This window comes from Chiloscyllium punctatum, chromosome 22, assembly GCF_047496795.1.
Source record: "Chiloscyllium punctatum isolate Juve2018m chromosome 22, sChiPun1.3, whole genome shotgun sequence".
Lineage (NCBI taxonomy): Eukaryota > Metazoa > Chordata > Chondrichthyes > Orectolobiformes > Hemiscylliidae > Chiloscyllium > Chiloscyllium punctatum.
In genome coordinates, this window is record NC_092760.1 from 80,440,920 (window position 1) to 80,513,008 (window position 72,089).

The window sequence follows — 72,089 nt, forward strand, 5'->3', positions numbered from 1 at the left end:
TATACCCCTACTAATGCAAGATTCCCTTCCTCAATGCAATGCATTCTTCAAAAGATCGCTTAATTACAGTCAAAAATTCCATAAAGCTGTAGTGTAGAACATTTGAGAGTTGGTTAATTTATGAATATGACAGATATCTGTTTTGTTTACAAACCAGGCTATCTGGAAATTTTTAATAGATAACCATGGACTACACAATACCTGCAATTTTCTTTGGAGAATATGTTGCAATACAGGGAAAACCAATTGTATTCCACTGGTGGTGAGAAAATTCCTATATTATTGGTTGTATTTTACCTACCATGCAGACAGGTAGTCTAAACACTAGCTGTAAGCTCAAGTTGGTGGTAAACCATTAAAATATGAGATTTGTTCATTAATTGCATGATGATTTTCTGTCATAGAGATCGGGCATTAAGATTTGACTTGATCTTCAGGGAGGAACATGTATGAGTAAGTGAGATACACGGGTCCGGAATAGTCATTCCTGTCTGATATTTGAAATCAAACTATCACTTTTCAGTGAAAATATTTATTTTATTTAAAAGTAGTTTTTGCATCAGTGCATCCCTTTCAGATTTTAGTTTCAGAACAATGGTTACTCTTAACATCGTATAAATTGGACAGCAACTTCTAGAGGCCACAGTGTGCAGTTAAACATGGAACTCTTGACAGTATGGTCTGAACTACCCTGCTCCTTCATAGGCAACATTGATAGAATCAGCATTGAAATAAATGGAGGCGTATGCAGTTGTGACACCTTTTCATTAGTTTCCCATTAAACATGGGAGATGCTGCTGATGCACACAGGTGTGATCAGTCATAACTACTTCTAAATTGTCTCCCTGGCCCTGAATATTTAGTTTCACAAGTTGTGGAGTCTCATTCCATCAGAATTCAATTAGCACTGGAGATTTTTTATCTACGTACAACTTTAATTTTTTTTCTCTTTGTTTCTAGTAATCGCAGATTTATTTCCTTATCTTCATTTTGTTTTATTTAAATATAATTTATGCTTCTCTGTTTACATCTTGTGGTTTGGACTTTATGTGTCTCTATATTAAACTGGTTGCTTAAAGAATCACTCTGTCTCTTGCCCAGCTCATATGTGCCAAAGATTCTCGGACAACCATATTAGATGAAGTGCCCTTCAACTGCAAGTCTATGTTCAAAAGCCAATGGAAACTCTGACAGCTGTTGTCAATGCAGTGAATAGTGAGTGTCCTCTTTTTGTTGTTGACCACAAAATTTCAATAGTTTACTTCCTAGTTGGCTTTTCCTTTAACCTGTACAGTCTTGATGTTTTATTTTTCAGAATTCAGAGATTGTATTTGCCTTTTTTGAAGATAATGTCTTTGGCTCTGAAAGTTTGTATCATGATTCAACATTGAGTGTGTAACTGTTACAACCGGAAGCAGAAAGCTTAGAAAAGAAATTGCAATTTCTTTAAGAAATCTGTGGAATCTGTAATTGTTTTTAGAATGTTTGAAAATCACTTTTGAGAGATTGCATAAATTGTAAGATAGATACATAGAGTCACACAGCACAGAAACACACCCTTTGGTATCCTACAATTTTGCTGAATAATACGAAATACAGGTCCATATGACCCTGCAATATGTGACCCCACATCTCTGGAAGAACAGTAGGAAAGTAAGTAGGAAGTCATACACATACAAAGGAGAGATACAGACATAAAGGAGAGGTGCAGACATAAATGAGAGCTGCTTACACAAAATAGAGCTGTAGACACAAATGAGAGCTGCAAGTAGAGAAGTTGGAGGGTGAGCATGATTAGTGCACAATTTTGGGAAAGCTACCTCATCAACCTTAAATACCCCAAGGGAGAGTTGGATTATAGAGGTGTGTCTTGCTGATGATAAGCAGATCTATGAAACTCAAGGAGGAAGCCATTGTTGGCTGGAACTCTTGACCTACCCAACATGAGCAAAGAACAAAGTATTGTGGAATTATGCAGCTATGTAGTGCCACCTCTATGCAGGGAATGATGCGAATGTGTATAGCTGTGTATGATAGATCTTTGTTGTATCACCTTTCTAACATAAAGTTCACTTATATGAATTTGTCATTAACTCATATGCATTGATTCTGAATTGTGTTCAAGCAAAACCTACGATGAATGGACTATTGTTACTAATTTCTTCATGTCGGCTTTATTTAGTAAATTTGACTATTTTGCTTTTGGTTTCTGTACAATGCAAAATCTCCAAAAGAACTGAATTTTAAACATTCTGTTTCAATTCAACCTGGACATTTCTTAAAATTCCTCGTGAAGTTTTAGAACAATGTTACTGTATCAAAATATCTTTAAAATGACTGAATTTCTTCCAAGGTAGGAAATAGTAGTGAGCAAAATTAGGGCGCATGGTAGTGGGGCAAAGTACTAACTTGGATTGAAAATTGGTTGGCTGACAGGAAACAAAGAGTAGTGATAAACGGCTCCATTTTGGAATGGCAGGCAGTGACCAGTGGGGTACCGCAGAGATCAGTGCTGGGACCGCAGCTTTTTACAATATATATTAATGATATAGAAGATGGTATTAGTAATAACATTAGCAAATTTGCTGATGATACTAAGCTGGGTGGCAGGGTGAAATGTGAGGAGGATCTTAGGAGATTACAGGGGGAACTGGACAGGTTATGTGAATGGGCAGATGCATGGCAGATGCAGTTTAATGTGGATAAATGTATGGTTATCCACTTTGGTGGCAAGAACAGGAAGGCAGATTACTACCTAAATGGAATCAATTTAGGTAAAGGGGCAGTACAGAGAGATCTGGGTGTTCTTGTACACCAGTCAATGAAGGTAAGCATGCAGGTAGTTAAGAAGGCCACTAGCATGCTGGCCTTCATTACAAGAGGGATTGAGTATAGAAGCAAAGAGGTTCTTCTGCAGCTGCACAGGGCCCTGGTGAGACCACACCTGGAGTATTGTGTGCAGTTCTGGTCTCCAAATTTGAGGAAAGACATTCTGGCTATTGAGGGAGTGCAGCGTAGGTTCACGAGGTCAATTCCTGGAATGGCGGGACTACCTTACGCTGAAAGACTGGAGCGACCAGGCTTGTATACCCTTGAGTTTAGAAGACCGAGAGGGGATCTGATTGAGACATATAAGATTATTAAAGGTTTGAACACTCTGGAGGCTGGAAACAGGTTTCCGCTGATGGGTGAGTGCCGAACCAGAGGACACAGCTTAAAAATACGGGGTAGACCATTTAGGACAGAGATGAGGAGAAACTTCTTCATCCAGAGAGTGGTGGCTGTGTGGAATGCTCTGCCCCAGAGGGCAGTGGAGGCCCAGTCTCTGGATTCATTTTTTAATTATTAGATTAGATTAGATTATTTACAGTGAGGAAACAGGCCCTTCGACCCAACAAGTCCACACCGACCCGACCCCCCAGACCCTTTCACCTAACACTACGATACAGCTCTTAAGGATAGTGGAATCAAGGGTTATGGAGATAAGGCAGGAACAGGATACTGATTAAGGATGATCAGCCATGATCATATTGAATGGTGGTGCAGGCTCAAAGGGCAGAATGGCCTACTCCTGCACCTATTGTCTATTAGGATGGTAGTGCAACTCATCTGAAATACATAGGTTCACAATGTTCTTGTGTTGTTTGATGTTTGCATGTGTCTTTATTTTACAGTTAAGGTCATAATTGGAAGACACTGTACAGAATGAAACTCTTTCTTAGAGGAGGCATTGGTATCATGCCATTGTCACTAGGTTAGTAATCCAGACACCCATGCTCATGCTCTGAGGGCATGGGTTCAAATCCTGGTATAGGATATGGTGAATTCAATGAAAGTTTAGAATGGAAACTTGTCTAACTGTTACCGTCTAATTGTTGTCGGTAAAACCCATTTGCTTACTAATCTATATATGATCTACTGTCCTTAATTGGTCTGGTCTGACTCCAGGCCCACAGCCATGTGGTTGACACTTTACTGTCCCCTGAAATACCCAAAACAAGGCATTTAGTTCCAGAGTAATTATGAATGGGAAACAGATACTGGCTTAGCCAGTGAAACTCACAACCTATGAACTTTTTTTTTTAAATGTCCTTTGGGATGTACGCTGTTTCATTTTGTAATTCTTGAAAACTCCGTACAGTTTTGTGTCCTCTGGTGGAGGTAGTATTTATCTGAGACATCCAGGATGTAAACTCCCAAGTTAAATTTCTAATTGTGATCCATTATTGATTTTGGTAAGGGTGTCAATTAACAAATAGTTTCAGAGGCAGACAAGGACTAGCCAGGTGGGCATAAGCAGGGCCTTGAATAGTCCATCGACTCTCCCCTGAAGAATGATCACTGGTTGATTGTACTTGGGAGTGATCAGAGCCTAACGTGCTTTTATTTACTCAGCAGGAATCAAATGTCTTCAAAAACAGATTATCAAATTGACAAAATGACCCAAAAGGGGTTAACTATCATGAATATGTGGAACACCATATTTAAAATGTTGACTCATCACAGAGAATTTCCATGCTTCTCATCATTATTTCAATACAGCTAAAGTATTAAATTGCTGTCCAAGTATGTGTTGAAAAGTATTTTTCAATTTATATATTTCACATGTTTTTCTGAAGGAACTAGAGCATTTATAAAACAATGAAGCAGCGCCTTGGAATTTTAAATTATTTTAATTCACAACATACTACAGTTACTGGGCAGAGAGCACAATGTGGTGGTGACAATACTTTTGATGCTTCAGAAGTTTAATCTTGATTAAACAATTATGAAGAATTCTATTGATTGCTGAAACAGTTATTTGAATATCCTATGGTGTCAAGTATAAACTCTATCAATTAGTGGTAAGATAGACATCTATTTTTGCACAACATGATGCTAATGTTGTACTAAGTGAATGTCACAGGTGAACTTGATATGGTTCTCATCCCAATAAACACTTTCTGGTGGGAATTACTGGATAGCAATCAAAAAAATCAAACCTTGGTCGATTGTTCTATTCTCAGCCAAAGATGCTGAAATTACTTTTGGTGGTTTCATTTCAATCCTAACTCAGCACAGAGCATTGATCAAACCTGGCTTCATAGCACAGTAGTGGATCTATGTATCTACTACTCAAATTGATTAAACAAAAAGTAGATTGAACTGATGTAATTCCATGTACCAGAATCATATTGATGAATAATCATAAAATAGTGTGTTTTTATTTCTGGACAATGTGCAGAATTAGATGCAAAGCATACTCGATATTAAACTTATCATTATATAGACTTGAAAATATTTCAAGACAACAAATCAGCTTTTGTATAACCAATAGAAATATTTCAAAACTAATTATTCTCATCTGAACCTAATGTTACCTTAGAGGCTGAAATTTTCCTGCTGTATGTTATGCTCTACCATTTACATAAAATTACTTCCCAATATTTGTAGTCAATAGGTGATTAGTCATTTCTTCAACAATAGATATTTGTGACCAAATCCCATTCTGAAAGTTGCAATGATATTCTGCAATGTGGGTTATCATGCAATAATATTGGTCTTGAAGGCATGAAATTTACTGAAATACAACTCATCCTATATATGTATTAGACATGTATTTTAATGCAATTGTTACTTGGAAAGAAAAAACTCATTAACACTTGCAATACATTGGACTAGCATTAGGTGGCTAGGAAATCAAATAATACTTGAGAAAGAAAAATGAAGACCGTAATAATTGTTGTATTTGTGCCTGTTTTATTTGTTTATGATTATTAAAGTGACTATGCCACTCCTGTCAATTGAGTGAATTCATTGTTGTAATGTTAGAGCTTTTTTCAACATACCAGTGTGACTACTCAAGGGGAGGATTGGAGTTCAACAGAATTGTTAGCTGAATGCCAAATTTGTGAAACATTGCATTTTTTAGATGTGTACAAAAGCAAATCATCCATGGGTCAGTCACTCCTCAATATAGTTCAATTTTAAACTGAAATTAGTTATCATTGTATTATATATTCTATAAAATGTCATTCATATCATGCATTGAAGCTTTCCTTGATTGCAGCAATGCTAAAACGTAAGCATTGTTATTATTTAGTTATAATTTTGCTGTTAAAGTTTGATATATTTGTGGTATTCACATGAACAATGGTCAATTTAAATTTATTTGAAGGTAACCATGGTTACAATAGTCACCCGTCAATGGAACATAGTATTTTTGAACAATTTCCTTATTTTGTACAAGGTTTCTATTCAAATTAATTGAGTGGTTAATTTAAAGTATAAACTGTAACAAACATTGAAGCTATTTCCTATCCATTCATTTGCAATATAGGTTTGGAATATATGGATATGTTATACTGCAACAAAAAGATCATTGGATTAGAATATGATGGTCCCTGAGCATTAAAGAGATTAACTTTGAACATTTAAGTATTAGATGCTGTTACACTGTTTTGATAGCTATTATCACTAGTATGTGCTTGGTATATAAGTCATTTCTCCAACGTAATGTTACTAATGATGCTTCAAACAGATATATTTCTGATGTTTCTGTTAATTAGAGATTATAAGTATCTTACTGAAAAGCTTAACAAACTTTTCCATGAATCAGTTGATAGCATGGTATTCAATGGTGATGAATAAATGAACCAATTTATTTGATTTGCAATTTATTTTCTTTAAATTTAAATTCATAAAGAATTTTATTTTAAAATATGCTGATTTAATTTAAAAAAACAAATCTCATTTCCCTCTCCAGGTATGTTTCCTCAAGCATTAGATAGGCAGGTAATCCACTCCTAACAGATCACATTGCAGTTCTGAAAAAAGAATGTGTTGTTGATGTTTTTGTCTTGCACTGATCATGACAGAAGTGCAAGCATACCAAAATCTGAAAGGAAACAACAATTTACTGTATACTGTTGTTCTATCTGAGATTTGGTATTCTTGCAGTTCTGTCCTGATCAGTGCAATACAAAAAACTTCAACAATTTTTTTTCAGCAAAACTGAAGTACTTTGCTAACAAACAATTACAATGTAATTCTCAAATTGAGCGTGCACAAGAGTTATGTGGGTTTACTCAAATGAAAGGTTTTTCCACTTCCCTAAAAATAATTGTATCTAGCCTGCACCTAGTGCATCCTCGATGCTCAAACCTTTATTTGCAAATGTGGCTAAGAACAAAAACTGCAAATGCTAGAAACTCCCACTTGAAAACTGTTTTGATGTAGCATATTGAATGAACTAACTTGGTATGTCATCAACATATCCCACTGTTGTAGATAATTAGAACAGATGGTTATAGATGCAAAACATGCTTAAAATCAAATATTTATGTTCAAATGAAATGTTGAAATTTTTATGTCATATTTCAAAACAGAACCCAAACTGTTGGGGCACAACTTTGCTGAAATGCCAGATGATTGAAGAATGGCTTCAGTCGTCTCTTTGTTGTTACTCTGGTAAAACACAAAGTTTTAACATGACTTGAAGATATGAAAGTGTATATATTGTCTAACCATTGAATATATTGCTTTCAAAAATGAAACTCCAGAAATTTTTTATAATTTTTTTGTCACAGAGGTTAACAGTTGTATTATAATCCATGAAATTTAGTCAGTGTTCAATCTATATTCAATAATCATTCTCGGTTTTGAACAATAGATTTAAGGCCATAGCAAAATTTCTATTGGATAGTGTAGTTCTGCAAATGGTCATTTTGAACTCTGTATAGCAACAGTGAATAAAACTGGGATGGCAGATATGAGAGACATACCATGTAAAATGATACTAAGACTGAAAAATCTACTGTCAGGTGTAGATTACAGATTAGTTTCCCTGTTGTTTACCTTTCCAAGTCAAAGAGGTTTGTTTTGGTAAGCACAACTTTCAGGTTGTCTTGCAAACCCTGTAACCCAAGGATGAAGTGACAGCCAAGTGATATAGCCAGGTTTGCTGGGAGGTCTGTGCTGATTTAGGTTGAAGTTTGTCATTGATTCCATTTGATAGTCAATTTATCTTGATGCTTTCTAACAATGAATATCTGTTCAGAAATGAACATTAGAAAGTGTGCATGCTGTGTATTTTGGAATTGCCTTCCAGATAACTGCCGAGGAGCTTACTGGTCATTGATAAACAGACCTTTAGATCTCTCTTTGATAGAAAGTCTGCATTTAGGTGCACTTGGGGGACTGGGTAAAATGTAAGGGAATTTACAAACCTTCCTCTCCCCGATGGGTTCCACTGCTTTCGCCCCAACAAAATACCCATTGCACCCTCCACTACATGCCCCCTCCCCCCAACTGTATATACTTGACTGTCCTTTTAATATAACTAGTGTCCAAATTTCTGCATAACTTCAGGTTTTGAAAGATTTCCACACCGGTATTCCTGAACCCCACCTCCCTCCCCATAATGAGCAGGTGTCCTTCAGTGAAATTCGGGTATTTCAGAATTAGTCTTCAGGGTCAACTTGTAGAAGTACTTTATGAATGTTGCGGGAGAATGGGGGGCGGAGGGAAACACATCCAATGAATCCATTCCAACACCAGGCGTGTCCCATTCTTTAATGCAGCACAAACGGCAAGAAAATAAAATGACGCGGCCATCAACTCGGTGTCCCACTGGAGCCAGTGTACTGCACAAAGCGTTGACAGTCCTATCCCCAGGGAAATAAAATTAAAAAAAACTAATAAAGATTCACGTCAGCACCTTGACTTTTTTTTAATTCCAACACCATCGGTAGAAGGTAAAGCAGTCAACAAACATAATACTAACGAGGAATAAAGCCACTTACTGTCTAACGAGACGGAATGTTGAGTTGGACTTTCCAATGGACAGATTCTTGTTCAAACTGAAGCAGCATGCATTTTTTTTTAAACTGTTTCATTTCTTGGCAACGTCATTCAACAAACCGCGATGTTTTGAGGAATGTAATACAGGCTTATTGTTTTTTTTTGAAATTGTGCGCAAATAATTGTTTTTTTTTCCCTTTTCTGGAGTCATGGATATGTTCAATAAATAGACATAAAGCCACCTCTTTTACTGTATAAACTTCATTTATACATGCAGTCCATAAAGTTTTCTGTATCGCTTCCACGGAATAATTTACGCTGTATGTAATATTTATATACAAATAGATAACTTCTCAATAAAATCTATATACACTAATTCACTATCTGCCTCTCTTAAAGGTCAATGTACATACACAAGAAGTGTCTATCCTTATAAATCTCCACCCAATTTTTCTCCTGCTATCCATAGTGAGGGCTCGGACATAAGATTGGCTGGTTTTGCACTGAGAGTTCCAATGTTTCTTGTCTATTCCTCTGCAGCCTTCGTTAGTGAAACCCTTGGGATTGCATTTGGTCTCGTAAAAGTACTGCTTGAGCTGACCATTCTGGACCAGAATCTTCTCCAGGACGCTGACCGTTTGGCCCGACATATCCACTGCTGTCTTTTTCTTGTCTGCCGTCACCCATTGGCTGATACTGTCACAGACACTGAGCTCCCCCCTGCGCGCTGGGTTGGAGTGGCGCCTCACCCTGGCCGACATGTTTGCCGCCTCTAAGTAGTTCCTGTACTCCTCCATCAGGAAGAGCAAAGGCGGTTCCAAAGGCACTTGGCCGCTCAGCATCACCCGGGACGAGTACAAATCGCCGTCCTTGTCTGAGCCTCCCCCTCCGCCGTCGCTCGGCCGAGCCTCCCTGTCCACCTCCAGGAGCTCTTCAAGCACATGGCCCACCGAGTTGGCCAAAGCCCCGAGTCCCCGGGAAGAGGAGCCCCCTGGCCCCCCTCCACCGGCCAGAGTCCCGTAAGACCGCAGCCCCGGGTAGGGCGAGGCTCCTCGGTCCACAGCTTCGTTCATCGGGGCAGCTTGCGGGCAACCACAGGATGAGATAACCATAGCAAGGAACAAGATGTTCATTACTCTCCTCAGCTGGTGTGCCTGCGGGAGGGGGAGAGAGGGAGAGGGATGGACAGGGAGAGGGAGGGAGAAGGAGAGGGAGAAAGAGGGAGTGAAGGAGAGGGAGAGGGAGGAAGGAAGGGAGAGGGGGAGGGAGGGAGAGAGGGACGAGGAGAGGAAGGGAGGGGGAGATGGAGGGAGAGGGACGGGGAGGGGGAGGGAGAGAAGATGGGAGAGGGACGGAGGTAGGGAGAGGGCGAGGAAGAGAGGGAGAGGGAGGGAGAGTGCGCAGAGAGAAGAATGGGGGGTTAGGGAGCGGAAGGGAAGGGAGGTGGAGAGACAGAGGGGGTGCAGACAGAAGGGTGTAGAGAAGAGGGAGAAAAGGAGGGAGGGGGAGAGAAGATGGGAAGGGGGGGGGGGGGGAAGCACCAAGAACATGATTATTCCAACGGTTAGCACACAATAGAGAAGTTCAGTTTGCAGACTATTGACTTGGGCTGACTGGTGACTTAATGGCTTAGTGTCTCCAAGTAACAACATTACACCACCCTGTCCCCTCCACCGTCCTTCGTTAAAGAGCGACTCGATCCCTTCCCGGATGTTTAATGACTATGAGATTGTCCCTGATGTTAAAAAAAACCCAAACCACTATCACCACCAAGAAACAGAACGCTGCATTCACTCCAATTAAATCTTTAAGATCAGCACAGACCTCAAACTGTCATCAATGCTAGGGATTAACTTCTGATTCTCTCTTTTACAACAATTGCTCCGAGTTTTCCCAATGTTTTTAACCAATTTGGTCCGTGTTTACAAATTACCCCGAGTTTTGGATCCCAGCAAATGTCTCATGTTGTTGTCTTCCGGGGTCCGTATATAACCACATTCATCCAATTTTGAAATCTCAACATCCATTTGCTTTGGCCAACTGGCAAGGCATTCAGTCTGAGGTCACTGCAGTCGGTTCACTAACATGGCAATTCCATGAGATCTTATTCATTTTAAAGTACGTCCAGGTCTCCCTGAGCCCCCTCTGAGTCATTCCCCACGTCTGTCACACCAGCTAACGGAGAAATATCCAGGACTTCTATATAATTGGCAATTGAAATTAATGTAAGTAGCCGATGTTACATACAGCTGTTACACACACAGACACACACCCACACATACAGAGACACACACATACAGACACATAAACACACAGACACATACACACACACACCCCACATCCCCCCCAAAACACCCACCCCCCCCACACACGCATTTTGATTCAGTGAATATTGCATCAGTGAAAAGTTCTTGAATTTAGACATGACATTTTTTAAAGAATTGAAGCTGATTGCATATCTGTTCAGATAGTCTTCCAAACATAAGACATCGCCTCCTGTTTACATTCACATTTTATAGTTACATTTCTAAACGGTCAGAAGACTAACATGACTTTACAATCACAGAAGTTGCTGGAGAAACTCAGCAGCGCTGGCAGCATCTGTGGAGAAAAAGCAGAGTTAACGTGTGAAGTCCAGTAACCCTTCATCAGTTCCGACTGATTTTTTTTTACAATCAATCAGACTTAATATTTAACGGCAGAACTGGATATTTTCCGAATCACCCATTCACAGATAGGATGGTACAGCTCTGAAGCAGGTGGGACCTGAACCCTGGCCTCCTGGCTCACAGGCAGGGGCAATACCATCGTCCCCTGTGCAAAGAGGTGGGCAGAACTGGGCAGGGTTGGTCTTTATGGTGAACGTTGAGTTTGCTGTGTATTTAAGGAGGTTCTGAAATGTTTCGTATCCCATTGAAGGTGTTCGCGGTTGCTATATCTCAGCGTTACAAATATCGACTGAAGTTAGGTGGCTGTTTTTGACTGGTACAGACCCGATGGGTCGAAGGGCCTTTGCACCTTGCTGTAGGCCTCAATGACACCTCGTTTGGCCGGAAGTGAGAATTTGGAGCGTTTTGAAAGTTGAGGAGAAGTGGTGGGAGGTTGGGGTAGGGGGAGTGGGTGGAAATGGAAGGAGGGCGTGGGTGTCAATGGGTGGAGATAAAACACTCCCTGCGCAGCACCGGTTACTGAAACGCTCTCGAACTAATGAAAGCACCAGAATTACTACAGGACTGGGACTGGGAGAGCCAGTCAGTCCCTACTCTGTTAGCCAAATCCTCCCGGTTTTGACAGGACAGAAGTTAAGCAATTATTATCGTCATTAATCATTAACATCCTCGGCAGCTTGTGAAAGGGCATTCTGCAACATCAGTGCATGTACAGTACAAACCCTTCAAAAATTACTGCATTACAATTAATACAACTTTGTAATTTAACAAAATAAACACCCGACCATTGTCAATTGAAAGGAAACTACTCTTTACTGTTTTTTTTACAGTCAGGACATCTGTTACTGGGTTATGGTCAGCCAATAAAAATACTGCAGCAAATTGCTGGGGATAAACTGAACTTAATTAATTGCAAACTTTCAAAAGAAGGAAAATGAAAAGTTATTTCATGGAGCAGTTGCGAATAATCGACGCAACAAAAAAAATGACCAGGATTTTTATTAAGCAGCACTTTATAGAATTCTGACACCTAAATGTGGCGTCAGTGTACTGCAAGTAGTGAGTGAGAGAGAGAAAGAATCCGGTAATTAAAGAACATTTCTCTCATTGCAGTAAATCAGCTGCTGTTAGAGAGCACGGAAATCCCTGACGGTGTTCATAAATCTCCGAGCGGAGTTTGAGAGCTCGGTCCCAAATGAGTTTACCCCCGTCTAAAAGGCAGGCTCGTATGGAGAATCCAGCCAGAAGATGGGAACAGGCGAGGGAGCAACATCCTGAATCCACCGCAACTCTCTCCAAGTAATGATTGGCAAAGTGGAAATTGCCACGCCTGGTCACTCACTGTCATATCCTCGCTACAATTCGCATCCCTGCCTCGGGTTTAAAGGGGTCCAACGTTTGAACCCCACGCGCCCCCACTCAACACCAGTCCAGTCCCCAGCACCAGCCCTGTCCCCAGCACCAACCCAGTCCCCATCACCAACCCAGTCCCCATCACCAGCCCAGTCCCCAGCACCAACCCAGACCCCAACACCAACCCAGACCCCAACACCAACCCAGTCCCCATCACCAACCCAGTCCCCATCACCAACCCAGTCCCCAGCACCAGCCCAGTCCCCAACACAACCCAGACCCAACACCAACTCAGACCCCAGCACCAGCCCAGTCCCCAGCACCAGCCCAGTCCCCAGCACCAGCCCAGTCCCCAACACCAGCCCAGACCCCAGCACCAGCCCAGTCCCCAGCACCAGCCCAGTCCCCATCACCAGCCCAGTCCCCAGCACCAGCCCAGTCCCCAGCACCAGCCCAGTCCCCAACACCAGCCCAGTCCCCATCACCAGCCCAGTCCCCAACACCAATGCCGTCTCCAACACCAGCCCAGTTCCCCAACACCAACCCAGTCTCCAACACCAGCCCAGTCCCCAACACCAGCCCAGTCCCCAGCATCAGCCCAGTACCCATCACCAACCCAGTCCCCAACACAAGCCCAGTCCCCAGCATCAGCCCAGTACCCATCACCAACCCAGTCCCCAACACAAGCCCAGTCCCCAACACCACCCCTGTCCTTATCACCAGCCCTGTCCCAAGCACCAGCCATGTTCCCAGCACCAGCTCAGTTCCCCAACACTAGCCCAGTCCCCATCACCAACCCAGTTCCCAGGACCAAAGCAGTTCCCCAACACCAGCCCAGTCCCCATCACCAGCCCAGTCCCCAACACCAACACCATCTCCAACACCAGCCCAGTTCCCCAACACCAACCCAGTCTCCAACACCAGCCCTGTCCTCATCACCAGCCCTGTCCCAGCACCAGCCATGTTCCCAGCACCAGCTCAGTTCCCCAGCACTAGCCTAGTTCCCCAACACCAGCCCAGTCACCAACACTAGCCCAGTCCCCAGCACAAGCCCAGTCCCCAACACCAGCCCAGTCCCCAACACTAACCCAGTCCCCAGCACCAACCCAGTCCCCAGCATCAGCCCAGTTTCTAGCCGCACATCTGATTCTGGTAAACATGACCTATCCCTTCCCTACTCACAGGGCACTGTTTAGTGAAACCCTCACTAACCACTTCGATGCCGGTGGAGTTCACTGTTCTAGTGTGTTACTGACTGGACTCTTTCATCGCCCAGAAGTCAACCTTTGCTAAACTCTCTGCCGCCTTTCACCTTGTGCCTACCTTGCTTCCCGTCCGCCGCCACACACTTTCACTGACCCAGACTGAAAATTCGCATCCTTGTGTTAAAGTCCCACCCAAAGGCATCACCCTTTCCCTATGACTGGAATCGTCACCAATCTCCCCCAGGAACTCCGCATTCTTCACACTCTCCCTTCGGCCCATCAGTAATGGCCCTGCCTACAGGAGTCCACACTCTGAGTAATTTCCTTAACCACTTCTCACTAGCTCTGGGCACGGCGCTTTGGAAAGGCACTGGGACACATAGAGTTATTCAGTGAACACAGGTATCGCTGGACCCAGGTAGGTCTCACCTGTGCTGGGGATGGATAGAAGGAATTTAAAAAATGTGTTGCTGGAAAAGCGCAGCAGGTCAGGCAGCATCAAAGGAAATGATGAAGGGCTTATGCCCAAAACGTCGATTCTCCTGCTCCTTGGATGCTGACTGACCTGCTGCGCTTTTCCAGCAACACATTTTTAAGCTCTGATCTCCAGCATCTGCAGTCCTCACTTTCTCCTAATGGATAGAAGGAATACCGAAAGTCCAGAGTATTTTTCTTCCATTTGTTCGTGGGACATGGACGGCGTTATTATGCAACTATACTTGCTCAGAAGGAAGAGTTACTGACAGTGCTGGGGGTCTGGAGTCACATGTAGGCCAGACCAGGTAAGGACAGTACTCCATGGCTGTTCACTGACCAGCCAAAGTAGTAGCCAACTGGGAGTAAGTCATTCGGCCCCTCGAGCCTGACTCGCTATTCAATGGGATCTCGGCTGAGTATTGGGATCATACTTCTCTCAGATCACACGCATGGGGAACAAGGTTCTTCCTCATCACCCCCACCCGCTACGATCAGATACCGTACTTCAATAAAACACAACTGTGAAATGTGGAACACAAAGCAGAAATCACTGGAGAAACCCGGCAGGTCAGTGGAGAGAGACAGCCTGTGCTGAGTTTCTCCAGCGATTTCTGGTTCTGTTTCTGTTAACTGGAGCTTCACCTGAAACACCCCCCGCCCCCCCCCCCACCCCCCCCACCCTTTCGTCTCCCCCTACACTCACTCACACTCACCATGTGCCCTTCATCTCCCCCACAATGAGTGGACAGACCGACGAGTTCACTTCTCGGTTGGGGGCAGCCTCTGGCTCAAACCATCCTCAGAGCGTGGTCCACTCGGAGCGCGGCAGCGAGTCATCCCCGAACCAGGCACGGCCAGCCGAGGATTCCCAGACAGTGCAACTCGCTCCAAGCAGCCCGTCCTATCCCTTCTCCCGGTTCATGTGGACACGCTGTGGTTTTTTTTGGGGTGGGGGGGAGTCACTGGGACAAAGAGGCCAGCTCAGCCTGATTTGCATTTCAAAAGACCTGATTTACATTTCAGATTGCACGCACTCGCTTTGGAATTGCGTCATTGTCACTGGCTTTCTAAATATAAAACCCTGGTCACTCAGCACCTTTTCCCTGAAGGAGCAGGACCGCGCTACAGGCGGCAGGGGGAGCCAGGACATCGGTGTTGAACACTGTCAGCACCTCTCCCCCCCACCCCCTCCCCCCGCCTCTCTCCCATAGGGTGAGCTGTGCAGGTGAATCCAGTGTTACCAATATTGACTTGCTCTCTTATTCTCTCTCGGTTGAACCAGCCCATTCAGAGGGTGTTTGCTCTGTTCTGCAAAACAAAAGGCGTGTGTCCACAAAAGGCGTTCCCCCCCCCCCCCCTCCACCCCCCAACCATCCCCCCAACTCCCAAGTCCGCAATTGGGCTCCCTCTCTCGCAGGTGAACAGTCACTGTCTCAGCCCCTCGCCCCAATAATCCAGCAATGGAAACAAAAATACTCAAATGAAACAAAGAACCGCGGCCGCTGAGTCAAGTTGCTCTGAATTAACCTGTTCAATAGTCCTGAACTGCCCCTTGAACTGAATGGTTTTGCTCGACCTTTCCAGGGAAAAAAAGTAATCCAGGGCCCCCAGCAATGCTGTGTGTCTGATGTCACACGTCGGAAGGATGTGGCAAATGTCCTTCCCTGACAAGGCAACCCGAAATCAAACCATCGATTATGGAGGGCTTTCAATTCCGAATGTTATGGGATTCAAATCTCACTCCATGCTGCCGTGGAATGCGAACACCTATCCCAGGAAGATGAGGACTGAAATAGTGAAGTGACATAATAGCAGAACACCACTGTCTCCCTCGGTATAGCTGAACCTGTCCTGTGGATGGTGACAGTCTCTCAAAGTTTGAATCGATTGCGTTTTGTTTAAACCTTAAGAACAGCCCTTCTTTTTTTTCCCGATTTGAATTTTTCGCGATATTCCCCCCCCCCCCCACCTCTTCCGCTGACATTTTAATTGAAAAACTTTTTCACCGGCTCAAAACACTGCACTGCCCTCAATCACCACTTGGTGGCAGTCTTGCACGCAGTTGAGTGCACAGCTGCTTCTGAGTATGAGATTGTGGAGATAATATCTGAATTTCACATTCTTCTGACTAATTAATTGAGATGACTTGTGCCAAAGCACTTATTTACAGGGACAAGTCGAGCAGGAAAATGTCATGGGTTTTGAGTCAGAGCAGATCGCTGCAACTCTGGGAGCGGACCGCCCGCATACTTGGATTGCAAAAATAAACACGTTGGAACTGCAACAAGTCTGATCTTTAAACCCTGCAAGATGTCGATATCAGACGCTACAAACTCATTGACGCACACATGTCCCACCGTTACAATGCATTCAAATCAGATTGCAAATATCATTTTCGAATAATATTTCGGGCATACGAGATGAGGGCATGAACTGTTGTGCAAGTTTCCCCTTGTGTTATATAGTGCAGTGAACACACTTTCTGTACAGTCATATTAAGCATTAATTTAAGAGGAACATTTGTGAGCACTCAGTAAATTAGGACACGCCTCCCACATCCCCAAAACACACCGCTTAAACAAAATGATCAATTAGTACTGACCTTCGGTTAAAATAGACTCGAGGCAGGAAATGTTCGGATTATAAACTATCAGTCTTTTTTTGGCGTGAGTTTGTTAGTTCATGTTCACATCTTGCTGTAAAAAGGGCTAGCAAACTCAGTGCTGTGGGGTCCTCCCTCCCAGCTCCCTGGTGCTCTGATCGGCAGCGCTGTCAAAGCTTGGGTTTCTTATTAAATCTTTATGAGATCTGCAAGTTATTTGTTGCAAGGCGTGCGCGCGCGCGTGTGTGTGTGCGCGCATGTGTGTATATGTGTGTGTATGTGTGTACATGTGTGTGTGTGCGTGTATGTATGTGTGTGTATGTGTGTATGTGCGTGTGTGTATGTATGTGTGTGTGTATGTATGTGTGTATGTGCGTGTATGTGTGTATATGTGTGTATGTGTGTGTGTATGTGTGTGTATGTGTGTATGTGCGTGTGTATGTGTCTGTGTGTATGTGTGTGTATGTGTGCGTGTGTATGTATGTGTGTGTATGTGTGTGTGTATGTATGTGTGTGTGTATGTGTGTGTATGTATGTGCGTGTGTATGTGTGTGTATGTGTATATGTGTGTGTATGCGTGTGTATGTGTGTATGTATGTGTGTATGTATGTGTGTGTATGTATGTGTATGTGTGTGTGTGTATGTGTGTGTGTGTGTGTATTACAGCCCTCGACAGCGTGTCCTGCAGACAATATGTTCTGGCTACTTGACAGCAGAAAGGGGAATGACTTACATCTCGACAACTACCGTCACCCTGAGAGCAGCCTGGTAGACAGCTCTCCCCCTACCTCCACCCCACCCCCACCCCCAGCCTCCGCACGATTTCAAATCTCGCCGCCGTTAGCATTATAGGCGATAGCGAGTTATTCCCCTTCTTAGTAAAATGTGAAAACGTTCCGCACCCGAAAGACAATTAAGGCACAGAAATTGACCATCCAACCCTCAATTTTGAAGTGCAAACCGACTTGCTCCCCCGAAACACAAGTGGATGCCCATTAAGTGGACTGCAACCAAATTCTCGCATTTCGCCCGAGCTTTGCACGGAATTCCTTCTCGGCACTGAGCACCGCGGAGATGTTACTAAAATCCAGCCACAATTCCCCCTTGATCGGGACTCGGGTGTCAAAGGACTGGCGTTGCGATACAATGACCTCTGCTGCTTGTAGTACCTCGAACTCAATCTAGTTAATAAGCCGCATTGGTTATTTATGAAGTGCCCACGATAGGTTTACAGCTGCTCTATTGTCTGGTGTTTTGTTTTGCAAACTCCCCGTGAACTATATTCACCGAACTTAGCATCCGCTAAAATACACTACACGAAGCGATGTGTGTGTGTGTGTGTGTTGAAATAACCCACCGCTCTGTGTCAATTTCTGCAATGCAACTACATCGGTTGGATTTCATGAGCTTGCACACTTCTGCCTGGTGGAAACGGCGTCTTCTGTTCTGCCAATGGTAAATTATTGATGGCGGAAACTACCTGGACCCGTCAGTAATTTCATACAAACACGACAGCCCCATCCGGTATTCCAACAGCGAGACCGCCACTCTCCTGCGTTCAATCCATTCCCTCTCCCCTCCCCAACAAACACACACACACACACACAAACACTGCTCCAACTTCAAACGACGCTGGGTATCCCTGGATCAGCTCAACAAGGCAATGGTGACGTGCTCTCAAACACCACCACCCCCCTCGTTCACGTGATTCTTGTATTTTCCTTCCCACTCTTCTCCCCACCTCCCCCCCACCCCACATCCTCTCCAGTCAATTTGACTCTCGATCTTGTTTCATTTTTAGAATGATAACGAAATGTTGCGCAGCGCTAGTTATTAATCTGCCGTTGCTAAGTTTATCAATGACTGAAGCGGCCCCTTGCCCTGTCACAATCTGATATAAATACCTCCTCGCTAATTGCTATCACTTTACAAGGTCTTGGAGAGGCGGTTCGTATCCATGCATGTCTCTAGCCCAGTCTACATAGATATTTTCCTTGCATTTTCTTTCGTTTCTCACGAAGTCGTGGAAATTTAAATTGCTGTCTGAACGTGTCTTTCACGTACAGTTCTAAGACCACACCCTTACTTTCTCTCCCCCTCTCTCCCTTCCATTTAGTTTCCTGTGTGTATGTGTGTGTGTGTCAAACCTCTGTTATCACCGCGTTAGAGCAGACTCCATCATTTGCGAGGGGCAAACTTTCACACAATGCAGAGCTGATGGCGAGACAAGCCGCGCCATGTATGTGACAGGGACACCAGCCCGTGCTCCTGAGCCGCTCACTTCAGACCCAGGTGAGGGGATAGTGACTGCGCCAAGTCCCCGGTCACCATGGGTATGGCTCCCCGGGCGGAGACGGTCTGAACAGTCCCAGCAACACAGTATCTCCTGCTCCTTCGATGCTGCCTGACCTGCTGCGCTTTTCCAGCAGCACATTTTTCAGCTCTGATCTCCAGCATCTGGAGTCCTCACTTTCTCCCAACAAGACAGTGTACCCACATCACTGCGCACTCTCTTACTTCTGTTCAAACACAGCAGCAAGTAAACACGAGGTGGGGGCAAATGGCTGCAGATGCTGGAATCTGTACTGTAGGCAACGAATGCTGGAGACTGGATTAGTGGTGCTGGAAGAGCACAGCAGTTCAGGTAGCATCTTCCAGCACCACTAATCCAGTATTTGGTTTTCAGCATCTGCAGTCATTGTTTTTACCTACGAATGCTGGAGAGCCCAGTGAATCTACGGATATTGCCTGACCCGCTGTGATCTCCAGCATTTTTTTTTGTTTTCAGCAAGTAAACACTGTTGATCAAAAAAAACACTTGCATTTATATAGCGCCCTCCACGTCCTCGAGCGGTCTCGTAGGGCTCGACAGCCAGTGAAATAATTTTGAGTCGAGTCTGGTGAAGGCGACAGCCGATTAGCTCGCAGGAAGGTCCCGCTAATGGCAACACGATAAAGACCAGCTCATCTTCTTTTAGTGAGGCTGCGGGATGTAAATTGGCCAAGACGTAGGGCGTGAGGTAGGGGTTGGGGGATGATAACGACCCCGTTTATCTTCCCAATGATACCAAAGGGATGATGCCCACGCCTCCAAACACACGGGACTTGGCTTTAATTCATCATCCTCAATGCTACTTGTGTCTCTTGGTGAAACTTATGGAATCAGAGGAAGTGGTGGAGGCTGGTACAATTGCAACATTTAAAAGGCATTTGGATGGTATCTGAATAGGAAGAGTTTGGAGGGATATGGGCTGGGTGCTGGCGAGGGGGCGGGGGCTAGATTGGGTTGGGATGTCCGGTCGACATGGTCGGGTTGGACCGAAGGGTCTGTTTCCATGCTGCACATCTCTATGACTCTCTGACTGCTCCCACTCAGCGGCCTGCGATAGGGTGTCAGGGTCAGGGTCAGGGTTAGGGTTAACTCTAACCCTGCTCTCTGCCGGGGAAGAGGAGGCGCACTTTCACACATCAATGGGAAATGATCCATAGGCCCATCTAAATTCTATGAAGATAGCCAGGAATCCTGGGTTCAACACCGAGCTGATGCATCGGCGCCTCGCTACATCTTTGGACAGAACCATGTTGCTCTTGTAGAGATAGGAGCTGAAAATGTGTTGCTGGAAAAGCACAGCAGGTCAGGCAGCATCCAAGGAGCAGGAGAATCGACGTTTCAGGCATGAGCCCTTCTTCAGCCATTCCCGAAGAAGGGCTCATGCCCGAAACGTCGATTCTCCTGTTCTTTGGATGCTGCCTGACCTGCTGTGCTTTTCCAGCAACACATTTTGAGCTCTGATCTCCAGCATCTGCAGTCCTCACTTTCTCCGCTCTTGTAGAGTTACTCCGCTTGAATTCTGATCCCGAACATCAATGGCAGCTTGGAGGCTGGGAGCTGGGGAGTGGGGGGGGAGAGCGGGGGGAAGGCGGCGGTTCAAAACATGATAAAACTTTCCCCCAAAGTAGTGGGAAAAAATATACACACAAAACAAATCCAGAGTTGGAATTCGAATGAACCGAATGATCTGCCTCGCTTAGTGATATTGGGGTGGTTGGGGTCGGGAGAGGGGATTGGTAGCTCTGTCTAAACGAGCCGCAGAAAGCCTATATGTGGTTGAGCAGATTGACCACCCTCCCTCCCTTCTCCCCTACTGTCGATCGTTTGCGTTTATATGGCGCCCTTCGCGTCCTCCAGTCGTCCAGACAGACGCAGGTGTCATTGGAGTCGATACTTGGAATAATCACATTAATGGTGAAAATCTCGGGTAATTCCAGCAAATACAATTACGATTTTTTTAAAAGAAGGTCGGTTCGAAAGAGTAGGTGGACATGGTGACCAGGCCAGTGAGGGGTGCTCTTGAACTGTGCTCTTCTGCAGTCCTCACTTTCCCAAAGTTTCTCAGACGTCATACGCCTACATTTGAGATTAATTATCGCCCAGAAAGTTTACATTTCAGCACGGGGGCAAGAAATGAAAAAAAAAATCGCCCTTAGTAAAAATGTTTGAATATTTATGGGAGTTTTATTCTCACTCTCTGTCTGCTCTTTCACAGTCTCGGTCTGTCCAATGTTTTACTTGCAATTAACTGCACTTGACACAATTCGTTCTGCATTTGCACTTCTCTTTGGAAAGTGTTTGCACCGAACCGAAACGCTAAGAGAGCCCTTTGAATCTAGATCTCATTAAAACAGACTCAGTGCAATTCCACCTGCACTAGAATGACTTATACATCACGGAAAATTCCCAATGGAAGCAGCAAATAATCAGATCGGGACTCACGCCTCCAAACGCTCCCGCGGATAAACTCGGTAACAACTTAAACAAGTGAGGTGTTTTTTTTTTAAACGGTTCGTCTTTGAGAGGACAGGCCCCGATAGAAAAAATACTGTGTTACCCCCATGACAAACTCCGGGGCTGAAACCCCCCCTTTCCTGGCTGGTTTTACGGCGCGTCTACCCCCCCCCCCCCCAAACCACCCCCGTCTCACTCACCACACTCTGCCAAACAAACTGATGGCTTTACACACGACACGAGCAAGTCCTGTTCTACACTCAGTTCAGGATTCTCCCACCACCACCCAGTGTCCAGGCAGCCCTTGGACAACAACTTAGCCTGACCCAGAATTCACCCTCACATACATCCTGCGCTCAGAGATGCTGAGATGGAGAGAGGCAATTTCTTTTGCTCTCACTTTTTTCAGAACCATCCCGCTTTCAAGGCCAGGTGAAGAAACCCTGTTTGTTGTTCTGGCACAAGCAGAGCTCGGAGCTTGAAGAAACCCTGTTTTGACTGGGAGTTATTTTTTTTCTTCCTTTAGGCTCTGGTGCCAGGGGACCTGGATGTAATAATAGACACAGCCAGCGGAGTGGCGCACTGATGACAGCAGCACGCTTTAGGTGGGAAGCTGTTCAGAGCGAATCCAAACTGTGGGCATCATTATCACAGGGACCGAGAGAGAGAGAGAGAGAGCTGGTGGCAAAGCTGCTCCTCACGTTGCCGTGGTAACCACCATCCAATGAAAACCTCCTCTCCCCAGTCTCACTGACAACCGGCGAAGGAAATATACTCTTCCTTGTCCCGAATGGAAAGGCCCGGCTTAATGTGGGAGCATTAGCACACCGCATAGAAACAGGAGCAGGCTCGACGGGCCGAGCGGCCTACTCTGCTTCCCGTTTCTTCAGGTCCAGGATGGAAATCACCTTTACCTTGCTGTTTCTGTTTGGGGACGGCGTGTTAGATCCGGTATCTCGGTCGTTTGGGATTTCTGTAGAGGAAGGGTTGGTGTCTATAGGGAGATCTCCGGTAGCCCTGACTACACTGTCACCGTCTCTAGCTGCTGGCAAGGACGGATTAGGCGAAATGACAGAGAACCCACCGATGTCCAATAGCCCTTTCCCTCCCCTCATCCTTATGGAATGAGTCTAGCTCCTGAGACAGAAGCTGCATTCTGCAAGAGAGTCAACCCAGAATCAGAGGACCAACTTCAGCAGCGGGCAGTCAGTGTAGACACCTCTGCATAGCGACCCCCTCACCTCCCAGAGTGTATCCAAGATCAATATTAACACCGAAGGCCACCTCTCCTGGGGCACAGAGCATCAGGAAGGGGTCGGAGACCAGTTTCGAAAGCCAATCTGTCACCGTATATTTATCCCTCTACAACAACCTCCGGAGTCACAACATTGTAACACTGGGTATAGTTACGCAAGTCCCTTCCACGTCCAAATCAAGGTCCAACCTGAAACATGTCTTTTGTGTTTGTGTCTCTGTGTGTGTGTCTGTATGTCTGTGTGTGTCTGTGTGTCTGTGTGTGTGTGTCTGTGTGTGTGTCTGTATGTGTGTGTCTGTATGTGTGTGTCTGTGTGTGTGTGTGTGTGTCTGTGTGTGTGTGTGTCTGTGTGTGTGTGTGTTGAGGTGGAACTATTAGTTTCATTCACTCCTGATGGTATCAAGCGCTCCCCAAAAGTTTGCATCTGCATTTAGCCTCGGTTGATACCGAATTCGGGATCCCTGCCTTGAATGAGACCCCTCACTCGCATTGATCACCGCCAGGGTAACTGCGGGGTTGTTTTGGAAGTGGAGGGTGGAGGTAGTGTTGTGGGAAATTGGGTTTCTACTGAAAACAGCGCCGTCTGCTGATGTGAGTCTCTGTGTTGTGGAGGTGTGCGGGAATATATAGCTTTGGCGAGGCAATCCTTCCCAAACAGCCAGGTCCCCTGGTGCTGGGCTCCCCTTTTCGCTAAACACCTCGCGCCTCGTCTTGCACGCTACTTTGAACCTACCGCCCTCCTGAACCCACAATTCTCTCTCGCAAGTCGGACACAGAAAGAATGGAAATCACACCTGCGCCCGGCTCAGAAAATACAATCACTCTCAGGACCAAGCAGGATAAAGTGCGCGTCTGTGGAACTTGGCAGGGGGGGGGGGGGGGGGGGGGGACACGACTGTCCAGTTCCTACACAGCATCACTGACCTCACTCAGCGAAACGTCAGCTCAATAAACCAGTGGTCCCTGTCCGAGGCACACAGGACGGTCTTTACTGCAACCCAGAATGGGCGACAAACCAACACGGCAGACGCGTCTCACTTACCCTGCTATGTTCAAACGCCATCACCTTAAGCCATCCTCAGCAACCCTTCCAGCTCACAAAGTTACAATGCAGAGACCTTGCCTTTTTAGCAGGATCGTTTCCCCAGACTCTGCTTGCACCGTAATGAACTTCAGCCCAACCGGCGCCTCAGCTGGTCTTATAGTAACGCTCTCAGCTTTGAAAGATTTTTTTTTAGTTCTAACCCTCTCCTTCTCCGTGGCAATCACCATCTGGTGACGCGATATCTTAGCATGGAGTTGTTTTGCTGAGGCTGAGGCAGCTCTCGCTGTCCTGGGTGCTGATATATACAATAGGTACACCTGAGCGTGGCGTCAGGACCCCAGGAACAGCTAATGGCTCTCTTCCTCCAGCCCCCACCACCCTCCTCCCCAAATACTTCATAACACTTCTATTTTCAGGTCTTGTTGCTTCATATTTGTATCAGATGTTGCTTACCTACGCTGTGTCACGTGAATATGGCATTGCCAGTCAATCGCCCCAATAAGATCTGATGACATGCTCCTTGCGGGGCAAGTCTACACACTCAGCTGAAACCCAAAACCCGGCGCATTACCCAGTTCTTATCGCCTCTCATATTTTCAACTATTAACCTGCTCAGAACATGACATGACACACCTCCGGGGCACTTGAACCTCGCCCTCCCCCCCCCCCCCCCCCTCCCCACTTCCCCAGACCTTCAGGTCCAGAGGCAGAGACAGTGTCTCTGCGCCACTGCTGGCATCTCCTTCTGGTCACACACCAAAAAAAAAATCTCCAGCAAATTGCAGGTTTCCAAAAGAATGAGTTGAACTTCACTTGAAGAGGGATGTGTGTGCGTGCGTGTGTGTGTCTGTGTGGGTGTGTGGGTGATATCTCCCAGTGGTGTGAGAAATTTTCACTCACCTTCCATTGGTAACGTGGCGTTATTAAAAATAATAGCGATCGCAATGACTGACCACCCCGCCTCCAAGCCAGCCCCTCCCTGACAACCCGCTTACCATCGTTATTCACCGCCTGGGAAAGCGAAGAGTCTTAAAACCCCGTCTCTCCAGTAAATGCTGGAAGGTAATGTGCCTTATTTGAAGTCATCATTGGAACTTCTGCTTGCTCAGTCAATCGCCCACTACTTGTGTGACTTATGAATGTAATAACCCTTTGCAATATCCGCTGCCGAAACTCTCTACACCTTAGTGACTGGAAGACACACGTATGCAGAGGTGATTTAAGCTTCTACATTTACGCAACACATTCGCTCAGGGAGACGTTTCGGGGCTTACGTGATTCTAATGAATTAAGGGAATAATTGCTTTTGGAAATAGCGGGCTATCAGATACTATATGACTGGTCTTTTCAGAACACTCAGTTCAGACACAGCGAGGACAGTAGGCTGGGTTAAGTTACGCGTTTGATTTTATTTTTTAAAAAAAAGAACTTCTTTTTGCCCCTCTCTTGAAAAAGTAGTTTAACTTAACTTCCTGCACACGTGGTTATCTTAACTATCGAGAGCTATAGAGTTCAGCACAGGATCCAAGGGATTTGCATAGAACAGGTAAGGGAACAATCTTGTCTTTCAATACCTCTATCACACACATTTCTGGGAAATTCTCGCGATTCCGGCCGGTAAATGTGGTTACCCAATGTTTACTGCACCAAACTATTGAAATCACCACCACCCACTCGCTTCCAGACGCACCGAAATGTGGCTCGCTCTTTTGCGAAGAGAAAACATATTTAATCTTTCCCTTGCCCTGGGACAGTTGATCGTCGACAATACTCATGGTATTATCGGTGACCACAACCTGTTAAACTTGCCAAGTCCCAGTGGCCTTACTGGCTGAAAAAAAAAGCCCAAATCCTCTAGTGAGTTTTCTTCCACCGCAATGCCTCCTTTCAGTCGCGCGCACACACACACACAGAAAGTAGACATCATTCCAACTTACCGCAGACAAATACAGCCTTTGATACTAGTTGTCAAACGAGTGGCTCCTCAGCTTATGCACCTGTCTTCGACACTGACTGCAAGGATCAGCCCAAGTACCAAATAACAAGCCAAAGTGACAGATTTCCTACATCCAAGATGACGTGCATTTAAATATGAGTAATAAACTATATAGACGTGTTGGTCTGTGGATGGCTTGGATGCTGTACAAAATGGTCCGTACCATCACTTATTCCACAGGCAACCTATGTCCGTGCTTTAGTTACACTCAGCATTAGAACCTGCGCAGAGTTGAGATGATACTTTAAACAGACAAGTTATTAACAGCCAGCACTTTTAAGTATATTTCAGCAGCATGCTAATATATGCACTTGTTGCGTGATTGAACGCATTCTCAAGGAATAGACGACTGTGGAATGGACTATAAAATGCAGATAAACATAGATGCTAATGCACCCAGATGTAGGTTGCATATAATGTTGGAAATTGATGTATGTGCGAAGGTGCAACTGTACATTTATAGAAATATACGCAAACTGCACCCACTGCAGATGGAGAGCCAGACAGAGGAAACAGAGGAATAACATAGTAGGAAGCGCAATGAATTATCTCCAGTGCTTTCAGTGAAAGGTTAGCGTTTGGAATACTTTTCAGCTCATTCTAGAACAGGACTCCCAACTCAAATGCAGAGAATAGGTTTACTCCCAACTTGTAAAGTATAACATGGAATGACAACAATAAATGGCATTGGATTTTTCTTTTATTCCCTGAGACAGGTTGGCTGTGTGAGAAAATGTGCTCGGGACGTTTTGGGCAGAGGGATCGTTGATGCTGATGTTGTGTACATGACTTAGCAATTGAGCCAATTTTCTCACATGCAAATATTTCTGGCACTGAGTTAAAGTAGCCGCTCTACCCAGACAGCGTCACTTGTAGCCTCCAGATAGGGGGTAAAAGAACCGGTTGTTCTATTGGAAAAGGAAAGATGAAGATGTCCTGAACAACATGTGACTTCAACCTATACCATCCAACGATCCAATTGACAATGAAGAGCAGTCAAGAAAAATAAATGTGATTTATTGTGCAGAGTAATGTCATCGTGACTAACTATATTTCAAGGGAATTTAACAATGAAGTGCTTCAAAGGGTTCTCAGGATGTAAAGGGGGCGGTATAAATGCAAGTTTCCTGAGGGACCTCTCCAAGGTCTGTGTCCTGGGAGATGGAAAGATTGCTCTTTGTCTGATATCGATCATAGCTTATCCACAGAGGGAGAAGGCCAAATTTCTACCCCTTGTGAAGTTAGCCCGGAGAGTCAATCAAACCTGTGCTAACGCCGCAGTCACTGCTCAAAGGTAGACTGGGTAATTGTAGCTGCGGTTCTGCCTTTGGAGCACATGCCCTACTCAACCTCCTGAAAAAATCTTTGTGAGAATGTGTTTCGGCGCAAACCTACAGCAAAGGTAGTGAGCTAGAGCCTTATCCCCGACCCAACCTTGCAATAATCTTGCATGATATTATCCCAAAGTCACCTCTTGTATTTGCAAGATCGACGGTTGTTAATGTTGGGTGCGACAGATGTTCACATTTAGAATAACACGAACGTTCTTTTTAGACATTTTCTGAACCAATCCGTTCAGAGATATTATGGCACACCTCTGGGGCAGGTGGGCCTTCTGGCTGAGAGGTAGGGACACTACCACTGTTCCACAAACGCCCGCAGAACTTTATTGTGGCACCGTTCTGTAAGTGCGAACTGGAAACTTGCCTGTACTCTTCTCGACGTGAACTGCAAAGCCAAGTGTGCTGCAAATACACAAACCTGAGCCAATCCTTCTGGAAAGTTCCGGGCACCCTTATGAGCCGCACCCTGGGTCTTGGGCCCTCTGAAATCCAGGCAGAGTTTGCCGGTCAACTCTACTGCAAGGCAGTTTGAGAATGAAGCCGGGGATGTAAGCTTCCGAGGCTGTCTTTTGACCAGAGATTGCAATATGTGGACGGGGACTCTTATCTGTTGAATCTGGGTACGTGGGAAAGTTTCCCACTGATGTGGGTTCCGAGCAAAGTTATTCTTTTAATTAAAAAAAAGTGACCCAGCCTTAGCAATATCTCATAAACTGTGCGTTTACTCGGGCTGCAAGTTGAATTTCCGCGGCGATTGGCCAACTTGTCTTTTCATGTCCAGGTAGAACATCACAACTAATTCCTTAATAGGACGCTGCATCTGACCAGGTAGATTTTGACTTGCTTTCTCACCAGAAGCGTCCACTTCTCCTGATGCTGCCTGGTTTGCTGTGTTCTTCCAGCCTCCTGCCTGGCTACTTTTATTTTCTGAGCCATAGTCGGTCACCTTCACAATATGGCTACCATTGTCCCACACGCTGGAGGCTTCATCTACCTGACTCCATTCCCCCACCACAGGATGTGGGCATTATTGGTAAGGCCAGCATTTGTCGCTCAGCCTAATTACCCTTGAACTGTGTGGCTTGTTAGACCATTTCACTGGGAGGGCTGAACTGTGGATCTGGAGTCACATATAAGCCACTCTGGGCAAGCTTGGCAGATTTCCCTCCCTGAAGGACAGGAGTGAACCAGATGAGTTTTTACAAGAACCAATGATAACTTCACACATGTCACTAATGAAACTAACTTTCAATTCCAGATTTATGAACTGAATTCAAATCCTACCAGCTGCTGTGATGAGTTTCAAGCCAATGTCCCTAGCCCATTAGCTTGAGCCACTGGATTAGTCATACAGTGACATTGCCATCCATGTATCTATCACACAGGGATGAATTTTGGATATAAGCATCAGTTGCCATTTTAATATAGTTAGCATTATGACTGAGAGCAATTCTGTTTCATCAAGTCCATCCAAACCATTTACAGAAAGCAGACAGGGATCCACTCAATAACGATCAGGTGCACAAATCTAGGAGACCTTTCCATCCTTCACAGGTTAGTGTGACACTTCCGCCATAATTCTGGCTGATATCAGTTAAATAAGCAAAGAGTTTGGATCCAACCTATCAATGTCCTGATCGACAAGACTCATACTGTCTTACCAATTGGAGCCATCAAAGGAGCACATGACTAACACGTGGCAATTCCTTTATGGCTAAAAATTATTGGAGTCTTGTAGATGTCTGGTTGGTCCCAAAACTACATTGCCCTGTGGTGGATTCATAGAATCACAGAATCATACAGAACAGGAGAGGCTCTTCGGGCCATCACGCTTATATCACCAAAGGTTTGGTCCCATCTTTCCACACTAGGCCCACAGCCTTGAATGTTATGACACTTCACGTGTTCATCCAAATATTTTTTAAAGGTTATTGAAAGCAAGACATTTTGCAGACATAAACTAGGTAGGTTACCAATGTGACTGATCATCTTAATTTATAAGGACCCAGAGAGATTACCATACCTGAGATTTCTCGAAATTATTACAGATAATCCTGGTTTTCTTTTGTGCCTTTTATTTGGTATATTAGTAACCAACTATTATCTGTAATAGCATATTATAGTAGCTACGATAACTATTCAACTGTAAACTAATCATATTATGATGTGCACTCACTGACCTACATTGGCTCCCAGTCAAGTAACACCTCAATTTTAAGATTTTAACTTGTGCTTTCAAATCCCTCCATAGCGTCAGTTTTTACAAGCTGTGTGAGCTCGACAAGCCTTTGACTTCGAGGGACTCCTCAATTCTGACATCTTGAACATCCCTGATATTAGAATTGTGAAGTGATTCATTTTGGTAGGAAGAGAGTGAAAATACATAAAAGGTAAAGGATACAATTCTACAGGGCACCCGAGTATCAATATAAGTCAGGTGGCAGGAGGGATTGAAAAAAATGGTTAGTACAATGCCCAACATAAATGTCGAGTAAGAAAAAAATGCAAGTTAAGTTAAACTTGCAAAGAAGACTTGGTTTGATTTTAGCTGGAGGGTTAGGTCCAGTTCTAGGCAGTACACTTTAGGCAAGGTGTGTTGGCATTAGACAGGGTGCAAAAAATATTCAGTATAATGCTTGCAGGAATGAGGAAACTCAGTTACACAGATAGATAATAGAAGTTGGGATTGTTTTCTTTGCAGGAAAAAAAGGTTGAGAGGAAATTCGATAAGAGGTCTTTCAAAGTGTGAAAAGTAAATGCAGAAAATCTGCTGGAAGCGTTAGGAATGAAAGAGCATAGATTTGATACAACTGGTAGAAAAGCAACGACAATATAGTATAAGGAAAAATCTGTTCATGCAATGAGTGATTGAGATCTGGAATGCTTTGCCTTTGAGTGTGGACAGAGGCAGATTAAATCAAGGCATTCAAGAGAGAATTGGATTGTTATCTAAACAGAAAGAATGTGCAAGGATATCTGAAGAAGACAAGGGGTAGCACTGGGTGCAATCATGATGGGCTGAATAGCCTGATTTTGCACTATAACAATTCTGTGATTCTCTAATAGCAAACACACAGGATGCTGGAGAAATTCAGAAAGTCTGACAGCATTTGTAGAGAGAGGAATGGGATTAACACTTCAATTACAGTATGACTCTTCCTCAGAACACTGTAATTCTATCATCACTTCAGCTGCCTAGGCTCCCAGTTCCTTCCCTAAATGTCTTTCCCTCTTACTCTTCATTTAGGATGCCTCCATCTTTGACTGAGATTTTGGCCGCCTGTCTTTATATCTTGTTATGGGCTTGATGACAAGTTATGTTTTGTGATGCACCGATGAGTACCTTATAATCACAACTTATTGAGGATTAAAAAAAAATGACTACTGACTGCTACTACATTTCACCTAATATCTTTGATAAATGTTTTACTTGGCAGATAGAAACTCTAGCTACATTGAATATTTTACAGCATGACTGTAGATTCTTAAGAATGGTGACTAGGTAGCCCCTGAGTCATGGAATAAACTCAATACTTTATAACCTACATATATAATTATATTCTTAACCCTCTTACAGTTTACCGAAGCGCTCTTGTTTCAGGAATCGCACCCTTAGATTGGAAAATTGTAACGTTACTTTATTATTTAACATGGGAAACGGGGAAAACAAGTTACTACAGATTTTACAATTCAATATCGAGAGTGGAGCACTTTATAAAATCAAGGAATGGCATTGCACAGGCGGCCATTTGGTCCATTGTAACTGTGCTGGCTTGTTGTTAGTGCTACTGCTAGTTCAATTAGCTCCAACCTACAGTTCTTTCCCCATAGGGCTGCAACTTATTTCCCTCAATATTCACCTGATACTTTTTTGGAAGTTATCATTTGTTCTGAGGAGCTTTTTGAGAAGCACATTTGAAATCACATCAACTTGCTAGGTGACAAACGTATGCTCATGTTGCCTCTGATTCTTTTGCCAATCAACTTAACGCCATGTATTCTGGTTAATAATGTGTCCACCACTCATCACACTCTCAAAATCATTAATGATTTTGTATATTTCTACAAAACAATTTGTAACTTTCTCTACTTCAAGAATCTCAACTTCATTGTCTCTCATCTCTGCTTTATCCTTAATTCCATTTTAATAAACCTCTTCTATACCTTCTTATGTTTTCCAAAGTGTGGTTCTCAGAATTGAACACAAGCTTCAATTCTATCAAGTATTGCTAGACAGATTTAGAAATATTTCATTTCCTTAATGTCTATTATCACCACTAGGGCATTTTGAATCAACCCATTCAGGTGCTTATGATACACGTAAGGAGCAAACGAAATTTGAAGCCGGGGTTCTCGCTCAAATGTAGGGATATTATCCTCGTGTAAAAAAGCCACATGCTTTCAATGAAACGGCTGTCTTAACCTGTCCTGTCACTTTACAACTCCTCAAATTCCCCTTTAGCAACTCACCATTCTAACTTGGAAATATACCACTGTTCCTTCATTGTCACTGGGCTAAAATCCTGTGGTTCTCTCCCTTAGGGCATTGTGGATCTATCCTTGGGCTGTGGTGGTTCAAGAAGGCAGCTCATCACTTCCTACTCAAGGGCAACCACTTTGAGTGATAAATGCTGGCCCAGCCAGCGACATCTGCATTCATGAGTGAATAACAAAAAACAGTTCTCCCTGTTCCAGGACATCACTTATCGTTGCACATTTTGGTTTGTATTACCTCTTCTCAACCTTCCTACCAAAATATAATATTGCGCAGTTCTGCATGTTAAATCTCATCTAACATATGTTTTCGAATTTCACCTCTTGAAGTGTTGTGCTAATTTACTCATTGCTCACTACATTTCTACATTTCATGTCATAGCATAACATTGAATTTATATTCTTATCTAAGCCTCAATTATTAAAAATGTCAAAAAAACGCATTGTTCTACAAATGACTCCTGAGGAAGATTTTTGTGCAGTTCTCTCCAGTCTGGAAACAACTTTGCAATTGATTTACTAACAAGGTAATCTTATGATACTTTAAAGTACATTTATGGAACACCAACCATATTCATCCTCATCAAACGCCTCCATTACTTTATCAAATTATTCAGTCATCGATGTCTGAACAAATTGTGCCTTTAGCAATCCATGCTGACTTTCATTTGTTGGCATTACTTTTCCAAATACCAATTTTTTTGGTATTTACCAGTGTCCCTGGATGTTGCCTGTAAAATTTCTCTCCATTGCCAAATTACTTTGACTGTCTAATTATTATCATACAGACATTCAGAAAGCATATGCCAGTGCTTATGCAACATATTTTTACCAAAACCAAGAGCACGCAGAATTGGAGATTTCGGTTGGTAGTTTGTTGTAAGGTTTGGGACATAGAGCATGGATGAAGCAAATAGTAAACAGGATTAAGATGTACAGCCTCTTGAGCCTGTCCTGCCACTATTTATTGGCTTTATGACTGAGACATATTTTAACTCTCTCCATCTGCCTTGACTTTACATTCTTTTATATCCTTGGCTAGCAAATGTCTATTGATCTCAGGCTTAGAGTGAAGAGTTGAGCTAGCAATTCCTGCTTTTTGTGTTCGACACTTTTACCACCCTTTGAATGACAGAATGTTTCCTAACTTCTCTTCTGAGTGGCATATCTTGACTTTAAGGTTGTCATCCTTTTCTTTGCTTTAGAGCCCAGCAGAATATATTCTCTCAACAATTCCCTTCAAAATTAAAATCAATATACTTAATCAAATTGATTCTTAACCTTCAATATGAACAAACCTAGTTTATGAAGGCTTTGGAGCTCTGGTGATATTCTGGGGTATATGTTCTGCACACAATCCAAGGCTAATATATATTTTCCAAATTGCAAAGCTCAGAAGTATACACAGCACTCCGGCTGTGGTCTGTTCATGGTTTTGTATACCTGTGGTGAATTGCCTTTTCTTTTTATGTTCATATCCCATCATTATAAAATGAACATTGCATGAGACGTTTTGATGATTTTTTATGTGTAATTATTATATTTTTAGGAGCTGTAGAAGCGCATGTTCACTGTTCCCAGGTTTTCAGCATTAACTGTTAAGTATATCCATTCTCTTTTTGGTCCACTTACCTGTATTGAAATCTATCTGCTACAGTTTCTCCCATTCATTTATCATAGCACTTCATAATAATATGCTTCAATCTACACTATTTACTGTGCCACATTTCTTTGTATCATTGGCAAATATTGATACATGACTTACCAGAGATTTATCTGTGTCTTTAACAAATATAGTGAATAGTTGCGGCCCCAATGGAGATTATTGTAGGACACTAATAGTTGCATACTTCTGATTTGTCTTCTACTGTCAAACCATTTCCTAACTAGCTCAATAACTTGCTTTCAATTTCACCAGTTTCAATTTTAGCTTGGTGCAGTGAGACATGTGATATCCTAGGGAATTGTATTAAGGCTCAACATCTAATCATATTTATTTATTTCAATAATATCAAGTATTAAGAGATCATAAAAAAGTGATTAAGGATGTTAAAGCAATTGCAATTATAGCTGACACCAGTTGAGCAATTGTAGTTTTCTGTGTTAAATTAAAATAAATTTATACCTCAAATTAATATATGTAAAGTTTGCCATTGTATATATCCAGCGAAGAAAGTCAACCAATATCTGACCTTAAATCAAATAAGTCCAATATGTAATAAGGCATATTAAGCAAGGTACATTATTTTTCAGTGCTATAGTTTGAAGGCTTGAAGCTATGGATTTGTAATCTAACTATATTAGAGTATCATCAAAGCAAATGCAAGAACTGAATGAGAAATGCATGAGAAATATTTCAAAATAATGATTCACTGAATTAATATATTCCTGGACATTTGCAGCATTCTGTTGAAGCTTACCTAACAAGATTTGGAAACTTAATTTAAATGAAATGTCTTCATAAAACAGTCAAATCTTTTGTGCAGTTTGAAAGCGAGGTTCCAAATAACTAGACAAAAAATACTTCTTCTTTCTTTACATGCTGCTCCTAAATTTTGGGATGAGCATCAAATAAAGAGCCAAAGTACAATATTTTCTGGGTAGCAAGCTTACAAATAGCCAAAACAATGAATATCTCATCTTTAGTTCTTAAAATATATGTTGAAAATGTCAAATTCAGCTTATTGCCTTCAAGGAGTGAAATAAGCATAGATCTGATAAGTAATTAATTAGTATTACATTTCCTTTCATTTGTTTAAGTCTCACTCGATACAATATCTATCATATCTCACTTCTGGGAGCCATAAAGCTTGGTCACCACATAAAAGGAAGGTTTTGTGAACAGGGCAAGCTATTAATGCTTTTAATTCTCTGTCTCTGCCAATCCTGATACTTCCAAATCTTTCCTTGGTTAAACTTGACAACCGGAAGTCTGACTAATCACTCCCACATGTTTTCCCTGGAGCATCGGAGGCTGAGGGGTGACCTTGTAGAGGTTTATAAAATCATAAGGGGCATGGATAGGATAAATAGACAAAGTCTTTTCCCTGGAGTGGGGGAGTCCAGAACTAGAGGGCATAGGTTTAGGGTGAGAGGGGAAAGATATAGAAGAGACCTAAGGGGCAACTTTTTCACTCAGAGGGTGGTATGTGTATGGAATGAGCTGCCAGAGGAAATGGTAGAGGCGAGTACAATTGCAACATTTAAGAGGCATTTGGATGGGTTTGGAGGGATATGGGCCAGGTGCTGGCAGGTGGGACTAGATTGGGTTGGGATATCTGGTTAGCATGGATGAGTTGGACCGAAGGGTCAATCTGTACATCTCTATGATTCTATGACTCTACTTCTATTCGAATGTGCAGCCATAGTAGGTTGCACTGCAGCCCTTATTAATGAGCAAAGAAACAAAAATCTGCTTTTCAGTCCATTCTGCTTGAAGTAGGAATCCCTGTTGCAATATGAATTTTAAATGTTTTCTCAACCTCTGCTTTCTATATACAGCCTACCAACATTTAATCATCTAATTTTTGATTTAAGTTGATGTTTGGAATTTATGCTCAAAAAGAGTATTTTTGAATAAATGTTCATGAAGACTCATTTTGTTTAGGAAACCTGTCTATCAGATGGTGATGGTGCTTTGTTGATTTCGAGTCAGATGTACAATTTTCTCAACTATTGAACTCTTTTGAATCTTACCCTTCAAACAAATGAACATTAAGTATTCATCAAGGAATTTGAAGATGAATGAACATGCTTTCAGTTAGAAGTGATGGTGTCAGTGAAATAAGATAGAATGTCTGGATACTTGAAAAAAATAATCAAAAGAATGTTGTGTAACTTTTACAATTGTAGTCAAAGAACAACATTTGGTAAAACCTCTATCAACAGAGTAAATTGGCTCCCTAAAAATTTGTATCAACTTATTATGTGAAGACAAATGGCAGACATATTTTCTTGTCTGAACTAAATTTTAGCTGTAACAGTTTCTACGTCTATTGGGACTAATATGATTAAATATTTTAGCAAAGGTTGATGTGCGAATGCGATGATCAAAAATAACTGAAAACTGGAAGTTTCAGATTAAAATGAGAACACTTAAAATAAGACAGGAAGTGCTGTAAACAGCGACCAGATCTGGCAGCATCTGTGTGCAGAGGAACAGAGTATTAGCTTCTTTTGGTGATCTTTCAAATTCAACTCCTGAAGTTCAACAACTACAGATTATAATAATTGGTCTCATTTTCTGAGATAGCATTTTGATGTAACCATTTGCACCTGTTTTTGTTTTTATTTATTGGTTCACATTTTCTTACTTAATCACTTCCAGTTTCTCCCATATTGTCCCTTTCATTTACTCTGGCTCCAAACCTTTCCGAAGAATCTAAACTTGCATACATACTTACATACCTATCTTCTTTCAGTTCTGCTGAAAAGTTGTTAATCTGAAACCTTACATCTGCTTGTGCTCTCCACAGAAGCAATGTGGCACATTTCACATCCCCATCCTTTCCTTGTGGTTCTGCAATTATTTTTGCTCTTCATATTCTTCTCCAATTTGCATTCAAAAGCTATCGTTGAATCTACCTCCTCCACCCCCTCAGTCAGAGAAGTCCAGATCTTGATCACTTACTGTGAAAACAGCGTATTTTCCTTCCATTGCAACATGTTCTTTTGCCAATCATCCTAAATCAGTGGCCCCTGCTGCCCTTTCTCCAGTGGAAACAATCTCCTTTGATCTGATCTCTCGAGATCCCTCACTATTATGAACACCTCAATTAACTTTTCCCTCAACCCTCCAGTCTTTAAGTAGAACAGCATTTTCAACGCATCCCTGTGAGTGGTCTGTCATGCCTGCCATCATCTTCATAAAATATTTCCCCACTCTCTACTTAAAATGTGGTGCATAGAATTTGAATAAAGTCAGATTAAGGTTTTACAACAACTCATTAACAATTCCTTGCTTTTGTACTCTGCACTCCTATTTATATAGCCTAGGCTCCGATATGTCTTATCAATCATTTTCTCAAGTTTCCTTGCCATTTTTAATGACTCATGCATGTATACTACTGGAGGGGTTACACCCAACTGCCTGCCTGTGTTCTGTGGTTACATCTGTGCTCTCATACCCCAAACAAAGGAGCATGCAATATCCACCAGTGCACTTGAGCATGTCTATTACCACGACTGGTATGAGGACTCGAGTGATTAATCTTCCCACAACATAACATTTTTATTTAATGTTGCTGGTTATATTTGAACATTTGATTTTTGTTACTTTCTGAGACTGTCACTGTTTAATTGGGATTAATTGGATTATTTTATTTAATTTGTAATCAAAATAGTATGCACCCTTGAGATAGTCCTTTCCTTGTACCTTTATATTCAGAAATTTTATATTTTCCTTGTGATTTTTACCAAAAATGTGCTTCTAAGATTCATGCCATCTGCAAACTTTGAAATTGTCCTTTCTACACCTAAATTGAATTCACTAGTATATATTAAGAAGAGCAATGATCTTAATACTAATTCCTGCAAAACTACAATTATAGTTTCCACCTGTTGGAAAAGCAACTGTTCATCTTTACTTGTTGCTTCCTGTCACACAGTCAGCCTTATATCAGTTATGGTAATAGGGTATCAAAAATCTTAGTGCAGTAAATCTTTAATCACTGGGTAACAGAGGACGCTGGAGGTACACCAAGGACAAAAGAAGATGGTTATGATTGTTATAAACCGATCAACTCAGCCCTTAATTCAGTTTCTTAATTCAGAGCCACAGGCTCAAATTTCTGTAAATTACATTCTTTCCTTTATGAGATCAGGTATGGAACTGCTTGCTTGTGTTCAGCCCCAATTTAGACATTTATTGCCTATCTCTACCTATTCATGAGAAGATGGAGGTGTGGTGGACAGTGAAGAAGGTTACCTCAGATTACAACGGCATCTTGATCAGATGGGCCAATGGGCTGAGAAGTGGCAGATGCAGTTTAATTTAGATAAATGTGAGGTGCTACATTTTGGGAAAATAAATCTTAGCAGGACTTGTACACTTAATGGTAAGGTCTTCGGGAGTGTTGCTGAGCAGAGACCTTGGAGTGCAGGTTCATAGCTCCTTGAAAGTGGAGTCGTAGGTAGATAGGATAGTGAAGAAGGCATTTGATATGCTTTCCTTTATTGGTCAGAGTATTGAGTACATGAGTTGGGAGGTCATGTTGTGGCTGTACAGGACATTGGTTAGGCCGCTGTTGGAATATTGCGTGTAGTTTTGGTCTCCTTCCTATCAGAAAGGTGTTGTGAACCTTGAAAGGGTTCAGAAAAGACTTACAAGGATGTTGCCAGGATTGGAGGATTTGAGCCATAGGGAGAGGTCGAAAAGGCTAGGGCTGTTTTCAGAGGGGAAAGATATAATAGAGACCTAAGAAGCAACTTTTTCACTCAGAGGATAGTACGTGTATGGAATAAGCTGTCAGAGGAAGTGGTGGAGGCTAGTACAATTGCAACATTTAAAAGGCATCTGATTGAGTGTATGAATAGGAAGGATTTGGAAGGATTTGGGCCAGGTTCTGGCAGGTGGGACTAGATTGGGTTGGGATATCTGGTCGGCATGGATGAGTTGGACCGAAGTTTCCGTGCTATACATCTCTATGACTCTTTGACCCTTCAGATTGAACCCTTGCACTTTATCAGGTTGGTATAGGTTCACCAAAAATGCTATTAAATATATAGCTGATTGATGATAGAATGATGAAATTGTTCTAGGTCAGGATTTGGCTTTGATGAGAACTTTCAGCTAATATTACTTATTTCAGCTGCCACCATGGCCCTTCTGGATGGTAAAGTTTGTAGTTTTGTTGAGGACTGTGGTCCTTTAGATACAGTTCAAAATGTTCCATCTTATATTTCGTTGATGTTTTGTGTATTTGGGGAAATTATTCAACATTTGATCTTAGTCAATACTTTCTTTACTTGGAAAGTATATGAACTGGATTGGTTCCATTGCATCTGTAAAAAACAACCCTGTCAAGTCAGATGAGGTTGTTAATTGTGACAGTGGCACTTTAAGGTCAGAAGGTTGGAGACAGCTTTTGGTATATTCCAGGTGGATAGAAATGAAATCTTTGGCAAGATTTGGACTGCAAACACTTCTTTTCGAAGAATATTTTTGTTCCAAAACCTTTAAATGCATTTGATTTCAAGTTTGGCTTGTGGGAGTTACCATCCATAATTTAAACATAGGGTAAGTCTTTCACCATCTGTGCCATTACACAGTTTAAATTGATCATAGCCAGAGAGGGAAACAGCTTTATTTACTACCTCCTCCATTAAGAATGATTCACAGGCAAGGATGTCAGGATTTTCAAAAGCTGCAAAGCTAGGGAGAGATGGCAGGTTGGCTGGAAGCCTCAAAAGTTTATGAAATGTTGAGATAAATATATAATACGTGTGCCTAAACAGCTTCTAGTTATCCAACATAGCCGCCCACACCCGGGGCGACATCTCTTATTAGAAGCACAAGAAGTATGGGGGTGCTCTTTGTTTGCTTGACTCCACAGTTAAAGCTTGATTCTGAAATTGGACACAAATATTCAAACAGCAGGGCTTCCCAAAATGGGGATAGGGACCTCAAATGGAGCTGTGAGCTGCAGTTTTAGTGTTGCGAGCTCTAAGACAACATTAGTCAGCATGGAGCCCTGGTAAAGTGTTAACAGCCACCCTCACACTCAAACACTCTCACTGAGAGAATGAGGCGATTTTTCAAGTCTTGATTTGGGGTCAGAGAGGGAAGAAGTTCAGGAAACATTGTGCAAGAGCGTTTGTGTTGTGGAGAGGTCTCCATCCTTATCGATTCCCAAGGCAGCCTGGCTCTTCCTTTTTGCTGAGTTAGCTCAGAAGCTGGACAGCCCATTCCGATTCAGAGTTCTGCCAGCAGCGTGTACACAGTTCCTGCACTGGCTGAGGTTATGTTGAAGGATTTTCCTTCACAATCTCTCCCCTTGCCTGAGATGTGGAGACCTTTGGATTAAAGAACAACCAGTTGTCTCTCTAATGACAGAGCAGCATGGTGTGATAGGACGATGCCAACTTTACCTTCAACTAAATGAGATTCATACAAGATTATACATCCCATTCATCAGAGTCTAAATCTACTCCCTGACATTAACTCCACATACATCATCTACGGTGATTCAGACACCAGTTTCTGGCTTTTCTGCTGGTGCCCTATTATCAACATGGCAATGTAATTGTGGTAGAGGGCGTGCAGAGGACATTTATGAGGATGTAACCAGGGCTGGAAAATTTGGGCATTCTGGGCTTGTTCTCCCTGGTGCAGAGAAGGCAGAGAGAAGATTCGATTGAGGTGTACAGAAATGTGAGTGGCCTGGATAGAATGGATTCAAAAGGCCGATTTGTATGAAACTGAGAGATCAGTGATGAAGGGTCATAGATTTTAAGTGATTGGTTGGATGATTAGGGAAGGGCTGAGGAAAACCTTTCATTCAGAGACTGGAAGGGGCCTGAAACTCACTTCCTGAAAGGGGATTCGAGGCAGAAATTAGATTAGATTAGATTCCCTACAGTGTGGAAGCAGGCTGTTTGGCCCAACTAGTCCACACTGACCTCCGAAGAGTAACCCATCCAGACCCATTTCCCCCTGACTGATGCACCTAACACTATGAGCAATTTAGCATGGCTAATTCACCTGACCTGCACATCTCTGTGACTGTGGGAGGAAACTGGAGCACCCAGAGGAAACCCACACAGACACAGGGAGAATGTGCAAACTCTACACAGACGGTCGCCCGAGGCTGGAATCGAACCTGGGACCCTGGTGCTGTGAGGCAGCAGTGCTAACCACTGAGTCACCGTGCCACCCCAATCCTCAACTTATTTCAAAGACATGTGTATATAATGCCATAACCCAAAAGGTGAAGGACCAAAGTGAGGTTAGACTTGGTAGCTTATCTTTTGGTTGTTTTTACCTGGTGCAGATGTGATGATACAGCTGGCCTCTCCTAATGATGCATGGATCCTAAAAGTAAGCAATAGTTCTGAGGAAGGGTCACCGGAACCAAAATGTTAACTCTGCATTTTCTCCATACGTGCTGCCAGACCTGTTGAGTTTCTCCAGAAAATTTCTATTTTTGTTTCTGAAAGTGAATACCACTGTTAAATGCAACTTCCAGTCATGCTTGTGAAGCCAATGTTTCCAAGAGTTGGCCTTTAGCAGGTCCCTTAAAACCATGTAGGGGGTCCAAACAGAGATCCCCATTTTAAAGAACTCAAGGCCAATGCTCCCGCTTTGCATTGGGCCACAGCTGAAGACTAACAAAGTCGGAGAGTGAGGTGCAGGCAGGAGTGGTGCTGTGTATCAGTTTTCCCAGGCACAGTTGGACTATTTGGGATAACATCAGGCCTCACTCTGATTTGCTGTTGCACCCCCACCAAGCAAACAGGTTTCTGTGATGACTCACTGTGGTAAGTAATGGACCTCGCTAGATGCCAGGCACACAATTGCCAATTATAAATGAATCTCAGAACACCTCCTACTGCACTGGCATGACATTTCCACTTCCCGCATTTACTACAAAGAATCATAGAATCATAGAATCAAAGAAAACTCTGCGGAATGAACTTGTCTAGTTAATAGAAAATGGTGTATAATCTTAGGCAGTCTCAGAAACTGGGTTGGACCAATGCACATTCATCTGATGTAAGGATCTGAAACAGCAATGAGAAGTCATTTCTATCCCCATAAACAAACTCAGGCACAGAGATGAAATGACAATCTTTCAATCCATGATATTGCTCAGTCAGTTTCTCATGAGCCAATGTGACATTGATTGAATTTGTTTTACTTCACAATATTAACAACCAGACATGACACTGAGATCTGATGTTTTAATTCACCACTGTATTGTGGTGGGAATAGTGTTCTGATAGCATGTGTTATATGGCTGTAAGTAGAATGAAGCAGCCAGTATGGAACTGCCTTTTAAGTACATGATGCTCAAAGGACAAACTGAAGAATTCTCAAAGATTGTAGAGCAAAACACTGAGTTATGAACTTAGCAGGAGGCTTCAATCAGTTATTCCTTCCTGTTTCCAAGCAGTACAATTCTCATTAGACCATACGAGAAAGGAACAGGAGTAGGTCATTTGGACACTCAAGCCTGCTCTACCATTCGATAGAATCATGGCTGATCCAACATTCCTCACATTCACTTTTATGCATTTTTTCTGTTACCCTTCATTCCCCAGCTGGTCAAGAAGCAATCTATCTTGGCCCTAAATATACAAAAGGACTCTGCCCTCACAGCTCTCTGTGGCAAGGAGTTCCAATGACACTCAGCCCTCTGAGAGAAGAAATTCTTCCTCATCTCAGTCTTAAATTGGTGCCCCTGTATTCAGAGACTGTGTCCTCTGGTCCTTGACTCTCCGAGGTGGGGAAACGTCGTCTCAGCATTATCACTGCCAAGTCCTTTAAGATTCCAATATGTTTCAATGATGTCACCTCTCATTTTCAGTGAGTCAAGTCCCAACCTGTGTAGCCTTTGCTCAAGACACCATTGCTCCATACTAGGAATCATTCTATTGAACCTTCTCTGAACTGCCTTCAATGAAATGATAGCTTTCCTTAAATAGGGGACCAACACTGCTCTCAGTATTCCAGATGGGGTCTCACCTGCACCTTTTCCCCTACTCTAATAGTTCAGCTCCCTTGAAATAAGGGCTAACATTTCATTATCCTTCCTGATTACTTGCAGCATCTGTATGCAAACTTTAGGTATTTTGTGCACAAGTGCCCCCAAGAGCCTTTGTGTGGCGCTTTCTGAAGTTTTTCTCCATTTAATAATACACTTTTATTTTGTTCTCCCTTTCAAAATTAACAACTTCACATTTTCCACATGATCCTCCATTTGCCAAATTTTTGCCTACCCATTTAACTTTCAAAATCTCCCTGTAAACTGTTTGTGTTCCTATTGCAACTTGCCTTTTCAAATATTTTTGTGTCATCTGCAAATTGGCCAATGTTTATTTGCTTCCATCCTCCCAGTCATTAATATGTGTTATAAATAGTTGTGCAGCACTGATCCCTGTGCAATGTCGCTAGTTACTGGCTGCCAACCTGAAAAATAGCCCCTTATTCCCATTCACTGTTTCCTGCCCATGAGCCAATTTTCTATCTATGCCAAGATACTAGCTCCAGCATCATGGGCTCTTTTATGAGTTATCCTTTTGTGTGTTTCTTTGTCAAACACCTTCTGGAAGCCCAAATACAACACATCTACAGGTTTCCCATGATTCACTCTGATTGAGACTTGCTTGAAAATCTCTAATTAATTAGTCATTCATGATTTCTTTCATGAAGTCATGTTACTGTACTTGATCAGATTATGACTTTCCAAATATGCTACTTTTACTTTGTCAATTATTGATTGCAACATTTTTCCAACAATAGATGTTAGACTAATTGACCTATAGTTATCTACTTTTGCCTCCCTTTCTTTATGAATAGGGATGTTACATTGGCAGTTTTCCAATCCTCCAGTACTTCTCAAGAGTCCAAGAATTTTGGAAAATGGCAAACAATGCCTTAATTATTTCTGTAGCTACTTCTTTTAGGACCCTTGGATGCAAGCGATCAAAGCCAGGAGACTTATCTGTCTTTAGCCCTTTTAGGTAGTTAAGGAGAATGGGACAGCTGTAGACCTGATCTTTCTCAGGATTCTTCTGTATTTCCTGTGGATAACCCAAGCCATTTTATAATTAAATATAAGGTAACTAAGAAATATATCTGTCTCTGAATGTGCAGCAACTGATTCCACTCTCTTGGTGATAGCAGCACCCCTTCCCCTGCGGCTCCACCCCTCCTTGACCACTAATACCACTTCAGCATTGTCCTCTCTAACCCCTCATCCCTGAGACATTCCAGGCAGGTGATCCATCCCATATACGGCTTTTCTGAGGGCTGGGCATTCTCCCTATGGGTTGGCGAAGTGGGAGCTGGAGTCAGGCCTCTCCCTTGAATAGGCCGTGCTTGTGCAAGGCCAATTCTTACTCTGGGCCTGGTTATACAGAGACAATTAGCAGGCATCTTACACATACTCAGGCTCCCAAGACAGCTAGACAAATGGGTAATTAACCTATCTTACAGTTAGCTTGCAAAATGCTTCTACACTGAGCTTTTCTTTTGGGGCACAGAACTCTGTATTCAGTGTGTGACGTTGACTTCCAAAACCGAAAGTCAATGCCCTGATTGCCATGTGCAGAACCTTGGGGTGGTTGTGCAGTCAATCAGCTTAGAGGGCACATTGACTGATTGAGAAATGAATGCCAGCCTGAATACCGACTGAACAGAGATAAAGTGGTAGAATTCCAATGTCACTGGACTAATAGTCCAGCAGCTGAAAATGTGTTGCTGGAAAAGCGCTGCAGGTCAGGCAGTATCCAAGGAGCAGGAGAATCGACGTTTTGGGCATGAGCCCTTCTTCAGGAATGCAGGCTCATGCCCGAAACGTCGATTCTCTGCTCCTTTGATGTTGCCTGACCTGCTGCGCTTTTCCAGCAACACATTTTCAGCTCTGATCTCCAGCATCTGCAGTCCTCACTTTCTCCTAATAGTCCAGCAGCCCAGGCTAATGCAATTGAGTATGAGTTCAAATTCCTCAATGGAAATTAATCAAATTTGGACTCAGTTTATAAACCTTCAGTATGAAGCTGGTCTTGATAATAAGGTAAAGACACATCTGGTTCATTGACATTTTAGGGAAGGAAATCTGCCATCCTTTCCTGGTCTGACCTACATGTGATTCATAAATTAAAGCATTGAAGTTTAATCTTAACTAAAGACTGAGCCAGTTGTTCAGTTCATTGGCAATTCGGGATGGGCAACAAATGTTGGCCTTGCCAGTGATGTTGACATACCATTAAAGGATGAAAAACCTTCTGCTCATCAACATTTTTAATGTCCACATGAAACTTCAATGGGACCTTGCTGTAACATCTCAGTCATTAGAGCATTCTCAAAGTAGTTACTGGTTTGTGAGCCTTGGTTGTATTCTCAAGCTATGATATGGTCAGAGGACCGAACTCACAATGCACTTTTGGAGAGGAAAACTGAAAGTTGACGAATCCATACAAGTGACCAACTCTAGCTCTTTATGAATACAGGCCACAGAAACAGCATGCCAATAAAAATGCAAATAAATCTTCCTGAACATCCACAAGATTCCACCTACTCTCCTGCTGGCGTTGCAACTGACATCTTGTAAGACCATCAATAACCAATGGGACACCTCATGTTAAATCATTGTCTGTTGTCGCCATTACATTCAGTTTAATTTTAGCTTTTTTCTGGCTCATATCATATTCAGCTATTTATTCCAAACTTATTTTCATTTGTTTTTATGTAATACACAAGTATAATATTGTTACCGCAACAGGCAGTCATCAATTAAACCAAAATCATGATAATTTGACATTTAGGTGCTTGAGATGTGAAACACTGTTGAGAAGTTCAGTCTGAGTCAGGTTATATTATTTATTTTGTGTGGTTTACAGCAGACACAAATGCTCAGAGTTTATGGCACAGATACAGAGTTCGCATCAAAGCTTATTTAAAGCTGTACTACTTCGTGAACATAGTTTTCTCACCCAAAATGAGAAGCAAAGAAGATTAAGTATAACGATGCATTTTGTTTATGTATGAAGTGTGTGAACTATCGAACAAGATGCAGGAGTAGGCCATTTGTCCCCTTGAGCTTATCTATAATTCAATAAAATTAAAGCTAATCTGATTGTCAATTCAAATGCATATTACCACTTACCCCAATAACCTTTCACCGCCTTGATCAGACTCTCACCTACCTCTACCTTCAAACTGCTCAGATAATCTACTTCCACCACTTTCTTTCAGAAAGTGTTTCAAAAATTCACAAACCTCATGACGAAAATCATTTTCCTCATCTCTGTTTTAAAAGGTGAACCATTATATTTAATAGTGTGCCTAGTTCTTGATTATCTCATAAAAGAGCAAAGATTCTCTGAACGACTGCACTGTCCAAGACTCCTCAGGATCATATATGTTTTAATTAAACTCTTTAAACTTCAGCAGATACAAGCCAAGCCTGTCCACACTTGCCTCAAAAGACCAACCCACCAATTCCAGGTATTCGTCTCGTAAACCTTTGAATTCCTTCGATTACATTTACATCTTCTTTGAAAAAAGATCAATCCTGTGCACAGTACTCCAAGTGTGGTCTCACCAATGTCTGTATAACTGAAACATAAATTCCTTACTTTTGTATTTGTTGTCCCTTGCAATTGAGTGGTAAAGCTGTGGAGGATGGGTTTATGGAATGATTTTCTAGAGAAATATGTTGAGGAGCCATCTAGAGTACCTGCTATTTTAGGTACATTATATAATTAAAAAGAACTAATTAACAATCTTCCTGTAGTAGAACCTTTAGGGATGAGTGACCACAATATGATAGAATTATATGCTATGTTTGACAGTGATGTAGGCGTTCTGACACAAGGGTGTTACAACTGAATAAAGGAAATTATGAAGACATAAGGCACAAAGTTGCTGCGATGTATTGGGAAAATACAATAGAAGGTATGACTATACATAATCAATGGATAGCCTTTAAAAATGTTGTTGTATGATTTACAGCAGCTATGAATTCCTTCAAGGGTCAAAAACTCAAAACATTGTCAGGCACCTGATGTTAATAAAGGAAGTTCAGGATTGTGTAGGTAAAAGAAAAGATGTATAAAGTTGCCAGGTATAGGAGCAATTGTGGGCATTGGGAAGTTTTTGGAATATAACAAGGGATAACTAATAAATTGATAAGGAAAGGGAGAATGAAATATAATGCAATCCAGCAAAAACATAAATATAGATTCTAAACACTTCTGTAGCTATACAAAGTGGAAATATTTAGCCAAAGCAGATCACTGTATTGCAGCCAAAGTCAGCAGGGATTCTTATGGGGAATAGAGAAATGGTAGAGAAGTTAATCATTACTTTGTGTTTGTTTTTATTGAGGAAGACACAAGAACCCTTCCAGAACAAGAGATCCAAATAGTTAGGAAAAATGAGGAGGTCGCGGATATTAACATCAGCTTGAAAGCATAGTGAGGATCCAGTTGTTGTGGTCCACGTTGGGTCAAACAACATAGACAAGGCTAGGAAGGAGGACCAGTTTAGGGATTATCAAGCAATAGGAATGAAATTAAAGAACAGGTCCTCAAGGGTCATAATCTCTGGATTACTACCTGAGTCATGTGCAAATTGGCTGAGGGATAAGAAAATTAGGGAAGCAAACACGTGGCTGAGGGAATGGTGTGGGAAAGAGGGGTTTGATTTCATGGGGCATTAGCATCAGTTTGGGACAGTGTCCACCTGAACCGATATGGAACCAGTGTTCTAGCGAAAAGGGTAAATAGGGTGGTCACTAGGATTTTAAACTAGTGAGTTGGGGGCGGGAAGGGAAGGGGGAAATGACAGGATGTATGGTGGGCGGCATGGTGGCTCAGTGGTTAGCACTGCTGCCTCACAGCACCAGGGACAGGGGTTCAATTCCCGCCTCTGGCAACTGTCTGTGTGGAGTTTGCACATTCTCCCTGTGTCTGTGTGGGTTTCCTCTGGGTGCTCTGGTTTCCTCCCACAGACCAAAATGTGCAGGTTAGGTGAATTGGCCATGCTAAATTGTCCATAGTGCTAGGTGCAATAGTTAGGGGAATGGGTCTGGGTGGGTTGCTCTTTGGAGGGCCGGTGTGGACCTGTTTCTGCACTGTAGGTAATCTAATCTAATATTGGTAAATGAAAAGGAAAGCAGTAGGTTAGCATATGTGCAGGAGGGTTTAACTACATGGCAGACTATGAAAGAAGTAAAAAGGAAGGATAACTCAGGATATGTTATTATTGGAATTCATAAAGAGTGTACAAAAACTAACATAAGTCACTTTACCTGAATGCTTGTAACATTCATTACAAGGTAAATGAGTTAAAGGCACAAATCATTGCGAATGAATATGATTTGGCAACCAATATGGAGACATGATTGCAGGATGAACATGACTAGGAGTTAAATATCCAGGGGCTTCAGGCTATTCCGAAAGATAGAAGGAAGGCAAGGGAGGTGGTATAGCTCTGATATTCAAGGACAACATCAGAGTGATGATGAGAGATGATATAGGTTCTATAGAGAATAAGATTGAATCCATTTGGGTGGGAATTAGAAATTCTAAGACGTAAAAGTCTATAGTCAACCAAATAAGAATATCACATTGGGGCAGACAATAAACAAAGAAATAATTAATGCCTGTAGAAATGGTACAGCAATTATCAAGTGGGATTTTAATCTACATGTCGTTTGGTTGAACTAGGTCAGTCAGGGTAACCTTGAGGAGGAGTTCATAGAATGTATCCATGATAGTTTTCTTGAGTAGTATATAACAGGACCCTGACGAGGGAGCAAGCTATCCTAGATCTGGTCATGTGTAATGAGACAGGAATAATTAATGATGTCATAGTTAGGGATCCTCTTGGAAGGAGTGATCACAGTATGGTTGAATTTAGAATGCAGATGGAGAGTGTGAAAATAAAACCCAATACCAGGATCCTGTACTTAAATAAGGAAGACTACAATAGGCTGAGGGAGGAGTTGGCTAAAGTAGACTGGAAGCAAAGACTAGCTCAGAATATAAAGACAGATAGCAAAACATTCTATAAATATATAAAATAGTGTGGCTAAAGTAAATATTGGTCCTTTAGAGGATAAGAAGGCGATTTAATCATGGGATATGATGAAATGGCTAAGGTATTAAATAAGTATTTTGTGGTGGTCTTCACATTGGCCTAACATGCCCATAAGTGACAAAGAGACATAAGGTGGGTGAAGACCTGGAAACAACCACTATCACGAAAGAGGTAATGTTGGGCAAGCTAATGGAACTAAGAGTAGACAATTCTCCTGGCCCAGATGGAATGCACCCCAGGGTACTAAAAGAGAAGATGGGAGAAATAGAAGTTCATTTGTCGTAATTTTCCAAAATTTGCTGGACTCTGGGGCAGTTCCAGCAGATTGGAACACAGCAAATGTGATACTACTCTTTAAAAAGGGAGGTAGACAATAGATGGGGAATTATAGACCAGTTAAGTAAACTTCTGTAGTGGGGAAGGTGCTTGAGTCTATTATCAAGGAAGAAATAGCAAGGCATCTCGATAGAAATTGTCCCATTGGGCAGACACAGCACAGGTTCATGGAGGGCAGGTCATGCTTAACTAATCTTTTGGAATTCTATGAAGACATTATAAACAAGATGGACAACGGGGTCCCGGTAGCTGTGGTGTATCTAGAGTTCCAAAAGTCATTTGACAAGGTGTCACATAAGAGGTTGCTGCATTAGATAAAGATGCAAGATTAGTATGCCTGCTGATATGGACAATGTATTAGCGCGGATAGAGGATTAGTAACTAACAGGAAGCAAAGAGTGGGAATAAATGAGTGCTATTCCAGTTGACAATGAATAACTAGTGGTTTGCCTCAGGGATCAGTGTTGGGACCACAATTTACATAGATGATTTGGAGTTGGGGACCACATACAGTGTGTCAAAGTTTGCGAGTGACACTAAGATGAGCAGTAGAGCAAAGTGTGCATGGAGGCATCCTTTAAGTGAGGAGGCAATGGTCTAGCAGATGAAGTACAATGATGATAAATGTGAAGTTATCCATGTCAGTAGGAATAACAGTAAAAAGGACGATTACTTGAATGGTAAGAAATTGCAGCATGCTGCTGTGTTGAGGGACCTGGCTTCTGAGAATAGACTGAGCAGACTGGGATTATATTCATTGGAATTTAGAAGAATGAGGTGGGATCTTATAGAAACATATAAAGTTATGGAGGGAATAGATAAGATAGAAGTAGAGAGGATGTTTCCACTGGCAGGTGAAACTACAACAAGAAGGCAGATCGGGGGAGTAGATTTAGGACCGAATTGAGAAGGAACTTCTTCACCCAGAGGGTTGTGGATCTATGGAATTCCCTGCCCAATGAAATGGTTGAGCCTTGCTCAGTAAATGTTTCTAAAGCTAAGATAGATAATTTTTTGAATTGTAAAGGAATTAAGGGTTACGGTGAGAGGGCAGCTAAGTGGAGCAGAGGCCACAAAGAGATCAGCCATGATCGTATTGAATGGTGGAGCAGGGTCAAGGGGCAGACAGCCTACTCCTGCTCCGAGTTCTTATTATCTTAAGAAGATTGCACTGGAAAAATTATTGTAATTGCAAGTTAATAAATCCGAAGGACCTGATAGGCTATATCCCTTTCTTTTGAAGGAGGTGCCTATAGTGATTATCTTTCATTATCTATAGACTCTGAAATTATTCCTGTGGTTTGGGCAAATGTTACCTCACTGGTTAAGATGAGAGTGTGAAACAAAACAAGAAACTACAGACCTGTTAGCCTTACATCAAAAGTAGGGAAATGATAGAAACTGTTATAAAGGATGGGCTAACTTGATATTTGGATGATTATGATCTGATTAGGTGTAGTCAGCATGGATTTGAAAAAAAGAAAATCATGATTAATGAACTTGAAGAGGGTATTTGAAAATGTTACTAACAAAATTGATAAAGCAGAGTTGATGGAAGTTGTATACATGCATTTTCAGAAGTTTTAAAATAAAGTCTCCCTAGGAGACTGGTTAGCAAAATTTAAGAAGATGGGATAAGAGATAATGTACAAAGATGAATTAATAATAATCCAACAGGCAAGAAACAGAGAGGAGAAATAAATGGGTCATCCCCATGTTGGCAGGCTGTGATTAGTGGGCTACCTGAAGGATCAGAACTTGAGCACCAGATGTTCACAATCCATATCAATGACTTGGAGGTGATGATCAAATGTAACATTTCCAAATTTGCAGATGATTCAAAGCTAAATGGGAATTTGAGTTGTGAGGAGGATGTAAAACATTCTTCATAAATTTTGGCAGGCTTAGTGATTAGAATTAGAATTAGCTTTATTGTCACATGTACTCACATGAGTACAGTGAAAAGTTTACAAGTCGCTACTTACGTTGCCATCTTAGGTACTGAGGTAACCTAGATACAGATTCTTAAGTACAAATCCTAAGGGAAAAATATTAGAAAAATAAAGAAATAAAGAAGTCCAGCAATACATAAGAAAAATAGACAAGTAAGAGTTCAGTATAGCAGAATTTCCAACCCAGACTGTGAGCTTCACCTTGAGGCTGGGAGTGCTGGGAATTTGGGTCTGTGCTGAGACCGAGAGTTGAGTCCACAGATTGGACAAGAACATGGCAGATGGAGTATAATGTGGAAAAATGGTAGTTTACCTATTTTGAGAGGATAAATAGATGAGCAGAGTATTTCTCAAAAGGTAAGAGGTTGGAAATTGTAGATGTACAAAGTGACCTAGTTTCCCTTTTTAATAAGTCACTGAAAACTAATACACAGGTGTAGCAAGTCATTAGGAAGGCGAATGCAATGGTAACTCTTAGTGTAAGATCATTTGAGCATAGCAGTAGTACAGTTTTGCTCTCGTTGTTTAGGAGCTTACACCTAGAATATTATGTGCAGTTTGGTCTCCTTCTCTCAGGAGAGATTTTATTGCCATGGGGGAGTGCAACAAAAGTTCACTGGACTTTTTCTTGGGGTGGCAGGACTATCCTGTGAAGAGGGATTGGGTAAACTAGGTCTGTATTCACTAGAGTTTCATAGAATGTGTGATTACTTCATTAAAACATACAAAATACTTCAAGAGATAGACAGGATCTTATGATTTTATGGTCTTATTGTAGATTCCGGTAAGATGATTTCCCTGGTTACAGAAAATAGAAACACAGGCCCGGTTTGAAAGTAAGTAAGGTACCTCTTAGATACAAAATGGGGAGAATTTATTTTGCTCAGAGAGTGGTGAACATTTGGAAATCTCTCACACAGAGGGCTGTGAAAGCTCAGTCTTTGAGCATGTTCAATGTAGAGATTGATAGCTTTTTGCTTACCAATGATGTACAGGGTTATGGACTGTATACCATTCAAAGTGTTCAAACAGCCATGATTGTGTTGAATGGTGGGGCAGAGGTAATGGGCTGAATGGCCTGCTTCTGTTCCAATATTCCTCCATCCCGTTTCTAGGAGCTCTGCAATCTTCATCACTACGAGAATATGGTTCTTTTTTATTCTTGCTGCTAAAAAGAATGATTTCAGATTTTCACACATTGCAGTCCTTTTACTAAACCTTTTTTCCCATTGAATTTACTGAAATTACTATTTTTTTTTGAAGCCTCCTTACATCCTTTTCACAACTTACTTTCCTCCCCATCTCTGGCAACTGTATCTTAATTATGGAGTCATAAAGTTATGCAGCAAGAAAACAAAACCTTCAGTCCAATTCATCCATGCTGATGTGGGCAGTGTCCTAAGCCCAACTGTTGTCAGTTGCTTCATCAGTGACCTTCCCTTCATCATAATGTAAGGAGCAGGGATGTTCACCAATGATTGCACAAAGTTCAGAACTATTTGCAATACCTCAAAATTTAGGGTCATAAATTCAAGGAGTTATGCAGCACAAAAACAGAATCTTCATTCCAATACATCTGTGCTGACTGGAAATACCTATTTGACCTAATCCCATTTACCAGCTTTTGGCCCATATTCTTCTAAACGCTTCCTATTTATATACCCATCCAGATGTCTTTGAATGTTGCAATTGTGCCCACCTGAAACACTTCCTCTTGCATCTCATTCCATATACATACTGCTCTGTGTGAAAAGGTTGCCCCTCAGGTCTTCTTAAAATCATTCCCCTCTCACCTTAAACCTGTATTCTCTAGTTTTGGACTCCCCCACCCATAGGAAACAGACCTTGGCTATTCACCCCAACCATGAGCCTTGTGATTTTATAGACCTCTATAAGATCATCCCTCAGCCTCTGACATTCCAGTGAGAAAAGCTCAAGCCTATTCAGCCTCTCCCTAAAAACCAAACTTTCCAGTCCCAACAACATCCTTGAAAATCTTTCCTGCACCCTTGAAGTTGTTGTACATATGCAGCAAGACCTGGACAACATCCAGGCAAGTGACAAGTGACATTTGCATCACATAAGTGACAAGCAAGGGCCATCTCTGACGAGGGATGTGCTCATCACTGCTAGCATTTGTTCCTCATCCCTAATTACTATTGTCAAGGTGGTTGTGAATCACCTTCTTAAATACAACAAAGTGGCTTGCAAGGCATACCAGAGGATAGCTAAGAGTCAATCCCATTGCTTTTGGACTGGAGTTAGATATTTACTGGGTGAAGATGGAAGATTACCCCACCCCCACTGCACCCTCTCAGCCTCCTAACAAAGGACTTTGTGAGCCAAATAGAGTTATATGTAAATCTAGCAGCTCCATTGACACTATCATTGATTTTTTTAGTCCTGATTTATTTAATGAATTGAATGTAAGACCTCTGGCTGCCATTTGGGAATTTCAATTCATAAATCTGTCCAAGCCTTTGGATTACTGGATCATAGAGACATAGAATATAGTATCGGAGCAGGCCATTCAGCCCTTTGAGCCTGCTTTGCTAATCAATGTGACCATAGCTGATCATCTAACTCAGTTGCCTGTTTCCACTTTCTCACCATGTCCATTGATCCATTTAGTACTAAGAACTACATCTAGTCTTTTTTTTCGTCTTCATTGTTTGGCCTCAACAGTTTCCAGTGGCAGAGAATTCCATAGGCTAATCACTAGGTGAAAAAAATTGTTCTCTTCTCAGTGCGAAAAGGCCTATCTCTTATCCAGAGTCCTGGTCTGGGCTGGTCTTGTCATTGTGAACATCATTCTTACATTTCTCCTGTCTAATCCTGGAAGTTTGTAGTGGTTCATTCACAGGATGAGGGCGTTGCTGGCTAAGCCAGCATTTATTGCCCATCCCAGGGCAGTTATGGGTCAACCACATTGCTGTGAGTCTGGAGTCACACGAAGGCCACACCAGGGAAGAATGTCAGTTTCTCTAATGTGAAGCAAATAGATTTTTCTTACAATTGGTAATGGATTCATAGTTGTCATTAGAATCTTTGAATTCAAATTCCACCATCTGCCATGGTGGGATTCGAACCTAGGTCCCCAGAATATTACCTGGCTCTCTGGATTAACAGTCCAACAATAATACAGCTAGGCCATTGCCTCCCCAAGACTCCCCCCAATTCATCAAAGCTCCCATGAGCCACGCTCTGAAAGCTAGTGCTTCCAAATAAACCTCTTTGATCATAACCTGGTGTTATGTGATTTTTAATCTCATGAATATAGTCCTAACTAATCCAATCTCTCGTCATACATCAGTCCCACCATCCCAGGAATCAATCTGTTAAATGTTCTTTGCACTCAACTGTCACTCTGGGTATAGTCTTACCAATGCCCTCTACAGTTGCAGCAAGACATCCCTGCTCCAGTACTTGCATCCTCTCACTATGAAGAACAACATACCATTTGTCACCTTCACCAGTTGCTGCACCTGTAAGTGACTGGTGTACCAGGACACTCAGGTTTCATTGCACCTTCCCCTTTCCCAAACTATCACCATTCAGATAATAGAATGTGGAACTGGAAAAGCACAGCAGGTCAGACAGCATGTGAGGAGCAAGTAAGTCAACACTTCAGGCCGAAACTCTTCAGTCAGGACTGGGGAGGGGAAGGGGTGTCCAGAAATATTTAGAGGGACGGGGTTGAGGCTGGGGGAAGGGTAGGTGAGTTGGTGATAGCTGGGTGTGGGTAGGGGGTTATTGTGATTGGTCAGTGACAAGGATGGAGTGGATAGGTGAATAGGAAGATGGAGAGGATAGGTCAGGGAGGTGAGGAGGAGGAGGGATGAGGCTAGACATGGGATAAGGCTGGTGCAGCTTCAAAATCCCTCCTCCCACAGCATTATCCCATGTCTAGCCTTACCCTTCCTCCTTACCTCCCTGACCTATCCTCTCCATCTTCCTACTCACCTATCCGCTGCACCCTTCCCACTGACCAATCACAATAACCCCTGCTCAGCACTGTTCCCATGACTTGTCCGGACTTGTCCTACCTGCCTATCTCCTTTTCCACCTATCCACTCCACGCTCTCTTCCCTGACCTATCACCTTCATCCCCTCCCCAACTCACCCATTGTACTCTATGCTACTTTCTCCCCACCCCCACCCTCCTCTAGCTTATCTCTCCACGCTTCAGGCTCACTGCCTTTATTCCTGATGAAGGGCTTTTGCCCAAAACATCGATTTCGAAGCTCCTTGGATGCTGCCTGAACTGCTGTGCTCTTCCAGCACCACTAATCCACAATAACTCCTACCTTCATCCACTTATGACCAGCCCACCTACACATCCCTCAGCCCTACCCCCTCACCCTCTGTATACTTCTCAGCTCCGTCTCCCCTGACCCAGTCCTGATGAAGGATTTCGGCCTGAACTATTGACTTTCCTGCTCCTCAGATGCTGTCTGACCCGGCTGTGCTTCTCTAACACCACATCTATAGACTCTGGCCTTTGGCATCTGCAGTCCTTACTGTCTCCTACCATTCAGATAATAACTTGCTTGCCTGTTTTTGCTACCCAAGTGGATAACCTCTTTGATCCACATTATATGGCATCTGCCATGTGCTTGCCCACTTGCACAACTTGTCCATATCACCCAGAAGCTTCTTTGCATTCCCCCTTACAGCTCACCTTCCACCCAGCTTTGTGTTACCTGCAAACTCAGAGATATGACATGCAGTTTCCTCAACTAAATCATTAATTTTTTTTTGTGTGAATAGCTGGGGTCCAATTGTACCTCATTCATCACTGACTGCTACTCAGAAATAGTCTTGTTTATTCTTACACTTTATTTTTTCTCTTACAACCAGCTTTCAATCCATCTGAGTATGACTTCCAATCACATATGTTTGGTTTACTGGACTGATTCTTGGGATACCATCATTGACGTATAAAGAGAGTCTGGATCAATTAGGACTATATTCACTAAAGTTAAGCAGAATGGTGAAGGGGGCTTCATAGAAACCTATGAGCATTAACATAATTATTAACACTAATCATATGGAGATTTAGGTGATGATTGAAATATTGTAGGAGATGTTGTGGACAACAGCTTTCTGATCAGACTGTTCATGGAGAACGTATCGAGTATGATACCAATTACCACAACATCAGCTTCCCATTCAGCTACAAACCTCTCACCATATCTTCCCTTTGTTACTGATCATGGCAATGCCCAATTAACCACAGTGCAAAATTGGAGCTAATACAACATAAATGCTCTGAACAAAGATAATAAATGAAATTATGTCATGACAAAAGTTACTCATCTTCCCTGTGCATTTCGTTTGTATCTTGCTTGCTTCTCCTATTGCTCGCCTGGAAATGGGTAGCCCATTTGCCCATCCTTTGTACTCCTGGTCACATAGCATTGGTTGTGGCAAGACACTGACCCTCATTGGGGAGCTCTGCATGCACACTTGAAGTCATCCTCAACCATGCCTGACCGTGGATGCATCATTTCCATGGGACAGCAGTGTGTATTGTCTGGCTGTTAGGTGAAGGCATTGTGGAAATTCATTGCGGAAATGAATTGGTAGGGGACAGATGCTGTAATCCGTTAAAATGAGAGGAGGTTTGTTCTCATTGGAACTACAGCTGCCCCCTGAGCAATGCCCCAGCAACCCTTTGACCCCCTGTAACCCACAGTTCTGATGGTGGCCATCTGAACCTGAGTGCCTGCAGACTCAGCCTCCATTGACTTTCCAGTCAGATGTTGGCTAGCCATCTTATGCTTTAATGGAAACTGAAGCATCAGTTATCTGATATTATGTCAGAGTTGCTTCCACTAACATGCAAATTGAGTTGGTATTTTGGCATAAATAGTTTCAAAGCTATGCATCAAGACCTGTGCCAAGTTGGTGCAGGGCTCCTTTGTGCTTATTAACATTGAGCACAGGTTTTCTGACAGGCTTCCCAAAGTGTCCCATTTTTCTTTATGCATTGCTGTCTACTTTCTTCTGTGGACTGTCCCATTAAGGTGCCCATCTGGATCCTTTGCTGAGGTACTAGTTCGGTGGCATGGTGACATAGGTGTCACAGAGGCTCCGTGGTTAGCTTCACAGCATCAGGGACACGGGTTCAATTATAACCTCAGGCAACTGTCTGTGTGGAGTTTGCACATTCTCCCCGTGTCTGTGTGGGATTCCTCTGGGTGTTCCGGTTTCCTCCCACAGTCCAAAGATGAGCAGGTTCGGTGGATTAGCCACGGTAAACATGAGTTGTGGCAGAGGGGTGCAGGAGTGGGTCTGGATGGGATGCTCTTTGGGGGGGTTGGTGTAGACTTGATGGGCTGAATGGCCTCTGCACTGTAGGGATTCAAGTGTATATGAGCCCACGCTCCTGCAAGCTGCCTCCTGTGCAGATCTTACCTCCTGCCTTGACTGAAGATCAGTCATGCCCAGTGTTTCATTGCGAGCAGATTCTGCTGTTATGTTAGCCTCTTAATTAGGCATGACAGCAACATGAAGTGAAGCGATGTGGAAGAGATGCATATTTACAGCATGTGCATGTTGTGAGTCAGGAGAGTGATTGGGATGAGGAGCAGGTAGATTGGGCATAGGGAACTTGTCATTTCCAATGGTGGGGTCCTGCTGTTGGCCCCATCATCAGCATCTGCCCCGGCAGCATCTGCCCTGGCAGTGGTTAGGGCTGGCTTCAGCTTGTGGGCCAGGACCGTTCAATGTGTCTCCCTCCCTCCAGGTAGCTCTTGTTGCCTCCAGTTATGCAACACCTTGTTTTGCAACCAAGAAGAAGTTGTGTCATTGCATATGTGTTTGGGTGATGTGGCTGTCGTGATTGTATAGTTGGCAGTGTGTGCGAGCTGAGAGATGTGGGTGTGAGTCGTGTAGCAGTGTAAAGTGTGTGAGGCATATGAACAACAGGTATGATTCCAGGGTGATAGGTTGTTGATGGGGCTGTGGTGCACTGAGCAGTATTTGAGACTAGTATTGTAACTGATAGGAAATTGACAGTCAAAAGTGCATTTCTTGACCTTGACTGCACATGTTCAGCCTTTGTATTTGTTGTGCACTGGTTTTTGACTGTCAATGTTTGATTCTTGCTATTGACCTCCAATGCTATGCACTCCTACTGACTTTTGATGGTGTGCTTATTCATCCCAATGAAGGGCTTATGCCCGAAACGTCGACTCTCCTGCTCCTCGGATGTTGCCTGACCTGCTGTGCTTTTCTAGCACCACGCTTTTTGCCTCTGGTTCTTCAGCATCTGCAGTCCTCACTTTCTCCTCCTGCTTGTCAAATCATGACAATACAAGGCATCTCTTGACCTTTCTATCTTCTCCAGCAGGACCTCCAACACACTGGCTGAATATCTTGCAGACTAACATCTCCCATGTTGTGCCATTACTCACTATTTTCTGGGTCAGTTTCATTTCCTGCCACAGCTGTTAGTACCTGCTGCAGTGACAATGTACTTCCTCTTAAAGTAGTCTGGCCAATTGTGTAGGGAAATGCAGGTTAGCTTTAACTGTTGCAATTTTGGCTCCCTGCAAGGGGTTCATGCAATTAGCTTCATATTTAGGACTGGATAGATGCTGAAATCAGTGAAGTGAGTGGACAGCATGAAGATGAACATATGAATGAAGAGCAGGAATAGGCCATTCTCCCCATCAAGACTGATCATGGCTGCTGTAATTGTAACGTGAACTCCACATTCCAGTCTCTCCTGAAATCCTTTCACTCCATTGTTGACTTAAAAGTATTCAATGACCCTGATTCCGCTGCTCCATAGGGAAGGGCATTCCAAAAGTAAGGCCCCTCTGTAAGACAGAACTTCCCCTCATCTCCAGCCCGAATAGGAGATTGCTATTTTTAAACTGGGTCCCCTTATTCTAATCTTTTCCAGGAGGGAAAACATCCCTCCATGCTGTCCTCTTGGGATCTTGTATGTTTCAATACGTTTATCCCTCATTCTTCCAAATTCCAAGGGGAATAGGCCCAGACTGTCCGAACGGTGCTCCAAAAGCTAGTGCTTCCAATTAAACTTGTTGGACTGGAGGACTCGGCAAGATGGCGATGATTCTGTAGGACAGCTCTGCCTAACAGCCAAGGCATACTGGTGTTTTTTGCAATCCCTGGCCAATTTATCTGGTGGAATTATTAGTTTAAAACCTTACAGAACACATATTTGTTGATATTTGGGAGTGGAAAGGATGCCAAAGGGAAAAGAGGTGAGCAAACAGCAGCAGGGAGGACACTCCCCTGCAGCATCTACCACACCAGAGACTGCAGCAGCAGCAGTCTCTCCCGACCCCCCCGGGGACCTGACAGACTCACTGGAATTGGCTGCAGCGATGGAGAGGCTTACCTTGGAAGTTGCGGCTGCGATTGAGGAAATCCTTGGGGAGATTCGTGCCCAGGTCCAACCTATTGTATCCGTGCTGCAGAAGCATGAACAGGAGATCCAGGGCCTCGGGGAGAGGCTGGTGGAGGTGGAGGGTCGAACTAAGGCCTCGGAAGCTGCGATGGAGTCCTCATCCAGTCGGATCCAGGTGCTGGAGTGAGAGGTTGCGGGACTTGTGAGACTATATCGATGACCTCGAAAATTGAGGTTGGAGGATAAATCTCTGGATTCTCGGACTCCCTGAAAGTGATGAAGGTGAGCAGCCAGTCAGTTTTTTTGAAAGCTAGCTGCCGAAGTTTTTGGGCCTTCACATGGAGTCTAGCAGGCTGAAGATTGAAAGGGCTTATCGGGTTACAGTGCGCAGGTCAGGCCCAGTGCAGTGCCCCTGCTCGGTCCTAGTGCATTTCCATTCATATAAGGACAAGCAAAATGTGATAGAGGCTTCTAGATCCCTGGGAAAAGATCCGTAGGCACTGCTGTACAAGGGGTCAAAAATCATGTTTTTCCAGAATTTCTCTACAGCTGTAATCCAAAAGAGGAAGTCCTTTGATGAAGTTAAAAAGAGGCTGAGGAACCTGGGCATCCAGTACTCCATGAGATACCCCACAGTGCTCCATTTCTATCTTTCCCCTTGTTTTCCCTTCCTTTTCTTTATTCCTTTCCTTCTCCCTAATAATTTCCTTTTTGGAAAGGGGGAAAAGACCTTGGAATAAGCTGTTCCTACTTTTTTTAATACCTGGAATTTCTGATGGGATATTTTGTGGATGTTCTTTGTTGTCTCTCCCCCCTTTTTCTTTGTTTGTTCTGTTTCTCTTTTAGTCACAAGTAGGGGTGACATGAAGCCAGGAATGGGTGGAGTGCTCATCCTGACTTTGTCTTTTTTCTGTTGATTTAAGGATCATCTCCTTGTTTTTTTTCTGGCCTAAGGCTGGGGCACAGTCCGGGTTTGAAGGAGCTGTGAAGGAGGGGATGCGTAGGGTGAGTGCCCCCTATGGGCAGGGGGAAGAGCCTTCCATTCAAGGTTTTATAATTGGTTTTCTTTGTAGCTTTTTTGTAGTAATAGTTGTTATAGTTATGATAGAGTCGTTTTTGTATATATAGTTCTTCAAATCTCTGAGTCTTAATTTACTTGTGTTCGGTGCTTTGTAAGCAGGATTCTCCCTCTGAGGGGTTCAAGGGTCTCTGAAAGGGGATATGGTTAAGTGCCTCATGAAATGGTGCACCTGGAACATTAAGGGAAATAATTCACCTGTGAAAAGGAAAAGCGTGCTTTCTAGCTTTAAGAGGGAAAGGGTTGATATCGCTTTGTTGCAGGAAACCCATCTTGATGATGGGGAAACACCTGAAATTACAACAGGGGGGTTATGACCGGGTATTCTTTTCATCCTTTACTACTAAAAGTAGGGGAGTGGCAATACTTATCCAGAAAAATCTTCCGTTTACATTATTAGAGCAGGTGAAAGATGAGCAGGGACGGTTTGTGATACTTAAAGCCCTGATACATGGGGAGGAATATAGCATTTTAAATGTCTACTGTCCTCCGGCACATCCCCTCAAATTTTTGATTAGTGCTTTCTCTAATTTGAGTGCTTTTGGAACACGGCACATTATTTTATGGGGGGGGGATTTTAATTGTCTTTTGGATCTGACAGTGGACAGGATGCCTTGTGGGCCCCCAACTATTTCTTTGCAGGCCAAGCAGGTGGTTGACTTATGTGAGGAGTTGGGGCTGGTGGATATTTGGAGATGTCTTCACCTTATTGGCAGGGATTTCACCTTTTTTTTCCAAACCCACATAAATGTCACACGAGGATTGACCTCTTTCTGGCTCCCTTGGCCCTTCTGGATTCGATTATGGGTTGTAAAATTGGGAATATAGCTATCTCTGATCACGCGGCAGTATATTTGGAGGTTAAGGCCAAGAGTGAAGGGCTAGCTTTGCGGCACTGGTGTTTGGACCCTTTTCTCCTTAAGGATTCCAAATTTGTGGAATACTTTTTGAAAGAGTTTCAGGAATTCTTGACTATCAACTCAGGCATGGCTAGTAGTCCATCCATACTATGGGAGACTGGAAGGCCTTTGCTACAGGATTAGCTATTTCCTATTCGGCTAGCCAGAAATGACAGAAGGAGGAACAGCAGCGTCTACTTAGACGTGGTTGAAAGTTGCCAAGGCTGCACATTTTGCGCGGCCTTTGGTGACTAAGCTACAGCAGATCATGGCCTCCTGGCTGCCTTGAGTTCAATACTGACACAAAACGCAAAGAAAGAACTTGCTTTTGCTGGACAGAGGCTGTTCGAATATGGGGATAGGCCAGGGAAGTACTTAGCATACCTGACTAGGAAAAAGCTTGCTCCCCAATTCATTACTAAAATCAGGTCCTTACATACAATGCTAAAAGGATTAATGAGGCTTTTCAGAGCTTTTACTCTGAATTGTAGGGTCTGAAGGGTTTGAGGACAGAAGGACTAAAATGGAGACCTTTTTTTAAGAACCTGGACCTCCCAGGGGTAATCTTGGAACAGGCCTCTCTCCTTAATGCCCCCTTGACAGTTCAGGAAATACAGGAGGCAGCTAGGCATCTTCAGAGTGGGAAAGCGCCTGGCCCTGATGGTCTTCTGGGTGAGTTTTATAAAGAGTTTATAGGGATTCTATCAGGGCCCATGTTGGAGATGTGCAATCACTCCTATATGCATGGACGCCTACCACCATCTTTGAGAGAAGCTAATATTTCCTTAATTCTTAAGAAGGGGAAGGTTCCTGAGGATTGTGCCTCATACAGGTCCATCTCTCTATTAAATTCAGACTTTAAGATTCTGTCCAAGATCCTGGCGCTGAGATTGGAAAGGGTGTTGCCCCATATTATTAAAGTGGACCACACAGGCTTTATAAGGGGCCGTAGGTCCTCTAATACTGGGCGGCACGGTGGCACAGTGGTTAGCACTGCTGCCTCACAGCGCCAGAGACCCGGGTTTAATTCCTGCCTCAGGCGACTGACTGTGTGGAGTTTGCACGTTCTCCCCGTGTCTGCGTGGGTTTCCTCCGGGTGCTCCGGTTTCCTCCCACAGTCCAAAGATGTGCAGGTCAGGTGAATTGGCCATGCTAAATTGTCCGTAGCGTTAGGTAAGGGGTAGATGTAGGGGTATGGGTGGGTTACGCTTCGGCGGGGCGGTGTGGACTTGTTGGGCTGAAGGGCCTGTTTCCACACTGTAAGTAATCTAATCTAATATTAGAAGGTTGCTGAATATGGTCCAAGTTTGTCAGCAACGATCGATTCAGGGGTTGGTGATTTCCTTAGATGCAGAGAAAGCATTTGACCGGGTGGAATGGCCGTATCTTTTTTATGTCTTAGAACAGTTCGGGTTGGGTGGAGTCTTTTCTAGGTGGGTGGAGGTTTTATATCACCACCCTCTTGCCGCGGTCATCACCAAGGGGGTGAAGTCTGGGAATTTTAGGATTGGTAGGGGTAGTTGGCAAGGTAAAAACAAGGACTGCAGATGCTGGAAACTAGAGTCTAGATTAGAGTGGTGCTGGAAAAGCACAGCAGGTCAGGCAGCATCTGAGGAGCAGGAAAATCAATGTTTTGAGCAAAAGTCCTTCATCAGGAATAGATGGCAAGGCTGCCCCCTCTCACCATTGTTGTTTACGTTGGTAATAGAGCCGCTGGCAGAGGCCATTCGTCAGAACGTCCACATAACCGTTCCGGAAGTGGGATCGAGGGCACACAAGATTACACTGTATGCGGATGACGTCTGTCTGTTTTTATCTAACCCAATGACCTCCGTACCTCATTTGATACAATGTATCAATTCATTTGGGGCTATTTCAGGATATAAGATTAACTTTGCAAAATCGGAGGCTATGCCTTTGGGGAACCTTAAGGATGTGCCAGAAGTTGAAAGTGGCCCTAAGTTCCCTTTTAAGTGATCACGGGTAGGGCTCCGGTACTGAGGCATTTTTATTACCCCCAAGTTTGATCTGTTATTTCGGACTAACTTTGCTCACTTGCTCGACAATATTAAGTGAGATCTCCAGAGATAGGAGGCTCTTCCAATTTCATGGCTGGGCCGAATATCTCTCAATAAGATGAATGTTCTTCCTTGTTTGCTTTATCGCACACATATGCACCCTATAATGTTTCCTGTGGAAGCGTATGGGGTGGTTTGGTTCCTTTGTCTGGCATCGTGGGTGGCCCCTCATCAAACTTACTAAATTGCAGTTTCCTCAAGGAGGGGGAGGAGTTGATTTCCCAGATATCAGGAGATATCAATTGAGTTCCCTTTGTCTGTGATTGGGTAGGTAACAATCTGAACGCAATATGGCTGGATGTTGAGGCCTCCCAGGCAAAGTGCCCTCTTATTAACCTGTTGCTCATGGATAAGATGAGGACAGTTATGGACCACTGCCAGAACCCTATTGTCATTAGTACAGTCAAGGCATGGAGGGCAGTGCGTCAGAGTGAGGGTTGTTTATCCAAGACTTCGCCACTTACACCTATAGTTGGCATGCCAGGCTTCCGACCAGGGATGATGGACTCAGGGTTCAAACTATGGGCAGCGAGAGGAGTTTCTAGTTTGGGAGACTTGTTTGAGGGGGAGGTTATGATGTCTTTTGAGCAACTGAGCTGCAAATACGGGTTGCCCAGCAGAGACCTTTTCCAATTTTTCAAGTTAGGGATTTCATCCAGAAAAAGACTATGCTTCTCACGAAGCACTATAAGCCCAATACAGAGACGTTGTTACTATGTTTCATTAGCACCCTTTCGGTTAGTGCCCTCAATCGCCTGCTGGGTGGCAGGGCCTGGCAGGATATTAACCGGTTATGTGAGGTCTGGGAGCAAGAGCTGGGAGTGGAGATCTCTTCTGAAACATGGGAGAATACTCAAAAGATCTCAATCTGTAACAGGACATGCACTACACAGTTAAAAGTTCTGCACAGGGTTCATCTGGCACCAGACCGTCTGGTGAAGTTTAAAAAAGGGGTATCTTCAGTGTGCCCCAAATGTAAAATAAGTGCAGGTACTCTTACCCATTGCTTCTGGACATGCCACAGGCTCTGTGTTTATTGGAGCGCTGTGGCGGGAGAAATAGGGAGGGTATTGAGGACTGAAGTCAAAGTAGACCTGATATCTCTCCTCATAGGTCTACCGAATTTATTATCTTTAGACGGGCGTGGGAAGAACTATTTAATATTCTTGCATACTGTGCACGGAAGAATATTCTGATGAATTGAGTGTCTGAGAACCCGCTGAGCTTGTTGGGATGGCAGAAATTAATTACGGAGCACATTTCCTTGGACTTTGTTTGTAAACATGGTGCACCACACAACAGACCTTTTTTTATAAGACATGGCAGCCCTACATGAGTTATTTGGATATGGATTTGTCAGTTATCTTAACTAGGGCGTTTGTTTAACCAGGATGGTTAGATTTGCCAAGCCCTAGGCCCTGGAGGTGGTCTCCTGAGTTAATACAGGTATATATATACAATGCTCCTGTCCTTTTGTTTGGGAGCTTTGCGTCGAGCATAGCTGTTCTGTATTTTGTGTTTTTTTTGTTTTGTTTTGCTTTTCTTTCTTTATTTTTGATGTTGCTTTGCACAGTGTTAGGGTTTGTTTTGCATTATAGGGTAGGTTAGCGTTAGTAGACAATAGTTGTATCGTAACTTGTGTTTTTTTTTCTTTTTATTATACTGATATTTGCTATTAATTGTATTTTTCAATAATTTTATATGTTTGTAAAGTTAAAAAAATTTGCTAATAAATATATTTACAAAAAAAAACCTGTTGGACTATAACCTGGTGTTGTGTGATTTTTAACTTTGTGCACCCCAGTCCAACACCGGCATCTCCAAGTCATAAAATAACCCCTTCATCCCAGGTAACAGTCGAATGAACCTTCCCTGATTTTCTTCAAATCGAATTATATCCTTTCTCAAATAAGGAGACCAAAACTGTTCTGTGTACTCCATTTGTGGCCTACCAATGTCCTTTAAGCTACACAAATGTTGGTGTGCTGTTGGCATTACAAACTATGGATGTGGGCGACTTGCCCAATGTGATCCCTGCACTGAATCTCAGGGCTATTAATTTAAACCTCATTGCATCAAGAACTAAGAGTGCTGGAGAATTCCTTATTAAAATCATATTCACTATCATTAAAGGTACACTCCCTTTGGGTTTGATAAATACTAAAGTGTCTTTCTTACATTATTGTTTGAGTGCTATTTTGTTGAGCTGAAGTCAGGATAGAGAAATTCCAAACCTTCTTAAAATGGTTACTTTCCCAGTTTGCTGGAAGATGGGCATGAGGTTTGGTCTAATCTCAGGACTAACAGCATGAAGGGATCAGGCAGGAATGAGCAAGCAACATGGCAGTGGGTTGCACAGTAAAAGACAAAGGTGGGAAGGTTAGAAGAGACTTTGGATCATAGGGTCTGTCAATTTCAACCCAACATAGGAGCAGCAAGTCAGGCATCTTCTTATGCCTTAGCGAGGTTAATACTTGATTGGCCAAAAATTGTAGTCCCACATCTAGGGTAACCACAGGATAGACCCTGCCTGTGAATCATTGGGCTCCCCACAACATCCAGCAGGTCACACCAAAAACATCTCTCTGGGCACAAGGTAGCAAGGAGGTTATCGATGCCCTGCTTGCTCAGATATCATCCCCCTCCCAATCACATAAAAGGAGAGAACTTTTCAAGAATTGTTGGATTTTCTCAGATACAGTGAGCTCTCATTGGATAGTGTTTCCATACCTTGCCTCTACCATGGGAGAGGCTAATCTGTGCCCCTGATATACATAATGTCTGTGCTTGGAAAGAGAATGAGATGTCACGTATACTTGCATTAGATAAGGGTGGGTGAATTGTCCTAGCCTCAGGTCAGTGAGGGAATGACTGTTGAAAAGTTGAATGGAGTCCTCTCTTTGGCCATCCTTGACAGGCCATTGGCACACTTTCCATCCATCATTCATCCAGATTCTGAAACTGAGACTCTTACAATTCCACTGTTTGTCATTTATGGGATACGTGCAAAGCAGGCTAAGCATTTATTGTCAATCCCTAATTGTCCCTAAGAACATGGTGGTGAGCAGATTTCTTGTACTGCTGGAATTTTAAGAGATCCACAATGCTTTTAGGGAGGGAATTGCAAGATTTTGAGCCAGCGATAGTAAAAGATCAGTGATACATTTCCAAGTCAGGACGGTGAGGGGCTTAGCGGGGAACCTGCAGGGGCTGGTGTCCCCATGTATCTGCTACCTTTGTCCTTCCAGATGGAAGTGGCCCTGGGTTTGATTGGTGCTACCTGAGCAGCATTAGTGAATCGCTGCAGTGCAACTTGTAAATAGCACTAAGCCAAGTTACTGTGGAAGCTGGAAATCTGAAACAAACACAGTAACTGTTGGGGAATCTCAGCAGGTCTGATAGCATCTGTGGACAGAGAAAAACAGAGTGAACATTTCAACTCTGATGAGACTCTTCTTCAGAAAACGAAGGGTATATGCTGCTGTCATTGTATGCTAGTATTGATGAGAGTGAATGTTGAAAGTGATGGATGGGGTCTACTTTGTTAAAGATGGTGTCAAACTTCTTCAGTGTTGTTGGAACTGTAAGCATCCAGGCAAGTGGAGAGTATTCCATTACATTCTTGCCTTGTGCATCACAGATGGTGGACAGGCTTTGGGGAGTCAGGAACTGAGTTACTTGCCTGATGAACTCAATGCTCCAGGATTCTCCGGACAGTAACGGGAAGCTCACCATCAGAGACATGCCCCTGTTTTAAGTATGACTCTGGCTGACTAGGTAATCTGGCGGGTGACCAGACAGGTCAATAATTCAGGTGGGAAATCAGCCATGAGATGACAGTGAGGTCAAGGGTCTCATTTCTGACTCACCTCACTGCTAAGATACCTGAGACCTGCACAGACTTAAAATCAAGGCTTTTTTTTAAAAACAGTGCAGCATTAATCTGATTGCAAACATTTGGAAAGCCGGTCACGATTTCCACTTTGTCTTTGAAATGAGTTGCCTCAACCATCTGCACTGCTCACTGTGTACTAGAAAGATAGGGCCTAGAATATTTCCAAGTATCTTGGACCTATATGAAATTGGTATGGAGTTCCAATAATTTGTGGAACGGACACTTTCATAATGTCTCTGGTTTTTAAAATCTGGTCTTTTCTACACGTTATAGTAGATGGTGAAAAGCAGAAGCATAAGGAATTAGTCATGGCTGCTTTGGCATATTATTCCAACAAGTCCCTTCATTTTATTTTAAGCTAAATCAAAACAAATATTTATTTGCTGATTCTGGGATAAAATCTTCACAATTAATTTTTTGGCTTAGTTTTGGAGCTTGAATTAATTCATCTTTTAAAATTTACTCTATCACTCTTAGTTGTGCTATGTCCATGGTTGTTCTTACTAAAATCACTATTTCAACAGTAATTGCAGAATTAGCTGGTACAATGAACAACTGATTGCAATGATTAACTGAGAGATCAAAGAAAATCATAGACTTTATTTAGCATTTCCTGCAGAATAAGTATGTCCAAATAATGTGCCAAAAATAGGCTTGAACTTCTACCTTTGCATTAGGAGGCTAACATTGGGAAAATTTGTGGTTCTGTAGTCTGAGACTTTGCTTTTGTGGGGGATGGAGGGGTTGGGGTGATGACTGGAAGTGCACCTGCCCTAGGGACAAACAACAAATGATGGCTGGCCAGTGACGCTCACGTCCCATGAGTGAATAACAAAAAAAAATTCAGAGATAGCCACTGTCCTCACTTCAAGGATCTTGAAATTTGGGCCTGTGTTAAAAAAGCAATGAAACAAAAAGACAACCCTCTATCCCCTTTGCTATTTACACCCCCTCACCTCCCCACACGCACTATTCATACCACCTCATACACAAAAAGGCCCCTTCATGTCCCCACTGAGTTCTCATGGCTGTCTACCAATGCCCTTTCAATCCCCCTTCATATTCTCTATACTAACCAAGCCCCTCCATGCACCCCATAGTTCCACAGCTCCATACCAACTTAAGTCAATCAATGCACTCCACCCCGACCCCTTTTGCTTACACCCTTCATATCAACTCATCCAGTATCTACCATGGGCAGAACCATACAACGTACGGTGGGATGAAATAAAATTAAGTTATCATTGCCTATTCTCTCAGAGACTACTGATGATTTCACTATTTTAAAAAGAAACAATGTTAAGCTTTCTTCAATTATCTAATCCTCATGAAACCAATGATTTATTTTCATAGCCCTACTTCATCGACTTTACAAAAACTTGGAGCTGTTAATAAAACTTGCATCTGATGCCTCACTGTGAAATGACAGGATGTGAATTTACATGTCCTAAATAATTGACCTCAGGCTTATGTCAACAACCAGCATGAAATTCCAAGAACTTCTTCTGCATTCATGGCTATGACAACTCCAAAGGAACTATTTGACCCCTTCTAAGTATCTCTTGAACTTGCCCAAAGAGAGACTTACTTCACTCTAAGATGTCCCTCTTCCTTTTCAGAAGGGTACTTTACTTATCCAAAGAGCCCTGGCATTTTTAGACCTTCTTTAGACCTGAAAAGTCTAAAGTCCACAACTGTGATTATGGACATCACATGAGTGAAAACTGGATCTGGCTGAAGGCTGCTGCATTTTAACATGGAGCACAAGTATTAGACACAATTGCCAACCACCATTCCTCACCCCCCACCATCACAGCAAAGCTACCTAAATGGTGGGTACCTCATTTAGGGACAAAGCTTCTAGAACTGTGGTTCAAAAACAATTCTGGCTGAATCAGAGACTCCTCTTCATCTTTTCCATAATTCAGGCTACATGATCAATCACCAATACGGCCATCTCCAATCACTTTCTTGTGTCACCTTCTACCTGCATCCCACTTGCCTTTCCTTCGGACTCCTCCCTTGAAAGAAATCCACTTCCAGGTCATTTAGAACTGTACTCTTACACTTCTAGCTAGTCTTTGGCTATCTGAAGCCACCAATCTGTTCAGCCTCACCTCCAATTTTGCTGTTCGCACTTCCATTAAAATCATTGCTCTCACTCTGGCCATCTTCTTTGTACAGCCCCCCTTCTCCAAAGCCTGAAGTACAAGGGACGCAAAGATGAAAGAATTTGGCAGAGAACTGGTTCAATTATTCATCATCAGACCTAGCTGGACAGCATTAAGCAGTATTGGGTCCTTCTCATGTCCACTAATTATTCCAGAATCATCCTGGAATGCAAGGTAAGCTGGGGTTAGTTTTCCTACCATAAGCTGTCTTCCAGAAACTCTTATCCCTGTCTCATCCATTGCCAGCTAAATTTCTTGGTTGGCAAGCTTTAGACCATCTCATCAGTTGCTGCAGTGTTCCCTGGTCTACTTGTCAAACCATTTGTAAGGCTGCCCTTGTCCTGGCCCTGTATGTCTTCCCTGCTCTTGTTTCTTGGTTATCCTCCTCTCACGCTCTCTCCAAGCTCAGATAGCTCATGCAACTCATCAGCTTCTTCCTTGACCCCATTTTCACTAAACAACTGACAAACCAACTTGTGGCTCTAACACCTCAGATTCAATCCTCATCTCCTTCAAATTTTCTGACAATATGTCTTTCCTCAAAAAGAAAAGCCTCCAAACTGTCAATTGTTTAACCTACCAACCTATCCCAAATATACCTTGTCTCTCCAAAATCTTTGAATATGGAATCATAGAATTTTACAAGATAGAAGGAGACCATTTGACCTATTGTGTCTGTGCCTGATCCTGAAAGCCCCATTCTCCAGTCTTATCTCCGTAGCCCTCTAAGTATGTTGTTGTTTCCCTAATTGTTGCCGGTCTTTCCCTGAACTCAATGCTCCGCTCTCTCAGATCAGGTATCTGTCTTTGCCATAGTGCTGAATGGTTCTTATCCAAGACAGGAAAGTTTGCAAAAGAAGCAAAATATCTCTTCTCGACCTTACTGTCGCCTTTGGCATGTGTAACCACATCACACCTCCCTACTTGTGTCTTAGGAGGTTAACAGTGCACTAACCTGATTCCATTTTCATCTGTTTAATCCTAGCCACAGAATCAACATCAATGGATTCTCTTCCTATTTCAGAATAATCACCTCCAAAAGATCTAACTTCAGCCTACTCTTCTTTCTCATCTGCGAGCTATCCTTAAGTAACTCATCCAAAAGCACAACACCAGTTTCTACTTGATGACACCCAGCTCCACCTCACTGCCACCTTTCTCAATCCCGACACTGCTTCTAACTCATCAGGGTTGACAACTGGACATGCAGTATGGATGAGCAGAAATCTCTTCCAAATAAATATTAGAAGATGTGGAGCCACGGCCTTTGGTTCTCAGCATGAATTTCGCTCCCTCCTGAATTGATTCCATTCATTTCCCAACTTATAATTCTCTGCGGCTGATCTAGACTTTCAGTAACCTTGGTGTCATGCTCATCCTTGAAATGAGGTTTCAAACACACATTTCCAGACCGTCTATTTCCACCCAGAGGTGTCAGGTACCAGCATCTGCCTCACTTCAGCTTCTCTGCTGCTGAAGCCTTCATCCATGCTTTTATTACCTCTGGATAGAACTATTGCAACACATTCCTGGCTGGACTCCAAAATTCTACTTCCCATAGACCTGAGATCATTTAAAATGCTGCAGCCCATGTTTTAATTTGCATTAAGTGCTATTTAGCTCCCACTGCACTGACCATAAGGCCATAAGACACAGGAGGAGAAATAAGCCATTTGGCCCATTGAACACACCACTGGCTCTTGGTTCAACAATATCTCTATTTTAAAATCCTCATTCTTGTTTACAAATCCTTCCCTGTCCTTGGTCCTCACTGCCTTTTTGTTTTCTCCTTCACCTGATAATCCTCCTGAGATGTGCTTTTCAGTCTCCAGTTTCCTGAGTGCCCCTGAATTTAATCGCTTCACAACTGGTGGCCAAACCTCCAGCCCTCTCTGGCCCGAGCTCTCGAATTCCTTCCCCACATCTTTCCCCTCTTTACTTCTCTTCCCATCATTAAAATAATTAAAATTTATCTCTTTAATCAAGCTTTTGATCATCTGCCTTAACCTCCTTCTGTAGCTCACTATCATATTTAGTTTTATAAAACCTCTGATGAAATATCACTTCCATTTAAATTTTCATCTTTTATATGAGAACTTCTAAAATTAGAATGCATTCTTTTAACAAAAAGCCATACAAACGTATGAAGATAACCTGCCACTTTATTAGTCTAAAGATATATTAACAATAAAAATGTCAAAATGGGGTTTGTGGCTCTTTTGCTCTTTCTCTTGAAAAGGTGCAATCTGATGTTTTAACTAGTCAGTAAAGTAACTCTGAACTGCAAAAAAACAAAACCTGTATTATAAAATTTATCAAATGAATCATTGCTCAGTCAGAATCTGTTAGTTTTCTGTTTCAGTGCTACTTTATTCATGAATTTCTAGAGAACATCCCAGGGGACCAGTGTTTAAGTTTTGCTCCTGTGTCAGCACTGTAAAAAAAAAAGCTTTAGTGCGTCACATAGATTCCCAAATCAATAAAATGCTCTTGGCCGGTAAACATGCAGTCCCACAGAAC

At 42.8% G+C, this 72,089-nt stretch overlaps 1 protein-coding gene across 6 annotated transcripts; it reads right to left on the reverse strand.

Moving 5' to 3' along the window:
- Window positions 1–8,691: 8,691 nt before the first annotated feature.
- bdnf (brain-derived neurotrophic factor) lies at window positions 8,692–26,178 on the reverse strand. Of its 6 annotated transcripts, none has more exons than XM_072592714.1 (2): window positions 26,111–26,178; window positions 8,692–9,935 (listed from the first exon to the last, which is right to left on the reverse strand). In XM_072592714.1, exon 2 carries the CDS (start codon window positions 9,912–9,914, stop codon window positions 9,162–9,164), a length of 753 nt encoding a protein of 250 aa, XP_072448815.1. In that variant the 5' UTR covers window positions 9,915–9,935; window positions 26,111–26,178; the 3' UTR covers window positions 8,692–9,161. The 6 variants fall into 6 exon arrangements, with proteins under 6 accessions (XP_072448815.1, XP_072448812.1, XP_072448810.1 ...); XM_072592711.1 differs by lacking the exon at window positions 26,111–26,178 and adding an exon at window positions 25,169–25,283; XM_072592709.1 differs by lacking the exon at window positions 26,111–26,178 and adding an exon at window positions 24,171–24,454.
- Between the last annotated feature and the right edge of the window lie 45,911 nt (window positions 26,179–72,089).

Excerpts from the sequence above, each read along its gene's own strand:
- bdnf (XM_072592709.1), bottom strand. The coding sequence starts at position 24,191 with ATGGCGTTTGAACATAGCAGG. Across the intron at positions 9,936-24,170 it reads TGGCGTTTGAACATAGCAGG|GCACACCAGCTGAGGAGAGT; the intron begins GTAAGTGAGACG and ends CCCCTCCCGCAG.